Genomic DNA, 72,089 nt, shown 5'->3' on the forward strand with positions numbered 1-72,089 from the left:
ACCACAACTTGCCATCCACCACATGCCACCACAATTTCTATTATTGCCACCACAACCCAACATCCATTTAACATTTTTTTATGCTTTTTTTTGTTTTCCAATTAAAATTTTATTGATATTTTCATTACATTTATTTTCTATTTTATTTAATTTTTTTCAACATATGTAGAGAGTAGATTTTGTTTTAGTAGAAAATAATTGAAAAGTTCATAGGAAAAAGTTGGCAAAAACTGTAATGGCATCAACACCCAAAACAATATACCAACTGTGGATAGATTGTGACATTTGATAGTTTAACTCCAAAGTTTTGCACTTTTGCACTTTAGACTATACATAATGTACATAGTGTAAACCCCTGTAAAAGTGTTTTTCTCCATCAACCATATATATATATATGACTAGTTTTTCTACTACACCCGATTTCATTGTTAACTCTTAAACACAAAAGACGATCCGAAACATGAAATTAACAACTTATTTATTGTCTCTCTTACGGAACATTCTTGATCATGCAATTGAAGGATGTCGGTTGGAGGGGTGCTCAAGAATTATATACCCTGTTTCGAAACAAGGGTTTCCTCAAAACAGCTGAGCTAGAGTACGCACCAAAAGCTACATATCTGACCAAAACAGTTTGCTACGACAGGAGAATATGGAGAAAGAGCTCCCAGAAAAGTGCACAAGCTGAATAGTCTCTTCACTCATTCTTCTCTGAAGGAATCTGAAAAATACCGCACTGTCAACGCCGAGCACGTCTCCCTGGTGATCGAGACCTGTGATGAGACCTGGGAGGTGTCACTGCCCTTCCGCGGGGGGGAGAGAAGTGGGTGTCATCCTTGTTGATTGAATTTGTTGCCTTAGTTCGCCGCTGCACATCTTCAACGTGCTTTCGCCACAAGGAATCTCGACCTCGTCGCGGCATTTTATTGTAACGAGGGTCCGATTTCAAGACCTTCTTAGCTTCGTGCCAAGAGTTCAGTGGGGTTCTTCCCTCCTCATTGTGCTTAGCGGCAGCCTCGGGAGTGATCAGATCTGATAGAAGCGACCGGAAGTCCCGTACACAGCGCTGCCACCAACAATTCCCCACAAGAAAACTTGAGAAGGTTGCAGTAAAGACTGTTCAAATACGCGAACAGATAAGTAACATGAGTGATTAACACTCTTTTCAAGAGATGCACTAGTTTATAACAAATCAGAGGGCTAAGCATGTTCTTTGGGAATGATCCTCAAATCCTGAGATGTTGACCTTGGTAGTGCTTCATACCTACAAGTTTGCACACTAGACAATATTAAAAGTGTTAAAATCCGTGCAGGGTTTCGGCTTAGAAGCATACATTATACAATCCATCAATGTGCACCCGGAAGATTCGTTCTCTCTCCGTAGTGTCAATGTCTGGATTAGAAGCACGACCCAAAGCATCCTTCTCCAGCTTTGACCGAGCTTCAGTCCAAGACATCTGCTTCACCCGGGCATCCAAACCAAAAAATCAATCAACAGGAGAACTTGGCATACATAAAAACTATCTGTGCACAACTACGTGATTTATCCAAACAAAACACGTAGAAGTCCCAAAAATAGAGCAGGACCGTCATTACTACAGAAGTTAAACATTCAGGAAAAAGAGTCGCATATAATCTTCACGTGATAACTAGATACAAGCGCCAGAGATGGTAAAAGTAACCAGCGACAGTCTACCTCGGGATCCTTGATCTTCTCGGTCAGGAGGGCTTGATAAGCTGTAGCAGCATCTTTTCGGCGAGCTTTTACACGCACTCTTTCAAGCTCTTGTTCCTCCCGCTCCTTGCGCTTGCGTGCTTCTCGTTCTCTATCTCTCAGTTTATCCTGTTAAAAATCCATCAGGCAAAAAATGAATCACCACTATGGATATTAAAATAACAATTCAACAGAAGACTTAATCTAACAAAAGTGACCTTTGCTTCTGGGCATATATGTACAGAGGACTGCGATCATTTCCAAGTTACAAACCAAATTAGCATCATTAATATTGTCATGAATGTATAAGACCTGGTTGAAAACGTCAAAAAATAGCCTTAAACGATGGGGTTACTGCTTGCCCAACATGTGATGCTGTAGAGGTAAGTATCCCACCAGCAGCATAATGCATGATGCATAGAAGACCGAATCATGCCAAAGGTCATTTTCTACAAAATTCTTTCTTGAAAAGCACAAAGCGAGCTGACCTCTTCTTCCTTCTTCGCTTCAGCTGCTCTCTCCGCTTCCATCTCTACTGCTCTCAGTTCTGCAACCATAGCGTTAAACAGATCTTCTCTTTCGTCCCGCTCTACAAGCTTGTACCGAGGATCAGATCGCAAGTTTTCTTTTACCTGGATCACATTACTCAAAACTCAAGAAAATAAGTCTTCTAAGGATAGATTGTTATGAATTTAAGCCGAAACAAACTCGTCGCAATTCTACCTCAACAGTAAAAATTGCTGCTTCTTGACACTAACAGATGATAGCACCAGTCCTAGCACTGCGCAGGAAACCTTGGACGCAAAAACTGCATCTTCGAAGTTGCAGAATCACAATTGCAAGCTACCGAATCAGAGCAGTTAACAAACTGCTGGACTCAAACAGCACTATGTTAATAGACGATACAAACTTTCACAGCTCAGGATTTTAGACGGAAGCAAAACTCATTCCCTTGAAACATCCTTTACCTTGGACCAGCGACTGGTAGAACTGATTTCACCCTTCTCGGATAAAAGAGATCGAAAGCCAGCTACGGCAGATGCACGTTCAGCTTTGACCCTCTCCTCTTCTGCTTTTCTAAGCGGAGCAACTCTGAAAAACAACATGAATAACTCAATGGCTGTCTATGAACCAGATACATCAAAGGATGCTATGCACAAGGACACCACCAACCTCCTAAACTGAATGAATTACTCAAGTACTCACGGATATAAGCGTAACAAAGACGTGGAGGCCGTAACTTAGAAACTATAGATTTGATTACTTGGAGAAAAGTTTCGACGACGTGAAAATGAAGAAAAGAAAAACAAAACAAACTCGTATCAGAGCCCACATATTGAAACCGAAAAGAAAGGGAAAGAAAAGTCAACAAATTATTACTAGAAACCGTAACAACATACCCCAATTGATAAACAAATTTTGGGAACTCCTCACAACGTTCAGTTTAATAATTAATCCTATGTTCTTCCAGAAATTTACATCCTGGTTAACTTCAATCCGAGCTTGAATCAGAAACATAGTTTTAATTTTCAGTAAACCCAGCTCGCCCAGAAAAGATAGTTTTAATCGAAGCTATCTTTGTGGCATACAAAACGTATGCAAGAAATCAGTTCACCTATACTCCTATAAAGTTACGAATAAGGTTGGTTCGAAACTTGAATGAGAAATGGACGTTATGCGAAAGTCACGTTGAAATATTAGCATCGGAGGAAGGAATAAGCTTGGTTAACCAATACAAATTGAGAACGTAGTCCATCAAATGCAGCTAACTGCTGACAGCCGTATCAGAATAACTTGAGTGTTAAAAATGGAAGGGTGACAGCAGATTGAAGTGGCTCGAATGGTGGACGAAAATCGCAATAAAAGGAGAATGTATACCTGTTGCTAACAAATCTCGGCGACATCGCATACATCGCAAAGTGGGTCAGGGTTCACCTTGAGGGATAGCTTCTTTAACATCCACATAAAAACGTCACATTGAGCCACATATTACGTCAGCCAACCACGCACATAATTCCTGTCCCACCTGCTAAACGTGATTTCTAGGAGGATATATTCATGCGTAAAGCTCTATAATAAAAGGAATCAGTGATGATCGAATATCAGCTCATGCAGAATTACTTGTTTATAAACCTATGAATCAAGGTCAAAACCCACATCGACACGATGTGTAATCTAGAATACTATTAAGAATATCCTGAAGACGTTATGAAATATTCTCACTACCACACGTGAGGGCCACTTCAATCAGGTCAATATCTGACATACAGGATTTGGATGTGCAAATATTGGTTAAAAAATCATGTAAGATGTCACGTGAAGGCTCAGAAAATTAAAATATGCAAATGCAATGACGGAAAAACGATTTCGGGTAATCGCAGGTCAATCACAGAAACTGACTGAAAACCGCATGCAAACAAATAGAGAAAAAACCCCGGTTGGAACCGACACCACAATGATCACCAATACAAAAACAACAAACCTTTCAATCAACAAAGATTCACGATCCTTCCGCTCCAAAGCTTCAAAGCGAGTGTCTTGACCCCATTTCTTCGCAAAACTGTCATAGGTAGTTGTATGCGTGACATCCTGCATAATAAATTGAACTTCATTAGCAAATCGTGAACAATAAAGGTGACTACCAGCTAAGACAGTAGGTTACGTGACATGACACATCAAGCCCAAGATGAAGGCGCTCGTTGATGTCTTTAGAATACAGCGTATGTTACCAAACCGCACCTTGAAGCATAACCCGTTGTATAGGATTCAACGATGATCCAACGAACGCATAAGACTGACAATAAAAAAGCTTTCAACGCTCAAGAACTGCAACTCAGCCCATTAAGACTAGGGTTGTATGAAACATGGATCTTTTGGGGTTGCAACCTACCAGAAGGCTGCAGTAAGCAGACAACTGAGCTTAAACCTGAGAAGCCACATCTCTGCAAATTGCTGAAAAGACCAAAAGTGTATAAGGGCCAAGTCATGGCTGCCACAATTCAGCTGAAGAAACAAGGGATACCACCCATCCATCGCAGACCGTTCCTCCACAAACAAGTGGAAGTTTATCAAACGTATGAGGAATGAGACACCACCATACACATTACAGCTGAAGCAAAGCATTCGTCGACTTCTATATCAATTACTCACATGTAGACATAGAGAAAGAAGATATAGTTAGAAGGAAAACCTTCGCTGCTTCCCCCAGAAGGTCCTTGAACCCTTTTATAGCAGCCTTCTGTGCAGCCCGCTTCTCCTTTCGCTCAACGTCAGCCCTTGTCCGAACGTAATGATCGAAAATGGACCGTCGCTCGGTATGACTAGGAATGGCCTACACAAGAAACCATGTGGTTCAATTACATAGCCATTGTTTATAAATGGCATCAAAGACATTCGCAACTTCGGCTCTGAACACATGAGTCTACATCTGACTTCACGTTGGTAAACTATTTCGAAATTGTACGAATAGTCAATTCTAGATAACTCATATTCACCCTAGATGGAATGAAAAGTATCTTCATATTACCGTCAAGACATCAGCATTCACACGCCAATAAACTGCAGATTACTATAATGATGTTACACTAAATCATTGCAGAGACCTTGAATCGTGGGTCAAAAATGATTCTAGGTAGTTCCTTCTCCCATTTCGAAAACGGGGCCACGTCCTTCTCCTTCAGCATTTCCTGCAATAAAATTCTAGGTATCAGCAATAGATACATCTATTTCAAAAAATCTGCATCCTATACCAATCCAGGCAAGAACCTAATCACTAAGCAGACCTGTCCCATAAAAACACAGTTCCGGTTTAGTCAAGATTGTTAATGTCTAAGCTTACCAAGGACTCAAAAGAGATACTGAAAAAGAAGATACCACCCTTGCGAAGTCATCTCAAGTAACCAACTAGGAACACAATAGGCCCCTCAGTAAATTATCTACAGACCCAGGACACAGCTTAATACACCTGCAGTGTCCAGAAGCTACCAAATCAGATTGAAGCATATGGTAAGAAAGGACTGCGCAACCCGGGAGGCTAAAGTTTGATGCTAATAATTCGACTGCAGACCATTTACGATAAGTGGAGGTTCCATTTTCTCGAGAAACGAAACAAAAGCCTACCTTAAACTCATGAACCTTCTGCTCTTTGGTTGGCTCTAGGTCCTCTTCCTCACTTTCAGATGATTCATCTGAGGAAGCATTATCGCCTTTCGAGGCCTTGTCTTTCACAACATCAACCACCATCCCCTTTCCAACACTAGCATCAACTGGAGCTACGCCGTTCACAGCATTCCCTGCTCCTGGAGCGATCGCAGTCGTTGGTGAAACCGTCATTTGAGCACCCGAATCTTGCAGTTTTTTCTTAATGAGGTCTAAGGCAGAGTTGGCAGCAGCTTTGTGCCCCATTGCTTCTCGACCGCCAGTTATTGCTGCTGGCACATTGAGTGTAAATGATACAGGACTCTTATCAGCCGTAGAAATCCCAGTAGGAACACTCTCAATACGAGGTTTTCTGGAAACCTCTTCTTTTTTCTTACGAAGTTCTGCAACCTCGAGAGGTACTTCCCAACAGCTTGCCTGAGAATTGCATTCAATTGCACCCGGCAACAAAAATCAGAACTTATTCTGGACCTAAGTTGCTTCATACGAAGGATTCAATCATTTCGTTATCATGAACAATGCAAACTCCCCGTTTTACCAACAGGCCATCTTTCGACTAGCATGAAACTGGTGAAACAAAGCATCTTTGCCAAAGTTAATCTCAACGAAGTACAAAACTGCGTCGTAGACAATGTGCTTATGCCTTACTTACCTGTGACTTCGTGTTGTAGTAATACTTTTTGCCATCGTCAGTTGTCACAAGCGCCCAATCCGTGGAATCCAGACGCTCCCTGTGTCACATCAAAGCAGCGCATCAGCCCCATGATCCCAACATTTTTAGACTATGATTACAATGCATTCTGTACATCAAACCATTCAAGAAGCTACTAGAAAAAAATCTTGAATTCCATTACATCTGCACCTAAAAATGTAGCAGGGTGCTATTGGGACATTCTCCTAATTTTATGGCCCTACAAATAACTTGAACAGTAGCCTGGAATAACAAAAATTCTGTGAGAGGGTGCAACAAAACAATATTACTGCAGAGACATATCTAAGGCGAACCAACCAGCAAGGGCACTCAGTACCAGATATTCAGAGAAATGTAGGCATCAGCATAACTCTCCGGTGCAAAATGCAGATAACAGCCTGGAAATCCTCACTCACCAAGAGACAGGCGTGGGCTGAGTTGTCACCTTAGCTGGCTGCATATTTCAAACAACACATATCAACTCCAACGCTATAAACAATAGGAAAGAAAGGAAGTAGACAATGATAAGCCGACGCACTACCACCAGATGTGAAAACATCCTGAACGGGTGACTGAATGTGACTCAATATAGGTAGACTTTAAAAATTAGAAATTAAAAGACACATACATAAATAATAATAATAATAATAATAGTCATAACAACAACAACAACAACAATAAGAAGAAGAAGAAGAACTACATAAAGGTCTGCCATGTTACCTCCCCTTTAAACCCCTCAGGTCGTGTGTAAGTAGACTGAGCAGTGACAGAATTATAATAATAAACAGCTCCGTTATCCGTCTTGTGAGCGGTCCACACATCTGCAGGATCAGCAGACACATGGCTTGGACCTTTACTGGTAGTGGAACCCGACAACATTGACTGTTTATCTGGAAGAGCTGCGGAAGCTCCAGTAATCCCACTTGGGGCCCTGTTCATCTCATCAGTGATCGTCATTACAGGAGACCTTGCAACTGGTGCCCCAGGAGTCAATTGTGACCACATCACAGGACGCTGGGTACCTTGACCAGGCATTACAAAACCTGGTGTAAAACCTGACGCAGGTCCTACTAGCATCCCACTGGAAGGTGGTCCCATAGGACGCATCTGTCCCTGGAAAGGCCCTGCATAATTTCCTGAATAATGCATGTAAGGAGGACGCTGAAAATGTTGTGCTGGCTGCATCCATGGAGGTCCTGGTTGTTGCAAAGACCCCATCCCAACATTAGATGGGTGTCGTTGATAAGAGGGTGGTTGAGGAGATCCTAAATTATTTGATACAGCCTGGGATAAACCAGAAGACACTGGAGCTGGTGGCGTCATCCCCGGCCTTGCACCTTCGTTTGAGATAGGCCTAGCCAGGTGAGTACTTGACGGCATCCCGTGACTTGGTTGCGACTGAGGGGGAGGGACACTATATTGAGCACCTGGTGCCGTGACGAGGGGTAACATCTGAACGATAAACACAACGTGAAAGATAAATACAAATAGACCGATAGTTGACCCATAACACAAGGAAGCACTGGGTGTTAAAACCAAATTCACATCCTAAGAGATCCGCAAATACTATCAAAGCAGCTTCTAAAATAGAAGACCCATAGACATTTTCGCCAACTTTAAAATCTTCAACAAATCCATCGAACAACCGGAAAACAAAAATATTATGGAAGACATGAGCAACTTACAGGTCGAACGGCAGAGTTAATAGCACTAGGGTTTATATTAGTAGCATTTTGTTGTGCAGCGAAATGAGTGGGAGGCCCGAAAGGAGAGCCTTGGGGTGACTCTTGCTGCTGACTTCCAGCTGCATTAGAAACTCCCCAGTGTCCTTGTGTGGCAGCCATAGGTGCAGATGCGGTCTGCATTGCAAGTGGCTGTCACACCGAGGAAGTCATATCATCCCCTGCAAATTTCAAACCCTTTATTGAGTCAATCGAAACCGACAGGACCATCGATAACTGTAGTATTTGTCACGGCAACACATACACACAGAACAGAACCCGACGACAGCCGAATACTACATTACACGAGCGACCAGCGACACTACTCACAAAACAAACTAAAAAATACAGTGTAATTACACCAAAATTTGTACTCCAGCATGAGGAATTCTTTGGTCACATGGTTTCTCGCTTTTATAGGCTTACTCACTCGCCCTACCTACACTCTCAAATTATTAAAATATCCTAATTCCGAAATTCGGAATAGTCGCTAAAAATGAGAACTCATAACGAGGATCAACAAGGAATAGAGACCGTCGGAACCAAGCTTCACGGGTACTCCAATTATTAAAGATTCTTCGCAGTCGTTATCAAGAAAGGGTTAAAGATGAAGCCCAAAAAACCTAATTCCAAAGTGTGACGAATGCACTGGAATACATGACTCTAATACAACTACAAACGCCTCCACCTCACTCGATCAAACAATGCTTTATCCATACACGCACTATCATTATTCATTCATTGCATCTCCAAGCAGCTCTGTTATGCAAGGCCACTATTCCACACAACACAAGTGGAAAAGAGAGAGAACCCATAAATGAAACCCTAATTGAACAGTCGTTCCAAAAGCAAACACTGACCTAGCCCGTCATACTGGCTCTCTCGCTCATGCTATGCGGAGACTCTCAGATTCTCAACCTGTTCCAACAATCGCTCGCCCAAAAGCAATGGCCTAGACAACAACATCCATCTCCGACTCCAGCGAAGAAACAACCAACTTTGTCGACAGAACAGGAAACAGAGCAAGAAAAAAAATTAAAATTAAAAATAAGCGTGCGAGACGGGAAGCGGCGGGTAATGCAAAAAACCCGCCTGGATTGACGAGGCCGAGGGAATGATCGGCAAAGGACGTGATGCAGCTGCTGCGTGTGGTCGCACACCGGTCTGGTTCAAATACGTGCTCTTTACTGGGTGTCTCCGTTACTGCTCCGGCGATGCACTGAGGAGCCGGAGCCAGTCTAACTGGTTATCTGTGTGAAGTGCACAGCCGCCGTATGGACGTCTGCTTGTTGTTGTTGTTGTTGTGTATCAGGGCATGACACACACGTTGAGGCTCTGCGCCTTTAAACAGTCAAAGCAAGACCTGGCATTCTTGCACCCCCAAGAAAAAGAAATTTGTACTCTTGCTTGTAATATGTGTTAGTGTAACCCACCTTCCGTTACCACAAAGATGTCAATGTAGTGGCTTAAATTGGAATGTATTGGACCATGGTTCAAAGAGAAATAAATAATATAAATATAGATATGTGTGTGTGTAATATCTTTGACTATAAATGTTTAATTTTATTTTGATTCATTTGTGTGACATTTCAATTTTTAAGAATTTGGTAGTTGTAGTAAAAATGTAAAAAATTGTTTCAAAATTTAATTACTTTGATGTATGAGTTTCTTTTTAAATATTGTTTTCAAAGTTTAAATGAAGATTTAAATGTATTCAACATTGTTGAAAAACTTCATTATTTATTTATTTATTTATTTTACCTTCATAATATTATTATAATTTCTTGTATTTTTGCAATAAATATGAAAAGATAAAAAAAACATATCATTGTAGTGGAGAGAGAATTTGCATTAAGAAAGCTTAAGGCTTTTGGCTATTACTAGTTGCTCTATTTTCTTATAAAAACTTTCAAAGATATATACATTATTCAATAAAATCCAAATTCTTCATAAATACCCTAGTTCTTTAGATTGTCTAGTAATCCATGTATTTAATGTTTGTAAAACTAGCACAAGAGGAAATAACCTTCTTCAAGAGATCTTATATCCTTTTCTAAAGAAGGGTGCTATCTTTTTCAAAATCCTAAACTCTACTTTATTCCTAAATCCTAAAACTTAAATCTTAGTCCAAACTTCAAATCCTAACTAAAATCCTAAATCCTAAATTTTATTTTATTTGAAGTTAATTTATTTTAAAAGAATAATAATTGGATTGAAGATTTCAAAGAATTGATGCCATCACACTTTAGTCACTATTAACTTATGGCTTTTTTTTGTTTTTAGGGGTAGTGATATAGCAATCTATCAGGAAGAAAAACATATAAAAGGCATAGGCATCACATATCATGCTACTATTAAAAGAGACTCCTTGCTCCTGTCTATAGATGATAAGTATCTTTATTATCCAATATAATTCCTTAATATAAGCATTGCAGAGTCAACCTTCTAAATATTCTCAATAAATAAAGAAGATTTTTAGAAAATATTCTTCTTTACTATCTCATATTCTACCATGGAATTTTGATCCTAAGACCTCCTAGGTGCCATCCAAATATGTTATCATCCATCCATCTCCACAAGCCGTTAACCACCATTTGATGTTCAAAGCTTCAATTCTTCTTTCTATACCTTATTTTTTGATCTCGTGTTTTTTTCAAATCTCTATTTTTTATAAATTATAATTTTTATTTCTACAAAAAAAATTACATCTATTTATAGATATATTAAAAATATATCCATCAAATTTTATATTAAATAGATTCTTTAATAATTAATTATCCTAAATCTTATTTTCTTTCTATAATTTTTTTTTAATAAACCATGATATTTTTTATTAATAGGATTCTTATATCTATTTTTATATATTCTAAATATACTATCATTAATCTTTATTTTAATCTAAAATTTAAATCTCTAAATTTTAAGAGCTATATGATAATATTAAATAATAGATTATTATAATATAATATATAAGTTATAATATATATATATATATATATTATATATTATATAATATATAAGTTATAATATATATATATATATATTATATATTATATAATATATAAGTTATAATATATATATATTATATATTATATATTATATAACTTATATAATATATAAGTTATATATTATATATTATATAAGTTTTTTATAGAAGTTAGAGATTGGATTTTAGAGATTTAAATTTTAGAGATTTAAATTTTAGAGATTTAAATTTTAGAGATTTAAATTTTAGAGATTTAAATTTTAGAGATCTTAAATATTATCATATAGATCTTAAATATTATCATATAGCTCTTGAAAAATATTGTCATATAGCTCTTAAATCTTATTTTCTTTCTTAAATTTTTTTATAATTTCTACTATCATAAACTAAAATCCAATCTCTAACTTCTATAGGTTTAGGTCTTAATCAATGAGTCTTATCAAACTTTTCTTTATTTTCAATTAAGTTACTTTTAACCTCTCTATTGTTACTTCCAAATCTTTTGGTAATCTCACTAATTATTGAATTCAAAATTCTATTAGGATTTTTCTATTGATTTTCTCTTTCTACAATAAAAAAATCCATGTAAGATAAGATTTCTTTGTTAACATCATTGGTTTTTGCTCTAACATCAACTCAATGAGAATGTAACCAATCACTATACTATAAGTAGTCCTATCTATTTATAAAAAAAATAGAAGCAATTTTGGCTATTGCATTAGATTACTCTTATAAAATTTCATTAATTATTAAAGATAAAAATGCAAAGATAAGAACTTAAAGAAAATACATAAATAAGTAAAAAATGAAGGAAAGAGAGATGACAAACTAAAAATAATAAAATAAATATATTTAATAAAAAATAAGAATGGCTATTGCCAAAAGATAGAAAATTAGACTCTTAAAAATAAATTGGAAGAAAAAAAAGGAATTAACAAGAGTGAAGAAGGTTTTATTTTTATTTCTCTATATACTATCTATTTAAGAGCTATATGATAATATTTTTCAAGATCTTCAATATGTGTTCAATTTATAAGACACATGTCTTAACTTACAAGGTAAGTTTCATATATGTGCACTACATTGATAGCTTGTATTAAAAGCTACTTATACAAATGACATGTAGCTAATTTAGTTACTAAGTTTCTAACTTGTCAATCACCTACAAAGATGTATAAGTATGAAATTATATTCATATAGCTTCTATGAACCTTCTCCATAAGATATTATCAAATTAATCTATTTTTATCTACTTTTATTTATTCATATTATTTGAATAAGTATAGATGTTTTTGTAATAATATTTCTTTTCTAAGAATAAGTTCCATGAAGAATAGTGATCACATATTGAAGAAGTCCAAGATGCAACACATTATATTTGCTACATACTCTAATTTTTGTTTCCTTTGAAGTTAGTTGATAAGTCTTTTTAGCTACCAAAAATATCTCATTCTAAAATAAAAAGACCACCTTGTTGTTTCATCATTATTAGAGCCTTAGTAACTTCTTTTAAATAAAATATTTGTAATATCATCAAGAGTCGTTTCTACCTCCCATAAAATTATCATGCACTAAGAGTCATTCCTACCTTCAATAAAATTACCAAGTATTAAGAGTTTCTTTTAAGGTTGTGATATCAAATACGTATCTTGCCATGTTTTCAAAGAAAAACATGTTGTTTTTAAAGGCCTTTATTTCAATTAAGTTTTCTTGAAGGTTGTGACAATCACAATATCTTGTTTAATAAGTCACCAAATGATGGCTCTTAAATTGAATCAACTAATTGTTGATTCTTCATCTGTTAAGTATTATAAATATACAAAAATTACGAACAAAAATAAAAAATTGAGTACAATCTTTTTTAAACTACAATTCTTTTATAGCAAAGATTTGCTTTCCTTCATCTTGATTTTGATGGATGTAATTAATAAAAAGTATCAACTTTCTTTATTGCATTTGTAAGGTTTTTTGCTAGCTTCTAACTACGTTCAATAATATCATATCTATTCAAATGAATAAGTTATTTTAACCTATTTTAGCATCGCCTTAAGTCTATGACTTCTTTGACTTCAAATTCTTTATTAATGTCGAATTTTGTAGGAAGAGGTGGCACTTGTCATCTTTGAGATATATCAATTGTCTTATATGGCTTACAAAGAGATACATAGAATATTAGATGGATTTTCATTGACTTTGATAAATATACTCAATAAGTGACTAAATTGATTTGTTCAAAATTAAGAAAAGGTCCAAGCCTACTATAATCTAACTTATTACAAAGATGAATAGTCTTGATGTTGGGACAAAGTAACCAAATCTAATCATCCATATTGAATTGTAATTGTTCCTTGCAATAGGTATCCATGTTGTTCTTTTGTCATTTTTAAGTTTCTTTTAATGACTCCTTTATGGTTGCATATAGATTTATAAAACAATTTGTCAAATCTTTGACCGCAAGAATATTAACTTTTGAAAAGTCAAAAGTATCAAGTTATGGATGTTAACTATAATTGATTTTTTTTTTTATTAAGTGGAAGAATGTATCAAATTATTATATACAATTTTTAGTAATGACAAAAGAGTTGTCCAATTATCTTGATGATAGTAGATGATATACTTCAAATATTACTTTAGAATTTAATTTATCTATTTTATTTATCCATGAGTTTGAAGATAAAAGGCCAAAGATAATTTTATATCCATCTTTAAAATCTTAATGTAAATTACATCCTTCTATTTGATATGATATCTTTTGATAATCTATGATAGTAATAGATATTATTAAGAAAAAGCTTAGCTATTTTTTCACTTAAAATAGATTTTATATATAATACAAAATATATTATTTTGGTGAAACAATGTACTATCAGAAATATAGAATTATATGAATTTGAATTTAAAAGATCTATAATGAAATCCATAAAAACAAAAAATCATGATTATTCTTGTATAGATAATGGTTGGAAAAGTCTATAAGGTCAATGATAAGTAGTTTTTGATCTTAAACAAATATTGTATAACTATACAAAGTCTTTTATAGCCTTCTACATTTGTGGCCACCAAAATTTTCTTGATATTAACTCCAAAGTCTTGTTGTATCTAAAATGTCATGCCATTGAAAAGTCATGATGAGCTTGAAGAATACATAAACATACCTCTTCTTTAGGAACATATTAACAACCTTTGAAATATAGTAGATTGTTCTTAAACTTCAACTTAAAAATATCATGCGACTTAGAAGAAGTATTCTTAATATCATAAACAAGAAGATTAAAGGGCATACTTAATTGAATTTACTCCATAAATTATGGAATAAATTCAAAATTTTTATTATTGAATCAATAGTCCATATTGATTTTATTGTTTAAAGATGAAATTGTTCAAGCTCTATAATAATTATTCTTTGTTAATTATAAGCTACATCTATTTCTTTTTGTGCAAGATAAGAATGCCTAAAAAGTACATTTGATAAATCGTATTTTTTTTTACTTTAGTATGTAATCTTGAAATTAAATCTTAATAATGACATCTAGTAAGAAGTCTAATAGCAATTCAACATGCATATTGATATGAAGTACTTGAGGTTCTTCTAATCTATATACATGGTGTTATGATGTATTATAACTAATAGATGAAAGGAGTAAAAAATCTATTATATTATAAAAGATCTTACTTCAAATATTATAGCAAATTATCTTAGAAAATAGATAATAGTCTAAAAAATAGAACTAAAGGTTTAAATGCTACTTTTTTACAAAATAGACTTATATTAATTTTTTAAGGCCATAAATAAGACAAAATAAGATAGATTAGAAAAATAAAGAATATGAACATATGTAGGAAGAAGTAAGGAGTTGATTGGAACAAAAATTAACTCAAAAGCAAAAAAATATGGTACTTAAAGAGAACTAATTATGAATTTGGGTTGAAATCAAATTCCAAGGCACAAAATCAAGCATCTATAGCAATTTGGTGGTTTTTTGGCAAATTGAAGAGTGAGATTTAAGATCAGACTTGATAGAATTTTTTTGAGCATTTATTTTGAGGGAATTGAGTATGTAATGACTTTGCAAGAGCTTTGTAAAGTTACAGTTGTTTTGGGTGACTTTGGAATTTATGAAATGTAAAGGATATTACATTTTAGAGAATTTTGTGAGTTTGGTAGTAAATCTACAATTAAAAATTTGATGACTTATGGAAATATTTATTTGAAATATATGCTATAAGTTTGAGCTTGATTAAATGGTTAAATTAAAGGCTATTGAATTTCAAGTAGGTTGAGGTCTCAAAAATTGGACTTTGAAAGGTAGTTAGGATTTCTAAGATCTTTAGCAATCTTTTAGTTAGATTTGAGTAAAATTTGGGTCTAAAGTTAATAGACTTGATTTCTATATACATGTGAAATTTTAAGACAATTGAATAGTTTAATAAGGAGATATTGGTGTTGGAAGTTATTAAGAATATTTAGGATTTGTGTAGGGTTTGATTTAGGTTTTGGTTTAGGGTCAGATTTAGGATTTAGGATTTGTTTAGGATTTGATTTAGGATTTGATTTAGGATCTAAGATTTGATTTAGAGTTTGATTTAGGATTTACAATTTATCTAGGATTTGATTTAGGATTTGGTTTAGAATTTAAGATTTGTCTAAGATTTGGTTTGGGATTTAGGATTTGTCTAGGATTTGATTAAAGTCTATCAAGGTTTCAACTAGGATTAAATTAGCACTTTGTTGAGATTTATTTAAGATATATTTTTGATTATTCAAATATTTTTTAGGGCTTCTTAAGGATTCTTTTAAAGTTTATTGTGGATTTTCTTCCAATTCTTTTAAGATTTTTTATTGTTACTTTTTAAATTTTTTTAAGGTTTATTTTGAATTTGATTAAAGCTTGTTTAATATTAATAAGGTTTACTTAGAATTTATTTGATATTCTATTAGAATTAGGATTTTGTTGTTACAATTTCCATTCTACCTTCGACAATCAGATGCTTGATGCACTCTCAAGCAAGACTTTACGTAATACGATAATAATATTATGCTGAAAAGTAGAATATTATTTAAGAATAAGATAAAATTTTATAAAATTTTGGATTATAATTTTAAAAAATAAAAAATAAAAAACTTATCTAATTTGTTTAAATTTATTTTTCAAGTTTAATAATTAAAGATAGAAGTTATAGAATTTATTAGTAAAAAGTTTAGAAAGGCTTTAGAATCAAAGATATAGTATTTTGATTCATAGGCCATCCTATGTAGGTGGATAAGATAAGTGACAAAGGACTTCATTTCTATTGGTTGAAGACAAGCCTAATAGGCTTTGAGATGTTAATTTAGACCACATTGGAATTTGGAACCACTATTGAGTAACCCATTTGAGGCAAAGTGGACCATTTAAGGAAAGATGATTCATTCCAAGTGTGGAGGCTAGATTTGGAAAGCTTGTATTTTGGGCTAGAATTTGGATTAAAAATATATATATAATTAGAAGTGATAATAAGAGAGTTATGGTTGTTTGAAGTTAAGGTGTATTTTTAGTATCTATTATTATTATTTTAAGCATATAGAGAGTTGTAAGAAAACTTTGAGGAATTAAAAAGTGAGGTTAAAAATTTGACTTAAAGAGCTACATTTTATGTAAATACATTGATACATTCCAATATAGAACAAAAGAGAAAGAATTGTTGGAAGTTAGTATTTAAAATTGGAATTTGTAAGTGAATTGTTTTTAATGGAGGTTTTGATTTTTGCCATATTTTGAGTTTTGAGATAAGTTTTTGGCTAAAAATTTCTACAAATGTAGATAATTATGTTGAAAATTTGCACATGAAAAATTCATAGTATTTGAATTTCGGATTTTTGAGATATGAAGGAATTAGTACATAGGTGCCTAAAAATTGACATGTTTAGCACTTGCTAGAGATTAAGAAATATCCAAAGATCTGTAATGTATTTATGGTTGATTTTTTGTTTGGAGGTAGTCAAAGATATAAGTTAACTTGTAGAGAATTTTGAATCTAATTAGATGGTTAGATTAGAAGTTATTGATTAATACATATACAGAAGGGATTTTTTTACAAGTAGAAGTAATTTTAGGATATCTAGTCATATCTTGGGTACTCTTGTGCATCCTAGACTTGTATATTTGATGTAATTATATTCTTGAAGACAAGCTATAAATCATATTTGTATTTTATAATCTTGCAACTTATTTGAGCATTTAGTGGTAGCTAGAGGTCGAATGCTTTTTTGAGGTAATTCTCTCTATTACGACATTTTTGGTGCTTCCATTGAAAGAGCCTTAAGGCACTAATTTTTCAACAAATCAAGATGGGGGATACAAAGCAAGGAGGCTCAAATAATGGAGGTAGTCAAAATCTTATAGATGAATTTTTAAGAGCTATGCAAATGTTGATGGATCACTAAGTTGCTAATGCAATTTTGTAAAGGACTATCAAAGCATTGAAGGATGTTATTGGCAAAGTGGAGAGGTTTAATAGGAAGAATATCACTAAATTTTTGAAGGTCTATACTTGTAAATTAGAAATCTATCAAGTTCGAGAAGATAAGATAATTGAAACCTTTGATTTAGCGATTATTTTAGAAATTAGAGAAAGGATAGAACAACTACATGGGGGTATAGATGTAAAAACATAGATTAGATTTGAGGACAGATTGAAGGATGAATACTTTGATGAAGACAATGAAAAGATGACTAGGAGAGGTTTTGTTGATTGACTGGAGTAACAATCATATTAATATATGAGACCTAATGAGTTGCTAAGGGAGTTTGAGAAGAAATTTGGGCAACTTCTATTATCTGAGAAGCACCTTCTAGAGGTGAGAAAATCAAAGCTATTCTTGTAAGCTATAAATGAGATACTAGAGAATAGATTCCTTCTCTTTCTTAAAAATAGAATAATAGAAGGTGGTTTTATTACTAATTGTTATGCCTTTTCACCTCCCTATTGACTTTTTAAGAGTAGCTCATGGTAGCTTCAACACAATACCTAGTATGACAACAAAAACTAACTTTAGATTAGATAATGACTATGGACACGTTGTCGTGTTGTAACATGACTATATGGTGAAAATATAAATGAAAAGGATTTTATTAATATTTAGTCATCTTGGATGTTAGAAACAGTGGCCAATTCCAATGCCAATATTCAGGGGCCAGCTAATATCACCCCATTGCAAGCTATACCACCATACCTGATATCAGCAATATGTTCCACCGCCGTCATCAAACCAAGTACCCTTTGTACCAACGGAACAACAAGGATCATTTTCTAACCCTACATGAAACAAGTGTAGTAGGTATATATTGGTGGAGACACCCAATATGCTCGATGGAGTTGCAAGAAGACCACTTCTTTATTTCCGTTGCAAATAGATTGGTCATTATGCTAGTGAATGTCCCAATCCTAAAGCTGGTGACGATTACACATCAGTGTGTAGAAATTGCAAGCAGTCGAGGCATACTTATCAGCAATGTAATACTCCGTTCAATTTCAATAATCGGAATTAGGAGATCCAAAGCTAAGGAAAAATTGAGGAGATAAATCGAGGTCTTCAAGATACTCTGGTAAATCGGGTGGAATGTGCCCAAGCCGTTCTTACCAGGAGTCGACAAAAGGAGAAAGGACCAATTCAACATTTGGGTGAGCCTAATGCAAAGGGCCAATTTGACTCAATTACGCGGACATCCAATCTAGGTCCTGTTATAGGCCTCTTACCCAGTATGAGACTTGACTCGGTTGGGCAACCCAATGAGGTCCCGATTATGAAGGCTTCGGTTCCACTTCAAGCTATTCCGTTCTCTATGCCATTTTGGAAAAATGTCCTTTTCGTAGAAAAATCCTCTTAGAGGCAGGAATTCTATGGAAGCGCGATTTGTTATTCCAATTCCGAGTCCAGGGTAGAAGAATAGGAGACCTCACGGAGTTAAAAGAAAAGAGATGAAAAAGAAGAGGACATTCGGAGATAAGGATTTTGGAGTCGAAGAGCTAGCTTCAAGCTCCTTCTAAAGGTGTAGGACTTGATTTCATAGGGTTTGGGAGGACTTTGCAATCGTTACTCAAAGTCAGTGTTTATATTGGTGAATTGGATTTTTTGCAATAAAGTTAAGACTAATATTCTTGACTGTTTTGTGAAATTAGAGAAACATTTGCAGTTGAAATTTTAGAGATGTCTAGATGGTTGAGTATGCCAAGTGCATGCAAAAATTTGTATTAATCTAATGGTACGGATAGAGGATATTTGATCATTAGTGTAAAGAGGTATCAAAAGTTGGCATATTGGGATTGTTTAGGATTTCTGTAATATCTGGATATCTATCACCTTGAATAAGGTGAATTTTAACATGGTAAGTTGAGGACTTAAAGGCGGAGCTGTACACAAGGTTTGAATAAGAATTAATGGTTGGAGAAGGACAAATTGTAAGTCAAGGTTCGTCATCAACTTTCTAGGCAACGGTCAAGAGACATTAGTGTAGATTTATGGCATTTTCTTGCAATCTGGTAGTTAGATTGGATTGAAACTTCTTGAGCATTTACAAGACTTGCAAAGACACTAGTGGTAGAAGTTTTACAACAATCGGACAATCAAATTGAGAATTATAGCTTGTCAAAGCTCGCTGTCTAAGGTTAGGATTTAAAAATAAAAATAAAAATAAAAATAAAATAAAATAAAACTAACAAATAACAAAAAAATTTGTGCTTATAATATCTTGAAATTATTTAAAATAGTGTTTCTAAGCACTTTGTATTCAGATTAAGCTTTTATATTGAAATCCAAAATAGTTTGTATTTAGATGGTTGAAATCCACTAGACTACTTGGATACTTGCAAAACATCGTTTTATCTTCCACAGCCAGACTCCCGGTGCGTTCTCAAGCAAGATAGCACGTAATATGACATTGCCCATAGGTGATAAGTATCCTTATCATTTAACATAATCCTTTAATGTGAGCATTGTAGGGCCAACCTTCTAAATATTCTCAATAAGTAAATTGAAGATTTTTAAAGAATATTCTTTTTTCTATCATATATACTATCATAGAATTTCAATTCTAAAACCTCCTAGATACCATCGAATCATCTTATCATCTATCCATCTCTACAAGTCCTAAGCCACACTTGATGTATAAAGCTTCAATTCTTCTTCCTATAACCTTATTGTCCAATCTCTTTTTCTTTTTTAAATCTCTATTTTTTACAAGCTATAATTCTTCTTTCTACAATTTTTTTTTTCTATAAATTAAGTTATTCTAATAAACTATGATACTTTTTATTAATAGGATTCTCACACCTATTTTTTTATATTCTAATTACATTGTCATTACCTTTATTTTAATCTATAATTTAAATAATTAATTATTCATAATACCTAATATTTTTAAATTTATATTTAATAAAAAATATAAATTAAAAATTAATATATTTTATAATTCTCAACTAGTTTTTATATATTATGCACAATCATGATATGACATTGCAATATTATTCAAAGTTGCTTTTGAAGTAATTTGGTTCTTACTAATATAAATCTTAATTTATTTATTTAATCTGAGTTTAATTTAATTTTTTGTTCTTTGTCTTCATACTCAATCATTAAGATTTGCATAAATATTCTTTGAAAAATTGTTATTTTTTTAGATGTAAAACCATCCATCTCATTAAATTTTTACATGTATCATTGTCATGTATCATGATAACTAACATGAATGACAGTTTTTATAATTAGATAATTAACATGGATGATAGGTCTAAATGGCTTTATCTTGCTTTCATTGCTGTTGCTACCACACACTTTTACACTTGAAACATGATATCATACTACACAAAATGATTTCCTCGCTTTTGCAAACCAGTTGCTTGATAGTAGCTTTCAATGTCTATTCAGTTGATTGGCTAATTTATAGAAGATGCGTGCAAATTCTTTAATATGGGTGGATGATGTCCTTCATTTCAGTTTGACTTGCCACTTGTGTGACAGTTGGAATACAGTCAGCAATCGTCTTCCAAAGATACTTACGCCACTTGTGGTAATGCACATGCGTGTGAGAAAATGGTAAAGAGTGGATGGAAACAAGTTGAGGTCTTTGATACAAAGAAGCGAATAATATTCACTGATCTAGAACTATGATCTGTACATGAGCCGCTGTGATGGGGTCTACAAATGTCCAAGCTCATGCGATTTCAGATGCAGGCAAAGGTTGAGATGCTGAGTTCGGTGTTGCATCTTCTTCAGAAAGTGAGAGCAGTGTTTTCTTCTTTAGATCGAATATCTCCATCTGAAGTTCAAACACATTAAAGGGGGTCAAGATCAGATTAAAAGCAGCAATGAATAGCAGAACATACATTGAATCTTGCTCTACGTCCAAGAAAATGCACTAATGACCAAGTGTGATAATATTAGTACTCAAACAAAGAGAGACAGATCGACAGATATGACTCCTTAGAAGAAGTGCATGGTTTGATTAAAGATAACATAAATGAAAGAAGGCTTCACCTGGAGCTTGAAGGATTTTGATCTTTCAGTGACAAGCCCCTCCCTGGTGGAGTCCAATTCCTGCAGACAAACGGAACTTTGAAGCTTTGAATAAAATGAAAGACCAGGGATTCACTTGCAAAACCAGAGTGCGCTTACGATTTCAGAATAGCACACAAGATAAACGAAGCTCATGTGTCCAACAACAATGAAGACTACTTAAGAGTCTGAAACAAGAGTCTGGATTCAAGATGGGGAGATCATAGAAGTGATTCTATCAACACATGGTCCAGTCCGAATGGGACCTCGTGAACACTTAACTTACAAAAAGTATCTATTGCAATTAGGGATGTACCAACTAGTACGCAGTTACCTAGACAAAGGACAGGAACATGGGAAACAATAAACGATATTAAGTCAATCATGTTCTACACATACCTTTTGTGTGTCCTCAAGCACAGCCTTAAGAAAGGCAAGGTCATGTTCCAACCGCAAGTTCTCCGAGTGAACCACACTGCACAGGTTGTTGGAATCTTCTTGGGCTCTCTCAGCGGCAGCCACGGTCTCTTTGAGCTCCGCCTGTGCTGTCAATGCTGCAGCAAGCTGTCCTTCTGCGTGCTGCCGCATCTTTAATGCGGATGCCAACCTATTCGCTATCTCCTCTTTAGCTCTAAGAGCAGTTGTGACCTGCCCTTCTGCTTGTTCAGCCCTGCGCACAGCAGCTGCTAATTTCATCTCAAAACTCTGTCTGTACTTGTTAATCAAATGGATGCGCCTTTCCATGGTCACAGCATCCTGGAGGTCTGCAAGCAGCTGACCGTCACTGCATTCTACTTCCCCTTCCCAGCGCTGGCTTTGAGGCGCTGTGTAGAGGCTGTAATCACTTCTGTCACTTATATACGACTTCGATCGAATACTCAGATCAGCATTCAACCATGATCCCTTTCTTGAAGAGCCTACGTATGCAGCGCTTTCGTTCACCGATGTAAGAATGCCTGAGTCGAAGGATCCTTTCCTCCTAGAGGAACTTCCGTGCCACCGAGCACTTTTTGAGTTCCGTGTGACAATGGAAGCCAGCTTATCCCTCATCTCTAGCTCTTTTGATTGCATATTTGGGACCTGATAAAAACTAATATTTTAAGTAACTGCCAGCCATTATTTGTTTCGACATAAAAAATCGATTTGTTACTTGATGACTTGAAAACAGTAACAATCATATTCTTGAATCCAGGCGGTACAAATAAGCGCACAGATTTCAGTTTCAAATACTGAATTGCAAATGACTTTGCCAAGAGCATCTCTCTAACCTTGCATTTGTGTTGTAGAGGCGATGGAATCTCATGCGATGGGGTTTCTCTCAGCACTCTTGATAAAATCTCTCCTGGTGGTTGACGTGTGCCATCCAATTTCGTGCTGTATCGCCTCCGCAGTGGAACAATATCAGTAGAATTAAAACTTTCTATCACTGGAGAATTGCCTTGTGAAGCGCGTGAACCATATTGTTCTTCTTCAAGAGTATCCAGCTGGGTCTTTGCCAAGTTTACACATGATAGACCTGATCCAGCCATGCTTGGTGTTGTGGCCGAGTTACCACTGTATGAAGAAGTCTTCACATGATCCAAGGGCACTACAGACAAGACTTGTACCTGCATACAAGAAGACAAAAAAGAGACAACATTTGGATCATAACTCCATTTGCAGCGTGTCAAGCCAACTGACTTCTTTGGAAGTGAAATGAATATATACTGATTCGATCCACCTGTTTGCACTCACATGAGTATACCTGGTCAGTCAGCTAGCGTAGCCCAAAACTTTTACAATACTTTTCACACCTTGAATGAGGACCATCCATACACATTGCACTGAAGCTACCAGTGACAGTCTCATTGAAAAAATGAAGTTCTTAGCAGAGAGAATAGCAAGGACCTGGTTAGAAAGTTCAGATCCCTTTCCCCCAAAAGCTACTAGCATTGTCTTCTCCTTTCGTTGAACAAGTACCAAGCTCAGACCCTGGCATAAATCAAAAGTAAGATTCTAGAGTCAGACCATCTTCGTCTAACATGACAGATTCAACCATGTACGAATTCTTTATTTGATAAGCAAATGTTCTTACAACTTTCCTGACCCTGACAGAAAGAAGAAAAATTCTGGAGCATGCATGCTAGGACATAGTACTTGATGCTGCAGATGCGATGTAGATAGACGCAAAGCTGATGGTATGCAGCAAATAGAAGACGATTGATGGCCTCTTTCATAACATCGAATACCAGATTACCTGATTGGCAACAGTTGTATTTGCAGTAGTTCCAGCAACCGCAGACCAAGTTAAGTTGGAAACATCAAGCATCAGTGTTTCCAATGAGCCTGCAACACATTCATGCTGAACTATTTGATGATAACATCCATTATATTCTTTTGTGACAAAATAATTGAGAGAAGTGCTCTAAAATAATGAGTGAAAAATGTCAAAACCATAACCCCCATAACTCACCATGTCCACGAGTCTCTCCACCGGCAATGTACCACTTATCACCGACCAAAATACTAGCATGGCCAGACCTAGGGGAAGGATCAATGCCCTTTGTTTTCATTTTAGACCACTCCACCTGCGCAATGTTTGAACACGTTGTAAGTGGCTGACTTATTTTCTATTTTTTACATGACATTAAGAAAATATCACTATCCTTAAATAGACAACATAAACAATTGGTTTTTACTGGCCAAAGAACCACATACCGTTTCAAAATCCAGAGCACATACATCATCGAGATACTTGGATTTAGAAGATCCACCAAATATCAGCAGAAAGCGGTCATCATACATTGTAGCACAATGCTTTGAGCGTGGTGAAGGGCCGGTACTCCTGCACCATGATCCATGGAAATCTCAGCATCTACTGGGAAACATTTTTCTTCGTAAGTAATCATTAAACTAGCTTTGAAGGCTCTATGATTTTTAGTAAGAGAACTGACGACAACCGATCAAGCGTTCCAATTAAAGAGCTTCCCAGCATAAACAGCTACTAAACTTACACAGTGTTCAGAGGCAGCCACATGAGAGACTTCAAGTCCAGAATGTGAAGGTCATTTAGCTTCTGCCCTTTTGGTGTTTCCCCTCCAAACATGATGAGTATGCTCCCTGCTCTAGTTACACTTTGACCACTCCTCGCTGTCTGCAAACATTGTGCATCTCGACATGGATCAAAGGAAAATCTAAGTGAACTTGATCCAAGAACAAAAAATGCACTCAGTTAGAAAGATGGGGATATCCCTAATAACGCATATACGACCCTCTAATTTAATTGAGACTTGCAACACTATAGTTTAAGCAACACCTGTAACTTCCCACAAGAGAAATTTCTAATTGCTTAGTAGGCATTACGAGAAAACATTGTAAGGGGAAAAAAAAAAAAAAAAAAAAAAAAAAAAAAACGAGGGCACTTACCGGAATTTCTCCTTTAGCAGCGATTTTTGACCAACACTCTGTCTCCAGATCGAAAGACCAGACTGCAGGCAAGAACTCGATATAGTTATAAAACTGTCAAAGTGCATGCATAACTTGGAACAGACTTTGCAGAGCTAATCAGAGTCGTACACCACACGCTGCAACATGTGCAGAAATCTTTGGAAATACAAGACCAGATATAGCTGATATATGTGTTAAAATAAGACAAACAGCATTCAAGAGGAATTGATTATTTATAAAATGAAGATAAACATAAAGACACAAGTTCAAATGCAACACCTTCAACTTTGTCGCTAGCCGGATTCATTTCCCCGCCAATTAAAAGAACGGTCTTTCCCCATGAAATCTGCAGCCTCAGTTTTAGGATCAAATTTAGTACACACTTAGACCCTCACATCTGCCTAGCATAGATCCCAACAGGGATGGTGAGAAAGGTGAAGAGCTTACCAGGCTATGACCCCTGCATAGCGGCATCCGGCCTGGCGTTGCAGATTTCAAAGTGGTAGCGCGTCCCTTTGCAACTGGTGTATCTCTACCCAGTTCGGACCACATCATTTTGCTGAAGTGTAAGACCTACAAAGACAACAAAAAAGCTTAGATATGGTAACAGAGACTTAGCAACAATCGAATCAATGAAGTAATAATAATGATAACTGAAATCCTCCCATATTCATGAAAATCTAAACCAATTTACAATACAAATACCTGGACATCGTTGCTAGGCCCTGAACCAGTTTGGCCGCCGACCACCACCATCCTGCGTCCCACAACAGCTGCTGCATGCTGAAATAGCCATGGTCCTCGCATTAAAATGCAGAAGTCTTAGGACCAATCCTTCAGATGCATATATTACACAAAATGTTTAAATAGTAGAGGGAATCCAGCACAAACATAGAATTGCCCAACACTTAGTAGCCATTACACCAGCTAAAGAAGTTCAACGGTCAGAAGAAACTTTGATACAAGAGAATCTCAACCAGCTGTAGGAAAATGCTTGTAGAGCTTGAGGCAGAAGCTTACGAAATATCGGGGTTCGGGTTTCTTCCCTCGTGTGTTCAAATTGTTCCAACCTTGTGCGTCGTAAACGTCATCGACTCCAGAATTGTTCATTTGAGCTCTTGCGTCTAGCGGCGTGCTGTAATTGCTCACATACTCATCCTAAAGTATAGCCATTAGAATTAGAATATTTAGAGCATAATTCAGAGCTCAATCCAACCAAATCCAAATCTTCGGCAGATCAGGCTTACGAAAACAAACCATATAAGAAGCTAAACAATTGATATTTACAAGGCAGAGGAAGCGGAAAGGCTGAAAGTATCAGAAACCAAGTGACCTCAAATCACTCCAAACTCTTATGTATATTCTTGCCAGTGAGCCTCCCCTTATTTTCTACAATAATGAATGCGAATCTCTTCAGCACCTTAGCTCGCTAAAAGCGACAAAGAAAGCATGCAAAGCAATGATTCTTACGTCATAATAAGACTCCGCAAACGATGTCTACACTAGACACCAGATGAACGAGGCTTTAACAACAATATCACTCCGATATAACAAACAAGCGAGAAATTCATGTAACTTCCTCTCTAATGTCCGATATGTACAGTTTCATGATTATCTGGGAGGTGGAAACAAGGTCGTCATTCTTGCATGGGACTTACTTTCACGAATCGTGTAATTACCGAGACGTACACACCTACAAAGCTACCATGTAACGATCGGATTTGACATGTTAAGGTTTTAATACGTTAAAAAAATAGGAGAAGAAGAAGAAGAAGAGACGCGTTCGTGAACTCAGCGTGCGAAATGATACATGCTTGAAAGCCTGGATAGTTCCGCTCAGAATCACTAAGCAATAACGCTACCCCTTTGATGATCATTCGGTTACAATCACAACAAAGATAGAAATGTAATTTTTGAGCTTCGGAAAAAAGTACACGTACCCTAGTCGCCTGTGGCTTAGCAAGCAGACGTGAAGCAGTGAACACATCACACTCAGTGCCATGAGCTCTCTCTGCCTCAGAATCGAAGTCGGCACGCAGATGGTTTCTGATCGGAAGTCCATCATCAGGAGTCACTTTTTCTGCCGCGGATTTTCTCCTCTTCGAAAAAATGCGCCTCCTACGGCCATCTTTTTTGGAAGTTGCGCCACTCAACCTGGCATCCAGTCGCACTTCCCCTCCATCGCTACTATCGCTCCTCACAACGTCATTTTTCGGATTTAAATGAAAGCTTCCATTTTCTGGCGTCAAACCTGATCTATCGCCATATACAGGTGATTCGTCCACAATGCCCAAGCCCATTTGCTCAACATCAAAACTCAATATGATGCTCCTGCTCGAGTCCTCTCTATCACCATCTCCCCCAAGGCCATCGCCGCTCACCATTCTACACAACCTGGAGTTGGAACTTACTGTAGAAAAACCTCGTGGGAAACCATCACGCTTTCTGTCCTCAGCTCGGGAATTCTGCCGCGCTCTCACAATCCTTGTACTCACTTTCCTACCACCATATCGGCTCTCAAACGAAGACACTACTCTCTTTGCAAGGCCGTTCGCCTCCTTCACCATCTCTGCACTAGTCATCCCAGCAATTCGCCCACCATTCCCTAAACCCCCGCCACTCCTCCTCCCGCCCACATTCTCCAAACCTTCCTGCCTGAACTCCACCTCAGCAACAGCACGTCTTGCTTCTCCTAACGCCATGCCATGTTCCACATTAAGATTTAGCGATCGTTTGAGCTTCCCAAAAACATAATTCTCGCGCCTGGCTGGTCAAGAGAATCTGCTGAGGCGTGACGAGATGCTAGAGAAGAGGAGATTCAAAAATAGAAGTATACGAGTATAAAAAGCAGCGGCAAGGGCGGGGGGCGTGTGATAGCTACCCTCAAGGTACGCAGTTCTGCCGACTCCCTCGGAGTCGGTTAGTGGAAATCTAAACCCAGTAATTCGCTATCCCGTCCCAGAATGCGCCTTGCCGCCGTTGTGAATGTCCGCAGGGGTTGCCGCACCATCCGTAGCCATGCCGAAGTCCAATGGAAAGGATGTAGAAACTAAAGAAATTGCAATTGGAAGAACCGGGCACGACTCTTGAAGAGAGTTGAAGTAGTCCAACAAAACGGATAGCACCTGCTTTGTCAATCAGGAGAGTGAGCTGATGATGATGATTCCTCTCGGTTTGGGGCCAGGTCAAGGTTCTGACACTCGCCACAACATGAGTGCTATCCATTTGACGGTCTCTTGGGCAGAATACTGCAACGGTCTACATGGGCTTCGTCTTGCAATTTGAACTCTGGAATTCGAAACATTATAAAAACTTGACTGTAAGCAACGCATTGTGATACATTCGTACTGAATGTGCACGGCGTAAATAACTAACTTACCAACTCCCGCTATCTTAACCTTGACACTTCGGCCAAATTGTCTTCAAGCATGTCTGCGTATTGTTCAACCAGTATCTGTGCAGGGCTATGTGTAACGTACTCTGCGTCAAGTTCGTAATCAGGTCTGTGAGGGACTGATCACAATCCATGGCAATTCGGCCAGCGTTAACAGAATTGTCAAACAGATTTCTACTCTAGAGTCCATGGTAGGAGTTTCTCGTTGGTGAACGGAAGTGATTGCACGGAGAAACCTGCGATCGAGTCCTGAATGTCGTACTGATGAGCTTTGTGATCTGGTTTCAAATTTGTAGAGGGTCGCCAGAATCCGAACCAGGCTTCAAGTTCAGCCAATGGATTACACCCACAGGCTCAGATGTGAAAGCTCTGTGACGAGGTTGCGTCGCTGAAACATTTGAATCCATCTGTGGAGTGCATTGCACGGCTTTGGATCACAATCACCTGCACAGAGCAGGGGCTGACAGTGATGCCGACCTGAGCACATGGTAGTGTCTGTCTTCTTCAGAGATCACAATCCACATTCCCAAGTCAATCATCCAACACAGGTTCCAATGCGTTGTCGGCGAAATGGCACACGAAATCCATTGCGCAGAACTCCAAAGATCGACATTCTCCAATACATTATGCGTTCCCAGATTCCAACACAGAATGAAGAGTTGAGAACACATGACTGACGGACAGAGGCTCGACCAGTCTTCGAAGTTTGACCCCACAAGAACGAAGAACCAATTTTAGTTGCACGCAACAATTCCCAGTGTTCCATGATGTCTATCTTTCTGTTCCTTCACGGACCTGGATTCTTCCACATCCGAAGGGGATCCATTCCTGGCAGCTTCATTTTCACATTACCCACTTCCATGGCTTCTTTTCTCCCTTTAATCATTCACAAGATCCTCAACCTGGCTTCTCATGCCGCTCACAATCCGTGACACTACCAATGTGGTGTTTAGTCTGAACACCTTGAATAGACATGAATGGGTGTCAGAGCTTCAAAACGGAAGCCGATTCTGAATCAGAGCTATCTCCACTCCCTGCAGATTGAAACAAGGAAGCTAATTTTCGGAAGGGTTTCTATTTCGGTAACAATGAGGTCAATCATCCAACGTTGAAACGCAATCAACCAGTTCACTACCGAAAATATTGGGTAGTAGATGGTATTCTATGCAAATTCTCCTTGTTCTCTGCCCTGACTACTTGGAAGCAATGGTTCTAAGATAGTGAGCTTCCTATTTCCTGTGCAGGAGGTCAAATGTTGTAGAGCATTCATGGCATCATCTGAGGGCACCGCACGCTTGCAACCTCTTGCGACAGAGTTCCTATGTTCTTTATAACCCTAAAACCTTGAGCTTTACAGACACCCAGTTGCGGTTTCCCTCATACAGATAGCATGTCACCTTATCCATGTTACAGGTTAACCTTGCAGGTGACAAAAAAATTAATTATCAGGAATCAAAATCAATAAAATGTTGATGAATAATTACGTTTGATTGAGTTGGTTTATTTTTGCAGAGGTCTTAAGATTAGGTTACGCTACAGACTCTTGGTGTTAGGGATTTCTCTGAGACACCAAACTGATTCACAAAACAAGGGTATTGACTTGCGTAGACTCACATAATTTTTCAGGTTGTGTGAGGATGACATGTTGTAAGCATTTCAACTCATGCAATCCGAATTGTTTTTATTTATGTTTTTTTTTCTACCATTGATGAAAAGAAAGAAAGAAAGAAAAAAAAAAAACAGCTATTTTTTAGTTCTGCATGCACCAATTTAAGGTGCATTCAGCGGATTTTTAATGGCATTTGTCATATTAAAATATATTTGATGCAAACTATTACAAAAATAGTTGATAAGACAATGAGTGCACATTGATTAATGCATAACTTAACAGGGATTGTTAAAAATATTCATTACATACAATTTTCTACATGTTATTTTTAAAGCTTCAGAATATTAAACAATTTCATAGCAAGTTGAAACTTGCCCTAATTTTTTGTACACTACTCTTAGAGATTTTTGTTGCATAAAAAATTAACAAAAATTGCATCTTAAGATTAGAAGAGGCATAACTTCCCTCAACATTTTTATAAAATTTTTTATAAAAATTGATCCTATAAATTTTTTCATTAATTTTGATTAAAAACTTCACCAATTTTTATTTAAAATATAATAAAAAGTATGGTTTTTTTCTGTACTTTGATGAACTATCTCAATGCACCAAAAAAATATAAAACTTTATTATATATATATATATATATATATATATATATATCATCATCATCATCATCATCAAAATAATGGGATTTACATATGATTTTTAATTTATAACAAACAATGCTAACATAGATACAATTTTTATTTTGCTATTTCCAATCTTGAAAAAGAAAATAAAGGAGATCATGCAATTACTACTCATGATAAATGATAAATAACATCAACAAGTGTACAAGTCAAGAAATGGAATAATGCTATCCCAAAATCTTAGACATGACAACATTTGTGTAGTTGGGTTTAAACAAGACACCTAATAATTCTCTAAAAAGATTGTAACAAATTTAGTTTATTTCAATGAATCGATAGTGCTTGTTAGGATGAAACGCCAATTCCAGAAATTAATTTTTGCTGAGTCATGCACTTTGGACACTAGATGTTGTTGATAGTAACTCAGAATTAGGAAATGTCCACTCGCTAATGCACACCCACCCGCTTCTTTCGTCAAGCATCTGGAAACATCTGAATTAGACAAGAGCCACAAAATGCTTTTGAACACATCTGCTGGTCACTGCTGATAAAGTCCAGTCGCATGGCAGGGAAGACTGGAGTAATGGAGCTGGAATGACAGTGCGGCTGAAGTGGGTGCAACTCATTAATGAAAATCACCTTGACAGCATCTAGTTTAGTACACATTAATAACCTCTGCAATGTGCACCTTCGGCGAGTATTTATGAATCAAGATTGAGCGAGTAGCAGTTCATCAATCCCGTTGGGATATGGTTGCCGACTTCAGAAAGGAAAGAGAGCAGCAATTTTTGCACTTCAATGTCCATTGCGTCGTTATTTTGAATAGACCTCCATGACCTCTGTGCTTGTACGTTCCCGACATGCGTTTAGACCCACATGGGACGATTTAACAAAACAATTACTAGATTTGTAGAATAGACAACTGAATTGGACTGTATCCAGTGTGATTCAAGCACCCAGATTGATTTATTCCGCGAATTGTAACCAGTGCTTGAATTGTATAAAAAGAATTGTCTTGTAAACTAAAACAAGATTGTACGAAATTTAAACTCATTAGATTCATAACCGAGGGAAACTAGGTACACAAGACAAGAAGCTCGAAAGCAATTACATTGAGTAGAAGTCAACAGACTTTTGAACTTAGGCTTGTGATTAGACACTTTTCGTTTGCAATTCCAAAATGAGCACAAAAATCCAACAGATTCTTGAGCTGCCATCGCTGAGTCTTTGATTTCTAACAATCGATAACGGTAGTACTTGGTTGTTCAGGTGAGCCCCCCCACAAAGTGCAGGACCAACACATAAAATCCTGAAATTAGCGACTGTAATTTTTTCTGGCCTGTGCAAACATCGAATACTTGTTTGTTGGAGGTTATGATACGAAAACTCTAGTTCCAACCTGTCCTTTGAAGTTCCAAGATACCAGCACCTCCATCGGCGGCTCCCAGTGTTACTGCTGGAAACAAACAAAAAGGAGCAGTGAACTCTGCTTCCCATTCATTAATGATGTCGACCACCCTACTCTACTCTGCTCATTAACACCGTTGGCATCTAATGTGATCGGCGTCATTTGTTCAAAATAATTATTTGTAGAATAATTACTCCAAACAATCGTGACACCACAATTCAGTGCAAGGTTCCGGCTCTGGCCCTGTCCCAGAATAGGTGACAGGAAGAAAAATATCTGGAGCGGTACTTGATCTTGAGCAATGAAAATTGGGCGGCATTATCAATATCTTCGAGTCTCCATTGCAATCTACTGAAAAAAACCCCACACCGCTAGACGGTATTCAGTTGGACTGGATCGAACAAATTCTAACGTGCATTTTATCAATGCACAGATACTAAAATAACATCATATGCATACATGAGGCTTTCCTAAAATTGCAACTTGAAAGCCCTCTGGTGTCAAACTTTTGGAGTCAACCAAGATGTTGACTAGAATTGGGTATAAATCGAATGTGAAAACAAGCTAAGGAGCTTTAGTAAAAGAGTTTCAATAAAAATGCTGTAATGGAAGACATAATATGTATATATTTTTCAATTAGGTTAAGTTAGTTCCAAAAGATCAGAAGTAAAATTTTACCTACGGTTAAAATACTAGAAATAATACAAATAACAAGACATTATTGTTTAGAATCTGAATAGAAGCAAGTAAGTCTATTTTGTAACACAATTTATTAGGCTTTTTATTTTCTTTGATTTATCAATGTATAAACCTAAGCATTTATGCCATATATAAATAAATTTTAGAAAATGATTTAATTTTAGAGTTTTAAAAAAATTTCAAAGGGGAGTCTCTTTAGGTTTTTGAGAGCAAGAAAACAGGATTTTTGATCTTGCAATAGAATAATATTTTTTTTTATGAAGGATCCTATAATAGAAGTACCTTTTAAGATGGCTTATTAAGCCTTTAGACAAAGGATCCTCCAACAGAAGGTACTCTTTTAAGAGGGCTTTTATATAAGAGTTTGCAAATTAAAAACAAACTTTCACAATAAGCCTCTTTTGACAATTTTTTAGATTAATAGTATATTTAGTTATGGCCAAATAATAAAACATGATAAAATTATTTTAAAAAATAAATGTCATATATCCAATTTCAAAAATAAGCTAAATATTTTTATTTATGTAAGTTGTAGAATAAATATTCACTACAACTAATTAGAATATTTACATCTATTTGCTAAAATGTGTAATCTTATTTAATATAAGAGTCCTACTAAGTACTTAAGCTTGATGATAACTTGCTTAATATGCCTAAGGTTAAAAAACCTACATGTAAACTTACAATCCATTTTGTTTTCTTCAAAAAAAGATCTCATGGAGTTGTAATGTTGAAGACATAGTAAAAAATAGTAAAGATATACAAATTTCCAGAATAACATTTTATTGGTTCGGTTATACAAGTCTACCAAGGTATAAAGGTAGAAAACAACATAAAAAATCTCTATTAAAGAAGTTTCAATATCTAAAGTCATCTACCATAAGAATTTGATAGGATTTATAATATTATCTTGCATATCATTGATAGAAGAAGACATTATGATTTTTGAAGAAAAAATGATAACTTTGTAGATGACAATATTTATTTTATTCAGTTATAAATGATGGTTGTTTTTTTTAATTTTTTTAAAAAGATAATCTAAATAACTTTCTTGAAGTTACATGAAACCATAAAAGACCATATTCTTTCATACAAGTATTGAAGCAAGTAGCAATATAATTATTTATGACTTAGTCAAAATTTGATGGTTTAGCTACTATAAAAAAAGGGAGTGAATACTTATCATATTGCTCAAAACAGAATGTACTATTAAATAATAAGACAATCATTTTTTTGAATTGACTATATCTATATATATATATATATATATATATATATTTGTTTGTTTGTAGGATGCAAAAAAAAAACATTGAAATTTGTTTTTAGACAAAGAGCAATTATAGTGTTTATCTTTTAAATCAAAAAATAAAGTTGTAGCCAATCAAAAGAATAAAAGAATAAAATACTTTTACTTTATAAAGTTATTATTAGAATCTCTTTTTTAATATTTAAAAGAAAGAATTAAAAATTAAAATCTTAAAAAATCTAAAATTTAAAGCCTTTTACAATGTCTCAGATAATTTTTTTTTTCTTATTTATATGCCACTAATTTTTTAGCAATAAGTTGATCTTTTTATGTACTAAAAATAATTAGTTTTAAAGAAATGCTTTTGAAGCCTTGGTCTACGAATATCATTTAAGAAGGTATTATATTTTCTAAACTATGTCTAAAAAAATATTTCTTGAGGGATCTTTTGACTAGGATCTATATGTAAGTATAGCTATAATTATTTTATATTAAAAGATCTTTATTTGAAATCTCTTCTAATGATTGTAGTTATAAGGTTTTTTAATGGGAAGATCCTCCAATGAAGTCTTCTTTGGTAATTACATCTACAAAACTATTGTATGATATTTAGGCTTGCCAATATTTATAAAAAAGATTCAAATAAAAAAATCTAAATAATTCAACAAATCAAGGCAATAAATAAATTAGATAATAAATAATAAAGCCAATCATATATTAAAAGATAGAAGATATTTAATGATTAATTTTTTATAATACATAAGCCTTTTTTTAGGCTCTATAAATGTTTGTAAAGAAGAAATCACAAAAGAATTAAACAAACCTAAAACTTAATGCCTTCTCATGATGTGCTAGATTAATTATTATTTCTTATTTAAATAACATTGATTTTTTTGGTAATAAATTGGCCTTTATATATCCTAACATTGCTTGGTTTGAAAAATAAAGTTGTTGAATCTATAACTAGAGAAAATCACTCTATAACTTATTATATTTTCCTAATCAATTTGGAAGTGAAAAGCTTAAAATTCAATATTCAAAACATTCTTCTTTGGATTGTCATCAACAAGTAAGATATAGTTTATATTAATTAAAATATTTTTGGCACAAAATACAACCTTTCTAATATCTTTTAAATAATAAGTTTTCAAGGATAAGAACTTGAAGGAGATATATAAATAAATGAGATATGTATCAAAGAGAGATGACAAAATAGAAATAAGAAAGTATGTATATTCAAAAAGACATTGGAATGACTATTGCCAAAGATTAGAAAAATTAGAGACTCTTAAAACTATATTAGAAGTAAAAAAAAGAATTAACAAGAATAAAGAAGTTCTCATTTTTGCTTTTATATAAATTATCTAATTAAGAACTAAATAGCAATGTTTTATATGATCTCTAACATGTGTCTAACTTATATGATTTTTTTTTATATATGTATTATATGCCTAATTTATACTACAAGTCACCAATATGTGCAACACATGATCAACTTATTGGCTAAGTTTTCAACCTAACAGTCACCTATAGATACATATAAAAATAAAATTGCATCTATGGAGCTTTTAAGAAGCATCTCTATAAGATATTATAAATTTCTTTTATTTTTACATACTTCTATCTTCTCATATTTTTTAGGTAATTATTAGAATAAATATGAATGCCTATAATATTATCCTTCCTTTTAGGAATGAATTCCACAAAGAACAGCAATTACATATTGAAAAAATCTAAGATGTAATAAACTATATTTATCACATATTCTATTTTTTTTGATATATATATTTAAAGATAGTAGATAGATCCTCACAAATATCAATATTGATCCATATTAGGGCCAAAAGATCATCTTAATATTTAGTCATTGTCAAGGTTTTCATAACTTCCTTCAAAAAAATATTTGGAATACTATCAAGCACACTTCCTATCTCTAATAATATCACCAAATATTGGAAGTCTCTTCCAAGGTTGTGATAGAAAACACATTATATCTTTCCATCTATTTGAGAAAGAATATACTATGCTTAAAGGTCTTCATCTTTATTATGTTGTCTTAAAGATTGTGATAATTGCAATGCCTTATCCAATAATTTAACAAACAATAACTTTGATTTAATTTTTTTGGTTATTAATTTTTTATCTTTTTAATATTATAAATACAGAAAAAATAATAAATAAGGATAGAAGATGGAATGCAAGTTTCATTGAGCCTTATTTCTTGTATAAAAAAGAATTATTTGACTCTTGATCTTAATTTTGATGGATGTTATAGATAAACAGTTTTTATTTTTTATTTTTTTATTGCAAGATTATTAGATGGCTTACATGTGTATTCATTAATATCATATTTGAGTCAATTAACAAGATATTCTAACCTAAATTAGGACCACTTAAAATCTAAGACTTCTTCAACTTCAAGCTCTTAAATATTATCTACTTCTATAAGAAGATGTGACATTTGTCTTCTTTCCAAGATATTCAATCTTATATGATCAAAAAAAAGATACATAGTATACATAATGGATATTTATAGATTCTAACATGTATAATTGATAAGTTACTAGATTTTTTTATTTACAAATAAGAAACGATCTAAGTTTACCATTATCTAATTTATCACAAGGGCAATTATTCTTCATATTATGAAAAAGTAATCATATCTTATTGTTAATGTAGAATTAAGGTTTTTCTTTATAGTAGGTACTTGTATTAATCTTTTATCATTCTTGAATTACTTTTAATTCTATCTTTATTGTTGCATATAGCTCTGATAAAAAATTTATCAAATCTTTTGTAATATGGTTATCAATTTTTAAAAATTCAAAAGTATTAAGTTATGGATGTTAACCATAATTAATAAAAAATATGTTTATTTAATAGAAGAATATAATATAATATTTTAAAAAAAACTTTGCCAATGGCAAAAGAATTGTCCAATCATCTTAATGTTAGTTGGCGGTACATTCTAAATACTATTTGAAAACTTCATTCATCCATTTTATCTATCTATTAATTTTAAAATAAAAAATAATAAATTTATATATACTTTTAATATCTTAAAAAAGATTCTTTAAAATCTTCATACAAATTGGATTCTTTTAATAGATATAATATCCTTTGATAGTCTATGATAGGAATGAATATTGTCAAGGAAAAATATAGTTTTTGTACATATGATAAAATTTTATGTGATACAAAATGTGAAAATTTGATGAAATAATTTACTATCATAAATATAGAAGCATATAAACTTGAATTTTGAAGATCTATAATAAAATCTATAGAAACAAAAGACTATGATTGTTTTAGTATAAGTAGTGGTTGTAAAAGTTTTTAAGATTGATAAAAAATATTTTTCGATTTTAAAAAAATATCACATGATTGTAAAAGTCTTTGATTGCCTTTTATATTTGAAGCTACTACTTCTTTTTTTTAATATTAATTACAAGGTCTTATATCCAAAATATCTTATGACTTAGAGAGCATGTAATCATGCTTTACCTTCTAAAATATATAAATATCTTTTAAAATAGAATAAATATTATGGATATATTTATTCTAATAATAATATATTCCTATTTATTTATATTATTTAGATTATTATTAGATTAATTTGATAACATCTTATAGAAGTTTCATAGATGCATTTTCATCTTTATACATGTCTATAGATAATTAGTAGGTTAAAAACTTAGCCAATAAGTTAGCTACCTATTGCATGTGTTAATAGCTTGTAAAACAAGCTAATTACATGGCACACATATAAGAAACTTATTTTATAAGTTAGACACATGTCTTGTAAATTTGACAAGTATTGGAGGTTCTATAGAATGTCACTACATAGCTCTTAGTAGATAATATATATAGAGACAAGCATAAAGCTTTCTTCACTCTTATCAATTCTTTTTTTGCTTCCAATTTAGTTTCAAGAGTCACTAGCTTCTTAATCTTTGGCAACAACTATTCCAATTTCTTATTAAATATGTTTACTTTCTTATTTCTATTTGATCATCTCTCTTTGCTTCATTTCTTTTTTCTTTACATATCTTCTTTGAGCTCTTATCCTTGATAAATTGACAAGAGTCCTAATTCATTATTCATATCTAATTTTTAAAAGTGAATGGATTATCTCACTTCTATTGTTGTATTTTGAAGCTTGTGGACTATCTATTTTTAAATCAACATTCTCTATTTTATAAACCTTTATTTTTTTCTTAAAGTGAATAGATCACCCATCTTTATAGGAATTTTTATTTGATATTAGAGATTGCAGATTACCTTCATTTATTTTATTTGTAGATTTATTAAGTTATTTGAAATAGAAAAAAAATCATAGATATTATATTTGACAAAAATAAGAATAGATTTGTAATTATAATAGATCTTTATGAATTTGTCAATATTCTTAAGATGGAAATTTAACACATTATCAATACCAACCATGGAAGCACTATTTCTATGCTTATAAAAAAAGTCCAAAATCTATGCAAAGAAGTTATGTAGTTAAAAGAAGCAAGTAGATCCATATCACAATCAAATCTAAAAAGTCTTATTTATATAAGGGTGAGGAAGGCAAGGATTTGTATGCTCAAGAAGTTTGATGGAATAAGATCAAAATTTTAAAGATTTTTGTAACAAGTCAAGTTCTATTTAAGATTTCATCCTTTTCAATACTTTGGTGAATTCTCTTAAGTTGGATTCATACTCACACTTCTATTTATTACAACAAGGATCACAGTCATCTACTATATATGTTATTAAATTCCAAAACCTTGTCTGCAACATAGAATAAATGATAAAGTCCTTATCAATCAATTTTGATATGGATTGAAAGATAACATCAAAGATTTATTATTGAAAATGTCAAAAGTAAATTCTTTGAAATAATTTATTGTTCAAGCCATTGCATGCAACAACTGATTATTTGAAAGGTGTCAAGAAGAAAAATTTGATTGTAAAGCAATAACTCAAGTAATGACTGTAGCTCTAAAGTTTTTAGAAATTTATTCATTAAGGCAAAAACCAATGTAAATTGATACAATATATTTTAAATTTTTCACTAAGCAAAAAAAGACTCAATGTCATCAAGAAGGCTTGTGCTTATATAATGGAGAAACTAAGCACATTGCTCAACATTGTCTAAAAAAGTAATACAATCAAAAAATGAAGACTATGATTGCCAACAAAGACAATGAGTCAAAAAATAAGTTTTTTCAACAATAATAAAGACCGTGCAACTAAAATCATGTACAATACCTAATAAAGTTTATATTCTTTTTTCAAAAATCTCACTTTTTTTTACAATAGATATGTATTTAGGATCCAAAAATTACAAATTTTCTACCTTATTAGATTTAAGAGCCTTACCTTATTTTTATAAATAAAGACTTTATTAAAAAATAAGAAATATCTTTAATAAAAAAAATTAAATTTGTACATGTAGAAGTCATAAATGATCATTTGTTATCTTTAAGAGATATTATCTATAAAATTATTTCTTTATATATAGTAATTAAAGATTTTAATAGTATAATAATATTTTATGTGATAAGATCTCCTATTAATTTAATTATTTTAGAATTATCATGGTTAAAAAAGGATAATCCTCAAATAGATTGGATTTCTTATAACCTTTACTTTTCTTGTAGTTTAATCTAAATTCTTTTAGTCAAGTGAAAATACATAAGTCAAATATATCCAAACTCTTACCAATAAGTACAAAAGCTCTCATACATAGAACAAAAGAAGCGTCATCTTTTGTTATAAATACCACACCCATTTTTTATGGTAGAAAGATAATAAGTAGTGTTCTTAACAAATATCAAGATTTTCAAGACGTTTTTGAAAAGAAGAATGTAGATATTATTTTAAAATATTGATTCTATGATTGTTCAATTAATCTTCAAGAAGAAGCTCAATTACTATTTGGATCAATCTACAGCTTATTATAAAATAAGTTGACTATACTAAAAGAATATATTAACAAGAATTTGGACATGAACTTTATGTGAATTTTTGTTGATTTTTATTGATTTTTATTGATTTTTGTTGTTAAAATTTCTAGCAAGAGTTCTTATCTAATTGGTAAAAAAAAAAAAGATGGATCTTTATGGATGTGCATAGACTACTGAGGACTTAAAAAGATTACCATCAAAAATAGATATTATTTATTTCTTATTTCAGTAATTTTTGACTAATTCAATTAAGTATAGATGTATATAAAAATAGATCCACAAAGAGAATACAACTTGATCCACATAAAAAAAAAAAAAAAAAAAATGAATAGAAGACTACTTTTTAAACTAAATATGAACATTTTGAATATAATGTCATACCTTTGGACTTACAAATACATCACTTTCTTTTTAATATTTTATGAATGATTTAATTTGTGAATTTCTTAATAATTTTATTATTTGCTACTTAAACAACATTATAATCTATTTTTAAAATATAAAAGAATATAAACTTTATATTCATCATATGTTACAAAAACTTAAAGATGTAGGATTATATACCAAGATGGAAAAGTGTGTATTCTATACTACTCAAGTTGAATTTTTAAGATACATCATTTCCAACAAAGACCTTATGATGGATTTCAAGAAATTCTAGACTATCACAAATTGGAAGATTTCAAAAATAATAAAAGTTGTGCAATATTTTTTTGGAATTTTCTAATTACTACTAGATCTTCATTAAGAATCTTTTTTAAGTTGCAACTCTACTTACACCTTTGACTTGTAAAAACAAACTTGAGTGGAATAAAGAAGTCAAAGCATTATTTAATGTTTTGAAGAAAAAATTTATTTTTGCATCGATCTTATTTTGTATTGACTTTTTTAAGGCTTTTTGTATGGACACAAATACATTAGACTTTACTTTGGATATATTATTGTCATAAGTGAGTAAATAATAAACTCCATATAATAGCTTTGTATTCTAAAAATATTTCAACAACAAAAATCAACTACAAAATCCATAATAAAAAACTTCTTATAATTATAGATCCTTTTTAAGAATAGCATCACTATCTAAAAGATGCTTCTATTTTAGTCACCATTTATATGGATTACAAGAACCTCAAGTATTTCATATCAATATGCATGTTAAATTATTGCTAGACTTGATAGAAGATATCATTATCAAGATTTGATTTTAAAATTAGATATTGACTTGGAAAATAATAAGATTTATTAGACTTACTTTTTAGATGTTCTTACCTTGAACCAAAAGAAAGAAATGAAGCTTTTAATTAACAACAAATAGTCAACTTGAAGCTTGAGTAATTTCATCTTTGAGCAATAAAATCAATATTGACTGTTGATTCAACCTTTGTTAAGCAAATTCAATCAAATATGTTTTTCGATCTTCTTGTTTATAATATTAAGAATATTTCTTCTAAGTCTCATGATCTTCTAAGTTTTAATTCAACAACAACCTATTATATTTTGAAGATTGCCTATATATCCTAAAAAAGAAAACATATTTATATATTCTTCAAGCTTGTCACAACTTTTAGTCGCAAGATATTTTGGATACAACAAGACTTTGGAGCTAATATAGAGAGATTTTTCGTGGCAAAAAATGTGGAAGGTTGTGAAAGACCTTGTACAATTATATAACATTTGTTCAGGGTTAAGAATTCTTTGTCATTAATCTTATGGACTTCTTTAACTATTGCTTATATAAAAACAACCATAGATTTTTTTTTTTAATTTTTTTTTATTGGTTTTATTATAAATCTTCCAAGTTTAAATTCATATGATTCTATATTTGTGATAATAGATTCTTTTATCAAAGGGATATATTTTGTACCATGTATAAAAGCTATTTTAGGTGAAGAAACAACTAAATTTTTTTGTGATAATATCTATCATTCATATGAATTACCAAAAGATATTATATCAGATAAAAGAATATAATTTGTATTAAGATTTTGAAAGATCTTTTTTAAGATATTAAAAATAGATATAAAATTATTTTTGATCTTTCATCCTCAAATTAATAGATAAAAAAATGGATGAATCAAGTTTTAAAATAATATTTGTGATGTACTATCAACTATCGTCAAGATGATTGGACAACTCTTTTGTCATTAGTAGAGTTTGTATACAATAATTTGATATATTCTTCTACTCAAAAAACACCTTTCTTTGCCAATTATAATTAACATCCTCTATTCAATACCTTTGCCTTTTCAAAAGTTGATAGTCTTAAGATGAAAGATTTGGAAAATTATTTATTAATGCTACATATAATAATGAAGGTGTATTTAAAAGAAGTTTAAGAACAACAAAAGATCAATATAAATACCTATTGTAAGGAGTAACTATAATTTGATATTTTCATATTACATGAAGTTTGCTTGAAAATATATTGGACACATGGTTATAAAAAGAATGATTGAACTTACAACAAGATGACTTTAAAAATTCTAATAAAATCTTAAATAAATTTCAATTTAATTGTAACAATGCTAATAAAACTTTAATTAAATCCAAAAGAAGTATCAAGAACTTATAAAAGAAATATAAAGAAATCATAAATTAATCTCAATAAAATATATATAATAAAAAAAACTTAAAGAAATATCAAAAATAAAAATCATAATTGAATCTTAATCAAATCCTAATGTTCTAGTAAAAAAATCCTAATAAAATCCTAAATCAATTTAAATTAAATTTTAATAAAATCCTAAATCTTAAATAAATCGTAATCAAACTTTATAAAAACTCTAATCAAAGCTTGGAAAAATCTTAAATCCTAATCTTAGTCCAAATTCTAATCAAATTCTAATCAAATTCTAAATTTTAATTCCAAATAAAATTTTAATCAAATCTTAGATAAATAATAATAAAATTTTAATCAAATCTCAGATAAATCATAATCAAATCCTAAAAAAATCCTAAATCTTAATTTTAGACCAAATCCTAATGAAATCTTAAATTTTAAATAATTTCAAGAAAATCTTAAGTAAATTTCAAACAATTACTATAGCTATTTGAAACCTCAATAAATATTAATTGAACTATAGATCTTGACCGTAATTTTAACCAAAATTCAATTAATAAGAAATTAATAAGTATATAAAATTTAAAAATAATTAAACTTATAAATTACAAAAAAAGTTCTTAAAATCTCTCAATCCTTGGCTGCCATACTTCTTTGATTTGAATGTTGATCTTTCAATACCAATTTTTCCTTGCTCAATCATTTAATTACTGTAAAAATTGGATCCTGAATAGATATTTAAGTCTTAATTGTTTTTTCCAAATTTTGCTTCAATCCAACTAGCAAATATTGTTAAATTTTGGAATTACTTATTAATCCTAAATCTCAAATTTATGAGACTATAATCCACAAAAATCCTCATACACTTTAATCTAACCATTAGATTGACTTCAAATTTTACATATATATTGATAAATAGCACAACAAAAAACTATCTAATATGTACTTGTATTTATATTATGAAATGCTTATTTTAATCTTCAAATTTATAAACATGTTTATATTTTATAAATCTAAATCCATCAAGTACAGTATTAATTATGAAATTTCTTCAAAATCCCTCAAAATCTCATCAATCCAAATCACATGAAAATAACATTCAAAAATCTTTCTTCCAGACTGTTCTCAAAATCCACTCTTAGATTTGCAAAAGAATCCCAAAGTTACCATAGGTGCTCAATTTTATGCCTTGAGGTCTGATTTTGACCTTAATTGGCAACCAATCTTCTTTGGTTATCAATTCTTATCTTCTTAAGGCAATTTTTGCTAAAATTAATTCTTAATTTTTTCTTATATGTCCCTATATCTTTTATTTTTCTAATCTACGTTATTTTGTCTTATTTATAGCTCTATAAAAAAACTAGAACTTATTGTTATAAAAGAAATTCTAATACTATTATTAGATTTTACTACGTACTTATCTTTTATCTATATTTTTTTTTATTATATATTTTTAATTAAATTCTTCTATAATAAATGTCAATGACATAAATCTTAAAGAACTAAAAGATTATGACACTCTTATGTCACTTAAAAACATTAGATAATTACTCAACGATAATATAATATTAAACTAGAATGGTTATTGTCAAAGACAAGAATATTAAATAGTCTTGAAAACAATATTAAGGACTAGAAAGGCATTGACAAGAATAAAGAAGGCTTCACTCTTGCTTTTATATATACTCTTAATTAAGAGCTATGTGGAGATGTCCTATAGGACCTCCAAAATGTGTTGACTTTGCAAGACATATTTTAATTTACAAGACAAGTTTTTTATATAAGTGCCACATAATTAGCTTATTTTGTAAGCTATCAACATATAATTAACTTTTTGACTAAGTTTCTAATCTATCAATCAACATGCATATAAAATCAAAACAACATCTATGAAGCTTCTAATAAGCTTTTCCAAAAAATATTTTGAAATAAATTTATTTTTACTTACTTCAACTTAATTATATAAGTAAATATTAAAATAAGTATGTATATCCATTGCATTACCTTATTTTTTAGGAACAAGTTCTACAAGGAGTAGTCATCATCTTTTATGGATCTTATAATTTTTTATCTTAGTTTTGATGGATGTCATCAATAAAAAACCTCAACTTTCTTTGTTGCTTTTGTAAGATTCATTGGTGGCTTCTATATGCATTGTCATGTTATAACACAACTATATGGTGAAAGATAATATTATGCATCTTATTATAGAAGAACCAAGTTAAAAGATAAATTAAAAAAATATAGATAAAAGCTAAAAATGTAGTAAAACTTTTAATAGTAATGTTTTTTTTTTTTTTAAAAATGACTTCTACTTACTTTGTAGTATCATAAGTAAAGCAAAGTAAGGTAGATTAGAAGAAAAAAAAAGATATAGGCATATGTAAAAAGAAGTTAAGAGTTGGTTTTAGTAAAAATTACTTAGAAAAATTAGATATTGATACTCAAAGAGTGCTAGTTATAAATTTGGATTGAAAATAGATCTCGAGGCACAAAATCGAGTCTCAACAATGATTTGGAGGTTCTTTGGTTGATTGGAGAATGGAATTGGAAAACAAACTTTATAGAGTTTCTATAGACATTGATTTTTAGGGTTTTAGATGGATAATGACTTTTTAAGAGATTTTCAAAGTCAATAATGTTTTTAAGGAATCTAATTTTTAGAAAATAAAATAAAGTTGATATTTTGGGTAATTTCAAGAGTTTGATAATAGATCTATAATTGAAATATTTAGGTTTATTGGTGTAGTTGTACTTGATGTGTGTTTAGAATTTGAATTTGATTGAACGATTAGATTGAAAAGCATAAAGGTTTTTATGGGTTATGGTTTTAAAATTTAGGGTTTTGAGGACCAATGAGATTTTCTTAGATAACTATGAATCTGTAAATTAGATTGAGACAAATTTTTTCACACATGTAACGAGCTTAATTTCTAGAAGTATGTAAAGTTTGGAAGCAAAGTAATAATTCAATCAAGAGTAATTGGCTTTAGGAGATTGGCATCAAGGTCAAAAAAGAATGCCAACCAATACCGAAGCACATTTTTGAGATTGTCGTCTATTTGGAAATTCTGATCTTTTTTGATTTTTTTTTTCTTATTATTAATTTAATTAGTGAAAAATGTATAAAATTTGAATTGAAATCAATAGTTCAAATATTAATTATTGAATTTCAAAATCTATTATAAGGTTGTTAGAATTTTTTTTGAGATTTTAAAAATTGATTAGGATTTGATTAGGATTAGAATTTGGTTAGGATTTAGGTTTTGATTAGGATAAGAATTTGATTAGGATTAGGATTAGGATTTGGTTTGGTTTAGGATTTTTTTAGGATTCTTTAGGATTCTTTTAAGATTCTTTGAAGGTTCTTTTGATTTTTTAAAGATTTCTTTAGGATTTTCTTATATTTCTTTTTTAATTTATTTTAAAAATAATAAATAATAAATAATAAAATAAAATACTAATAATTGGACTTAATTGATGCTTTATTATGTATATTAAGCTTCTATAGCAAATTATACACGATTTTATTAGAGTGGTTAGGTCTTGTTGTAAATTTTTTTTAACTTCCACAACCAAGTGCCTACTGTATTTTCAAGCAAGATTTCATGAAATATGAAAATGCTCACTAATATCATATCCATGCCAATGAACAAGTTATTCAAATCTATTTTGGCACCACCTTGAATCTAAGACTTCTTCCACCTTAAATTCTTGATTATTATTCATTTTTATAGGAAGAGGTGGCATTTATCTTTTTCTTGAGATATTCACTATCTTATATGGCTCAAAAAGAGATATGTAGAATATAAGATGGATCTTCATAGACTTTGATAGAAATAATCAATAAATAATAAGATTGACTTGTTTAGAAATAGAAAAAGGTATGAGCTTACAATACTCTAACTTGTCACAAAGACGAAAAGTCTTGATATTGTGACAAAGTAATCATATTTGGTCACCTATATTGAATTATAGTTATTCCTTGTAATAGGCATCTACATCGATCTTTTGTCATTTTTAGCTTTTTTTAACTACACCTTTATTATTGCATGTAGCTTTCACAAATAATTTGCCAAATTTTTTGCCACAAGTTTATGAACTTTTCAAAAGGTAAAAACATTAAGTTATGGATTATAATCATAATTGGTAGAAAGAAGTATTTGTGAAGTAAAAAAATGTACCAAATTATTATACGCACACTTTACCAATGGCAAAAGAGTTGTCCAATTAACTTGATGATAATTGGTAAAATACCTCAAATACTACTAAAGAACTTGATTGACTTATTCCATTTGTTCATTAGTTTGAGGATGAAAAGCCAAAAAGAACTTTATATCCACCTTTAAAATTTCAAAAAAGATTTTACAAAATCTTGATAAAAATTGAATTCTACTATCTAATATAATATCTTTGAACAATCTATGATAGCAATAGATATTATCAAAAAAAAGTTTAGTTATTTTTTTACTTGTGATGAATTTTATAAATGATACAATATGAACCATCTTAATAAATTGATCTACTATAATAAATATAGAATCATAAAAATTTAAGATTAGAAGATATCATATATATATATATATATATATATATATATATATATTCTATTATTTACCTATATAACTAAGTAGAAGTAGATAAAAGTAATTTTATTTCATAGTATTTTCTAAAAAAAACTTCTTAAAAGCTTTATAGATGCTATCTTGACTTAACATGTATTTATAATTGATTGGTAGGTTAATAACTTGGTCAATAAGTTAATCACATATTGATAATTTACAAAACAAGGTAATTATGTGGTGCACATATAGAAAAACATGCCTCACAAGTTAAGATATGTGTCTTGTAAAGTCAACATATTTTAGAAGGCCTATAGGATATTGCCATATAGTTCTTAATTAAGAGTATATATGAAAGCAAGAATAAAGCCTTCTTCACTCTTCTCAATACCTTTCTATTTCTTAGTCTTCTTGTCTTTGGCAATAGCTATTTTAGTTTTATATTATATCATCTTTGAATAATTATATAGTCTTTTTGAGTGACATAAGAGTATTTTGATCTTTTAATTCTTTAAGATTCATGTCATTTAGAGTTTGACAAGAATCCTAACTCATTGTTATTGTCTTTTTTTTTGAAGTGAGTGGATTATCCCACTTTTATAATTGTATTTTGAAGGTTACAAATCACCTACTTTTAAACAAACTATTTAATTTTCTAACACTGATTTTTTCCTTAAAGAGAGTGGATTATCTTTTTTTATGGAAATTTTCATTTGACATTAAAGGTTGTAGATTACTCTCTTCTAATTTGACTTGTAGATTTATTAAGTTATTTGGAATAGAATTATAGATGTTACACTTAGCAGAAGTATAAATAGATTTGTAACTATTATAAATCTTTATGATATTGTTAACATTGTTAGGATAGAAATTTCACGCATCACCAATACCAACCATAGAAATATTAATCCTATACTTATGGAAGAAGTTCAGAATCTATATCAAAAAGTTGTGCAATTAAAAGAAGCAAGTAGATTGACCTCTCAACCAAATTTAAGAAGTTTGGCTTCTACAAGTATGTTGAGGACAAGGATTAGTATGCTCAAGAAGTTTGATGGAACAAAATCAAAATTTCAAGGATTTTTACAACAAGTCAAGTTCTATCTAAGATTTCAACTTTCCAATATCCTAATAGATTTACTTAAGTTAGATTTATAGGTGCACTTCTATCTGAAAGTGTTTTTTTTTAATTTGCACCTTTGATAGAAAATGATTTATTACTCTTTTATAATTTGAATTAATTCATAGAAGTATTTATAGTCACATTAAAAAAAAATGATTCACAAAGAATAATACAAATTAAGTTCTTATCTTTATATCAAAGATCACAGTCAACCACTATATATATTGTTGAATTCTAAAACCTTACTTGCAATGTAGATTGAAATGATAAAGCCATTGTTAATTAATTTGGATATGGATTTAAAGACAACATTAAAGATTTATTATTGATAATGCTAAAAGAAAAATCTTTGAAATAATTTATTACTTAAGCCATTATATGCAATAATTGATTATTTGAAAGGCATGAAGAACAAAGATTTGGCTAGAGATGAATAAGTCAAGTAATGATAATTACTCTTAATTTTTTTAAAAACTTATTCATCATAGCCAAATCCAATGCAAATTAATATGGTATATTTTAAATTTCTTATTGAGCAAAAAAAGACTTGCTATTGTCAAAAAGGTTTATGCCTATATTATGGAAAATCCAAGCACATTTTTCAATATTATCTAAATTAACAACGCAATCTTAAAATGAGGAGCATGGTTGCTAGAGAAGACAATGTATTAGAAAATGAGTCTTTTTAGCTATAATAGGTATCATGCTGCTAGAATCTTATGTAATTTCTAGTAAAGGTCTTATTTTTTTTAAAGATATTTTAACTTATTTTATAATAGAAGCTTTTTTAAGATCAAAAAATTACAAAGTCTTAGCCTTGTTGAATTCAAGAGCCTCAACTTGTTTTTATAGACAAAGACATTATCAAAAATTAAGATATATCTTTTATTAAGAAAATCAAATCTATACATGTAAAAATAATAGATGATCATTCATTGTCTTTTGAGGATGTTACACATGTAATTATTCCTATAAATGTAACAATTAGTTTTCATAATAGTTTAATCATATTTAATATGATTAAACCTCTTTCTATCTGATTATTTTAGGATTATTGTAATTAAAAAGGTATAATCTTTAGATAGATTGGATTTCTTACAAATCTTGATTTTTTCTATAGTTTAGTCTAACTTTATCCTAGACAAGTAAAAATATATAAGATTGATATATCCAAACCATTATTGGTAGGTACAAGAACTTTCATCCACGTTGCAAAAAAATACTTAGCTTTTGTTATATATGCCTCACATATTGTTGATAGAAAAAAGATTTCAAGTGGCATTCCAAGCCGATACCAAGATTATCAAGACATCTTTGAAAAAAAAAATTATATCTATATATATCTATATATATATGTTCTCATGATTGTTCCATTGATTTTCAAGAAGAAGCTTAACCACCATTTCGACCAATCTATAGCCTATTACATGATAAGTTGGTTGAATCCAAGAAATTTATTAATAAAAATTTAACTAAGAACTTTATATGCCATTCTAAATCTCTAGCCAAAGCTCCTATCTTATTTGTGATGAAAAAAAATGGATCTCTATAGATGTGTGTGGACTAACAAAGATTCAATAAGATCACTATTAAGAATAGATATCTTCTATCTTTGATTTCAAGACTTTTTGATCAATTAAATCAAGCAAAGATCTATATAAAAATAGATCTTTGAAGAGCATATAATTTAATATGTATTAAAAAAAGAGACAAATAAAAAATTATATTTTAAATTAGATATTGATATGTTAAATATAATGACATGCCTTTTGGACTCATAAATGAATCAACTTCTTTTCAACATCTAATAAATGATGTATTTTGTAAGTTTTTTGATGATTTTTTTGTTTATTATTTAAACATCTTGATTTATTTTAAGAACATAAAAAAGAATAAACTTTATATTTTTCATGTGTTACAAAAATTAAATGATACAAGATTACATCCCAAGATAAAAAAGTGTATATTTCACATTACTCAAGTTGACTTTTTAAGATACATTATTTCAAAAAATGGTCTTATAATGGATCTTAAAAAGGTCCAAACTATCATAAATTAGAAAATCTAAAAAATAATAAGAAATTTGTAATTTTTTTTGAATTTTTAAAATTATTATCAAATCTTCATTATGATTTTTTTTTTTTTTTTTTTTTTTTTTTTTTCAAATTGTGGCCTCTCTTACATTCTTGACATGTAAAGAAAAACTTGAGTAGAGCAAAGAAGCTAAAGCATCTTTTGAAGCCTTAAAGATAAGACTTATTTCTATACCAATCTTATATTGCACCAATTTTTTGAAGGCATTTTTTATGCAAACAAATGCATCAAACTTTGCTATAGATGATGTTTTGTCTGAAATAGGAGCAGATAATAAGCTCCATCCAATAGCTTTTTATTTTAAAAAATTTTCAGCATCCAAGATTAATTATGACATCTCTAATAAAGAACTTCTTGCAATTGTGGATTCATTTTAAAAATGGCGTCATTATCTAGAAAGTGCTTCTAGTCTAGTCATCATATATATAAATTATAGCCTCAAATATTTCATGTCAATACATATTTTAAATCATCGCCAAGTCCATTGGAGCATGACTTAATCAAGATTTGATTTAAAATTACTTATCAACCTAAAAAACAACAAAGTTTGTTAGATTCTATATTTGTGATAGTAGATCATTTTATTAAGATGGTACATTTTATACTATGTAAAAAATGTGTTAGAAGAGAAAAAATGGCTAAGCTTTTTTTTGACAATATTTATTGCTATTATGGATTGTCCAAAGATATTATATTAGATACGAAGACTCAATTTGTATCAAGATTGTAACAAATTATTTTTAAGATTCTAAAGATGGATATAAAGCTCTCTTAGGCTTTACATCTTTAAATTGATGGACATACAAAATGGATTAATCAAGTTTTGGAGCAATATTTGAGGTATACTATCAACTATCATTAAGATAAGTGAACAATTCTTTTGCCATTGATAGAGTTTGGATACAAAAATTTCATACATTCTTTTATTCAAAAAATACATATCTTTGCAAATTATAGTTATCATCCATAATTTGATATTTTTGACTTTTAAAAAGTTAATAATCTTACAATAGAAGATTTGATGAGTTATTTTTTAGAGCTACAAGGAACAATAAAAGAGTAATTAATCGAAGCTAAAAAATGTCAAAAGATCAATGCAGATGCCTATCACAAAGAACAACCACAATTCACCCTTAGTGATAAGATATGGCTTTTTTGTTGTAATATTAACACTATTTGTCCTTGCGATAAATTAGACTATTGTAAGCTTGGACTTTTTCTTATTTGTGAACAAGTCAATCATGTTGCTTATCAATTATATCTATCAGAGTCTATGAAGATCCATCTAGTATTCCACATGTCTCTTCTTGAGCCATATAAGATAGTAAATATCTTACAAAGAAGATAAATGCCACTTCTTCCTATAAAAGTAGATAATAATCAAGAATTTGAAATAGAAGAAGACTTAGATTTAAGACGATGCCAAAATAGATTAGAATATTTTTTTTATTGGTACGGATACGATATTAGTGAATGTACATGGTAGCTAACAAAGAATCTTACAAATGCAACAAAGAAGGTTGAGGCTTTTTATTGATAACATTCATCAAAATTAAGGAAAAAATTATAAGATCTATAAAAGTTGATGTGTAATAAGGTATAGATAAGATATTTGTATAGGGATAAATAATTAGAATAATAGAAGTTTTTAGAATTAGAATTAGATTAATGGATTAGGTAGGACCTACCATAAAACATTTTAGAAAGACTTTAGGATAATTATTTAGGTAGGACTACTATAGAATCTTCTAAAAAGAATTTAGGATGATTATCTAAAAAAAGTCCATCATAGAACCTTCTAGAAGGAGCTTAAGGTGGTTATCTAAGTATGGTCCACTACCTAGGAACATTCTAGAAAGTCCAAGGTTATAAAATAAAGTATAAATAAGATTGACTAGGACCTTTTAGAATATTTGGTCAAGTATGACTTTGAACTTTTTTTCTTAATACAATTGGATTTTGTATCTTCCTATTTTATTTTGTTCTGTCTTAATTCTAGCTATTTAGTTTTGTCTTCCATGTCTCATTCTATTTAATTCTATTCAATTTTGTTCTGATTTAGTTTGTTCTAGATTGTGATGAGATTTTATGTTGTTGTAGATTAGAAGGATCTTGGACACTTGAAATAGACTAGTCATGTTTTATTAGTATCAAAGCAAGTATTAGACTATTTATTTTTGGTACTATGTCAATTCTCATCATGTAGTCCAAGGTCGATTGTTGTGATCACACTGAATACTGTGTTGAGTCTACCACAAGATATTCTTAAAAAGTTAACCAAGAGATCAAAAGGCATTACAATAGTCAAATCCAATGGAGAAATTATAGCATGAGAGATGTGAATATAATTAAAAGCTCCAATGGTTAGTTATAATTTTTTTTGTAATTTTTAACATATTTTTACTAATTTTAATGCTAATATAACTAATAAATAGATCCAAATTAGTTTTTTAGTTAATTATGACTTTAATCATATTTTTAGGTTATTAATTAGATGGATACTTCTAATTAGTGGATTGATTGACTATTTTAAAATTCAAAAGAAAAAAATAATAAATTTAGAAGGTCTATGATTTTTTTTGAATTACTTTATATCTTTTTTTAGTAATAAAACTACAATTTTAATAGAATTTTTCTTCTAATTCTTAGGAATTATATCTTAAATTAATCCACAATATTAATTTTTAATCTAAAAGAAAATTTCTAATTTGACTATAGTTAAAAAGTTCCTTAAATCTAATTGCTCTATCTTCTTAATTAATTTTGAGATTTTTAAGCTTAAATTTTATTTTATAATTTAATTGGATTAAAAATATAAAGTCTAATTGTTAAATTAATGATGATCTTAAAAAGATGGAGACAAGCTAAATTTTTGGTGGAGTTTCCTCTCATAATAATTTTAATCACTACTTGAAGTTGAAAAAAAGGAAAAATTAGAAAAAATCACAAATTCAAGGCCAATTTGCAATTAGGTTTTGGATTTGCTAAGAGTTCATGCTTAAGGGAGTTTAAATTGAAGAATGGTGATTATAAAGGCTTTGATGGCAAGAACCCTTGCTGATTTCCAAGTAGGTTAATTAGAATTAGAATTGTAGTTGAAATTTATAACTAAATTAGTAAATTAATTCATTCTTATGATTTAGAACTCAGATTTGGGCTTGTGAATAGTTGATTGTAGGGTAAAAATATGTTTTAAAGACATTGGTGGTATTAGTTTCACCAAAAATGTGTTAGTTTTTGAGTTCTAGGCATTTCAAGCCTTGCAATCGGATTTGAGCTGAGAGTTATTTAGGACCCTTGATCTTGATTAGGGAGTTTCCGATTTTGATGGTGGAGATGTGTCCACTACATTTGGGCCTCCTCCTACCTGGTTAAGAGGGCTTAGATGACTGAGCTCCCTCTCTCTCTCTCCATCTTCTTGTGGCGAAGCCATGGCAAAATGTTCCCCCATCTTGTGAATGCAAATCTTCTTCTTTAAACTTGTATGGCCTTGGTTTTTACTCGCTCAGTCTATTTCTTTTTATTTTCTATCTATCAAACTTAATAAGAAGATTCTACTTACCTTTAGCTTTGTAATGGCATAAGCCTACCTGATTTGAAGTTGTGACAAATTTTTTGCGAGTTTTTAAGGTGGCAGGGGTCTATTGCCTTGGTAGTGTAGGAGCGTCGGTTTAAAAAATCTATAACTCGGTGACCTGTGACTCAACTTTGATGTGGATTATTGAAATGAATGCATTCTAAAGCTTAGTTTATTAAAAAAATTTAAATCCCTAATTTTCAATCTATATCAAATTTTTAATGAATTTTTAAATGTAAAGGAATCTATTGCCTTGGAGTATTGAACAACCAGCTTTGAAAAATTGTATCTTAGTACTTATATTTTTTTGCTGAAATTTGTTGGAAAAGGAACTCTACTAAGTATGGTTTTAGAAAAAATTATCTATTTTAAACTATTAACTGATTTTTGTGAATTTTTAAGTAGAAAGGAGTCTGCTGCCTAGACAACTCAAGTCTCTTTGTTTTGAAAACACACATCTCGGATGTCAAACCTCAAATCACCATGAAATTTGGTAGATAGGAGCAAATCTAAGTCAATCTCAACCACAAAAAATTTCAATTGTGTAGGAGTTGTGTGGAAATGTTAGCAAATTTTTGAATGATAAGGGATCTGCTGCCCTCAACTTGACATAATCTAAGTAAGTTTTGATTCCCTAATCACCTTCTAATCACATCCCTTAGTATCTAAAATGCTACATTATCACTCATTCGTCTTATTATCATTAATTAATATTATTTAATAATTTCAAAGAATTTTTACATCACTTTGAAAATTAATCTTAAATTCTTATCTTTCCATCCATTGTTACCCTTTAAAGAAAAAAAATATAAAAAATAAAATAAAAATTAATATGATCTTTTCATTTTTTCTTGTTTCTTATAACCTAAATCTTTTAACTTTTAATTTTAACCTTAATCTTTTAATTTTTACTTTTAATCTTAATCTTTTAACTTTTACTTTTAACCTTAATCTTTTAATTTTTATTTTTAACCTTAATCTTTAACTTCCATTACTTTTAAACTTTCACTTAATTTTTAATTATTAATTCTAACTTTAATTTTAATTTAATTTTTTAATCTTCCAACTTTCATCTTTTATCTTAAAAAAATCTTAACATCATGTTAGTGCTGAACTTAAATATTTAAGGCTGTTTATTACTAAATTTCTAATTCTAGATGAAGTTTTGACATAAAAACTTCATCCATAGATAAATTCTTATATAGAACTTCGATTTACATGGTTAATACTACCTTCAAAAGCCCTTGACTAGCATGCTAGCATGGTATTCATTGTTTTTATTATATTTTATTCTAATTCATAATTTTCAGAGTTTAAGTTTGATGGAATAAGTCTTGGAAGGCACTTAATTAAATGAACTACAAATGCTAAAAATTAAATCATAAAAAGGTATAACTAACTTGTTGTGTTGTTGGATTGATCTTGATTATTACATTATTTTGGTTTTTCTATCTTATAGATGATTTGCATCTCTACATTAATTAATATTGAGCTTTAATATAAGTTATAATCTAATTAAATAAAATTTAAGTGAGGGGAGAAAAATCCACTCTCAAGAGATGTGGCAAAGTAATTTCAAATAGAGGCTCAAATACAACACCTCTTAGGCCAAATAGCTATTTTGCAAGAGCAACTAGAGGCCTTAAGGTGAAGGGAGTTGACATCTACTAGACTGAAATTGAATAAGCGTAGTACATACTCTAAGACTTGAAGATAAGAAGATGTATGTTAATAGCTCTTCAACATGTGATAATATCTTCAATTAACTTAAGTAAATATCACTAAAGAAATTATGAATACAGTGAGCTATTTGAGAGATGCGATAGTTATTTGGTGGCAACATTAAGTTCAAAGCTATGGAATTTAAGGTGGATTTTGTAACTAGGAGGAATTTGAGACTGAGTTTAAGAATCAATTTTGGCCAAGTAATGGAGAGAAGATAATATGTGATCAGTTGGCAAATCTTATACAATCTAAATTAGTAAAAGATTATGTCTCTCGATTCAAGTCTCTATATCTCCAAATTTACAATGTTTCAGAGGCAAAGATGATGGATTGATTTCTACAAGGTTTGAAATCTGGGATCTAGCAAGAGGTGGAGCTAAATGATCCACAAACATTCAAAGAAATAATTTGGATTGTAGAGAGGATCGATGCTATGGATTTCAAAAATCATAGAGTAAGACCTATAGTATGAAGCTCTATGCTATTATCTAATACTATGGTACAACAATAAATACCAATGGAGATTGATGCCCAACAAAGATCATTGATACTACTAAGATAATAAATATTGGTGCAAAAAAAATTGTATTTCTATTGTCATGAGCCAAGCCATCAGACCAAAGATTGTTCAAAACATCAAAATTCAAGCACTTGCAAAACAAGGCGAGTTCACAGTCTTAAAAATCACCAAATTAATAATGAAACAAAACAAAAAAATGAGACTTCTTAGTAAAGGCACCAAGGGCTAGTATTAAAAATAGCTACTATCTCTTAGAGATAAATAGCATGGCTTTGGATAACTATAAAAAAATTGAATAGTTCATCTAATAAGACTACTAAGAAGACAATTATGTCAAGTATTTTTAAATTGTGGCTCTATGAAAAATTGCATCTCAACTAAAATTGCCAACTAACTTAGAATTAAAACTAAGACAATCATGGGACAAAATATATACCTTGCATATGACTGAGAGAATATATTGAGTGAGTCATGTGAAGAAAAAACCTTGACATTGACTAACACCTATGTCTTAAGAGAGAAGTTTTAGATGATAAAGTTAAGATATGATATTATCTTTGATATGCCATGGCTAAAAATAGAAAATAAATAAGTTGATTGGATAATAAAGACAATCTCTTTTAAAAATAGTAGACGCAAGGTGATTCTTTGCACCTTTATATGAAATGAAGAAGAAAGACAATCTATAATCAAAGACTTATTTGTAGGGACAATCTTTATGAAGAAGCACATACAACATAAGCAATCAATATATATAGTGGTTCTAAATCTTGCATCAAAGGTAAAAAAGACAACTAAAGGAGCAGATCAATTCATACAAAAATATTAAGATATCTTCTCAATCAACCTATCTAGTGGCATGCTTCTTGATTAAGATGCCTCTTTTCAAATAGAATTATTACTTAGAGCCAAACTAGCAAGTCAATCAATTTATTACCTAGCGCCAAAAGAACTTGAAGAGTTGCGGAAGATATTGGACGAACTCTTAGAAAAAAGCTTCATTCAAGAAAGCCCATCACCATAGAGACCACCTATATTTTTTGCATCCAAGAAAGATGGTGGTCTTTGCCTTTGCATTGATTATCAAGGCCTAAATAAGTAGACTGTTAAGAATGCATATCCACTTCCATATGTGGATGATCTTCTTGATCAACTTTGAGGTGCAACTATCTTTAATAAATTGGATCTTTAGGGCAGCTATTGGCAAATACCTATTGCAAGAGAGGTTATAAAAAAAACAACATTTTGTAAGTGCTATGGTATCAAGGACATGAATCTCGAAGAAACGAAATCCTCAATATACTCTTCTATTAGTGAAAAGAATTAGAAATTCACTCAAAAGGTGATGTAATATTAACTAGAATGGCTATTGTCAAAAACAAGAAAACTAGAAAGTCTTGAAACAAGACCAAGACTAGAAAGGCATTGACAAGAGTGAAGAAGGCTTCACTCTTGCCTCCATATATACTATCTAACTAAGAGCCATGTGGCGATGTCCTATAGGACCTCCAACATGTGTTGACTTTGCTAGCCATATATCTTATCTTGCAAGGCAAGTTATTTATGTATGTGCCACATAGTTGGCATGATCCACAAGCTATTACATGGAGGTAACTTGTTCCACAAGCTACCAATATATGATTAGCTTTTTGGCCAAGTTTCTAACCTACGAACATATCTAAAGTCAAAACTGCATCTATGAAGCTTCTAAGAAGCTTCTCTATAAGACTTTATGAAATTATTCTATTTTACCTATTTCTACTTAATCATATAAGTAACTATTGAGATAAATATATATGTCCATGACATTACCTCCCTTTCTAGGGACGAGTTCCACGAGGAGCAATCTTCATATGTTGAGGAAGTCCAAGATATGGCAAATTATATTTGCTACATACTCTGATCTTTACTCTCTTCAAAGATGGTTGATAGGTCCTCTCAATCATCTATAGTATACTATACTAGGGTGAGAAGACCACCCTGTTATTTCGTCATTGTTAAGGCCTTCATAACTTCCTTCAAATAAAACATTTGGAATACCGTCAGGAGTAGTTCTTACCTCTAATAAAGTCACTAAACATCGGAATTCTCTTCCAAGGTCGTGATATCAAACACGTTGTATCTCGCCATCTATTCAAAGAAGGACATGTCATTCTTGAGGATCTTCATCTCGATTCCGTCATCTTGAAGGTTGTGACAATCTCAATATCTCATCTAGTAAGTCCGCAAATAAAAGCTCTTGAGTTGAATTTGCTGCTTGTTGGTGCTCCATTTCATCATAAATACATAGAAGCTATAATGAAAGATAGAAGGTAGAATGTTATTTTCCTTTGATCTTGTTTCTTTTATAGCAAAGGTTTGCTGTTCTTCATCTTGGTTTTCATAGATGTCATTGATGAAAGACTTCAACTTTCTTTGCTGCATTTATAAGATTCTTTGATGGCTCCCATGTACTTTCACTAATATCATATCCGTGCCAATGAATAAGATATTCCAACCTATTTTGGTACCACCTTAAGTCTAAGTCTTCTTCTACCTCAAACTCTTAGTTATTATCCACTTCTATAGGAAGAGGTGGCATTTTTCTTCTTCTCAAGATATTCACTGTCTTATACGGCTCCAGAAGAGATACATGAAATATATTGCGGATCTTCATAGACTCCGATAGATGTAATCGATAGGCAACAAAATTGATTTGTTCACAAATAGGAAAAGGTCCGAGCCTACAATAATCTAATTAATCACAAGGACGAGTAGTCTTGATATTATGACGAAGTAACCATACCTTGTCATCCATATTATATTGTGGTTGCTCTTTGCGATAGGCATTTGCATTGGTCTTTTGTCTTTCTTGAGCTTCCTTTAATTGTATCTTCATTATTGTATGTAGCTTTGACAAGCAATTTGCTAAATCTTCCATCGTAGGATTATCAACTTTTGAAAAGTCAAAAGTATCAACACATGAATGATGACCATAATTAGCAAAAAAAGGTATTTGTTTAGTGGAAGAATGTACCGAATTATTATATCCAAACTCTGCCAATGGTAAAAGAGTTGTCCAATTATCTTGATGATAGTTGATGGTATATCTCAAATATTGCTCCAAAACTTGATTTACCCATTTTGTTTGTCCATCAGTTTGAGGATGAAAAGTTGAAGAAAGCTTTATATCCACCTTTAGAATCTTGAATAGGGTTCTCCAAAATCTTAATACAAATTGAGTCCCTCTATTCGATATAATATCCTTTGGCAATCCATGATAGCGATAGATATTATTAATGAAAAGCTTAGCTGTTTCTTCACCTGTGATAGATTTTGTACATGATACAAAATGTGCCATCTTGGTAAAACGATCTACTATCATGAATATAGAGTCATAAGAACCTGAGATTGGAAGATCCGTGATGAAATCGATAGAAACAAAAGACCATGGTTGTTCTGGAATAGGTAATGGCTGAAGAAGTCCATAAGGTTGATGATGAGGAGTTTTTGATCTTGAGTAAACATCACAAGATTGTACAAAATCTTTAACTGTCTTCAACATTTGTGGCCACTAAAAATCCCTGGATATTAATTCCAAAGTTTTATTTTATCCAAAGTATCTTGTTGCTGAAAAGTCATGACGAGCTTGAAGAACACGTAATTGGGCTTCACCTTCTGGAACATATAGACGTCCTTCAAAATTTAATAGATTATTCTTGAATTCAAACTTGGAAGTATCATGGGACTTAAAAGAAATATCCTTGATATCCTGAATAAGAGGATCACAGGACATGCTTGATTGAATTTACTTCACAAATATTGAATCAATAGCTAATGTTGATTTTATAGCTTGAAGATGAAAATGCTCGGGCTTCAAGAGAATTGATCTTTGTTGATCAAAAGATGCATCTCCTTCTTTTGGTGTAAGATAAGAACGCCTAGAAACAGTATCTTATAGACCTTGTTGTTTTTCAGATCGATAAGTGATCTTGAAATTGAATCTAGATAAAGACATGCTCCAACAGAATTGACAACGATTCAAGACACGTGTTGACATGAAGTACTCGAGGTTGTTATGGTATGTATACATGATAACTAGACTTCAGGTGCCTTCTAGGTAATGATGCCATTCTTGAAATGAATCCACAATTGCAAGGAGCTCTTTGTCATGGATTTCATAATTAATCTCAGCTCCTAAAAAAAATTTACAAATAGAAAGCTATTGGATGGAATTTGTCATCTAGTCCCATTTCTAATAACATGGCTTCTATAGCAAAATTTGACACATCTGTTTTCATAAAAAATGCCTTAGAGAAGTCAACAAAATATAAGATTAGTGTAAAAATAAATTTCTTCTTTAAAGCATCAAATGATGCTTCTACTTCTTTATTCCACTCAAGTTTGTCTTTACAAGTCAAACGTGTAAGTGGAACTGCAACTTGAGAAAAATTCTTGATGAAGATTCGATAATAATTAGCAAAGCCCAAAAAGCATTGTTCATCTCGTACTGTTCTTAGAATCTTCTAATCTATGATAGTTTGAACCTTCTTAGGATCCATCATAAGGCCTTCATTGAAAATAATGTATCCTAAGAAGTCAACTTGAGTAGTGTGGAATACACACTTTTTCAATTTGGCATATAATCTTGCATCTTTAAGTTTCTATAACACGCGACAAACATGAAACTCATGTTCTTCTATATTCTTAGAGTAGATTAGAATGTCGACTAAATAGCAAACAACAAAATCATCTAAAAACTCACAAAAAATATTATTCATAAAATGTTGAATAGCGGCCGGTGCATTCATGAGTCCAAAAGGCATGACATTATATTCAAAATGTCCATACCTAGTTTGAAAAGAAGGCTTCTATTCATCTCTTTCTTTGATACGAACTAAGTTGTATGCTCTTCGTAGATCTATTTTGGTATAGATCTTTGCTTGATTGAGTTGGTCAAAAAGTCTTGAAATCAAAGGCAAAGGATACCTATTTTTGATGGTGATCTTGTTGAGTCCTCAATAATCCACACACATTCATAGAGATCTGTCTTTCTTCTTCACAAATAAGATAGGAGCCCCGGCTAGAGATTTAGAATGGAGTATGAAGTTTTTTGCCAAATTCTCATCAATATACTCTTTTAATGCAGCCAACTCATTCTGTAATAAGCTATAGATTGGTCCAAATGGTGGTTGAGCTCTTTCTTGCAGATCAATTGAACAATCATAAGGTCGATGCTCGGAAAGAATATCTGCATTTTTCTTTTCAAAAATATCTTAGAATTCTTGATATTGCTTAGGAATACCACTCGATGTTGTTTCACCATTAGAAATAGGTATAGCATATATAGCAAAAGATGATTCTTCTTTTGCAGCATGCATGAAAGCTTTTGCACCTACTAGTAAAGGTTTGGACGTACTGGACTTACATACTTCTATTTTGCTAACGCGATCTTGAATTATACTATCAGGAAAGTTAAGGTTTTGAAAAATTCAATCTATTTGAGGGTTATATTTTTCTAGCCATGATAATCCTATAATAACTAGATTAGAGAGAAATTTTATTACATTAAATACTACTACGTTGTTATGATCTTTAATTACTATATCTAAAGGAATAGTTTCATGAGTAACATTTCCAAAAGACAATAAACGACCATCTATGACTTCTACATGTACGGATTTAACTTTCTTCACTAAAGATATTTTTTGATTTTTGGCAAAATCTTTGTCTATAAAACATGCTGAGGCTCCTGAATCTAACAAGACAAAGACTTTGTGATTATTAGGTCCTAAATATACTTCTATTATAAAACAAGGTGAGGGGTCTGAAGAGAGGATAGGATCTTTACTAGGTGTTGCACATGATTCCAGCCACACAATTCCTATTGTAGCTAGAGAAACTCGTTTCTCGACACACTATCTTCTTTGGTAATTGTGCTCCTCATTTTGTAATTGTGTTGTTTCTTTGGATAATATTGAGCAGTGTGCTTAGCTTCTCCACAATATAAACACAATCTCTCTTTGTGACGTTGAGTCTTTTCCTGCTTCGTGAGAGGTTTAAAATGTATCATATCAATTTGTATTGGTTCCGACTTTGACAAATACATTTTAGAAAACTTGAAAGCTACTGCCATTACTTGACTTGTTCCTCTCTAACTAAATCTTTTTTTTTGATGCCTTTCAAATAAATGATTGTCACATGTAATGGCTTGAGTAATAAATTATTTCAAAGATTCTATTTTTAGCATTATTAATAATAAATCTTTGACGCTATCCTTCAATCCATATCAAAATTGGTTGATAAGTACTTTGTCGTTTCAATCGACATTGCAAGCAAGATTTTGGAATTCGGCAACATATGTAGTGGCTGATCATGATCCTTGCTGTAAGAATAGAAGCTTGATCTCTGCTACTCGTTCTCGATCACTTTCTTTGAATGTGGCAGTAAATAATTCTAGAAATGAATTCAAATCGTAAAGGAGTCGTGAATCTTTTTCTATTAAAGGTGCAAACCAAGAGAGAGCACTTCTTGATAGTAGTACGCCTATAAATCCGACTAGGGTAAATCCATCAAGATATTGGAAAGGGTGCAACCTTAGATAAATCTTGACTTATTGCAAAAATCTTCAAAATTTTGATCTTGTTCCATCAAACTTCTCAAGCATACTAATCCTTATCCCTGTCATACTTGTAGAAGCAAAACTCCCTGGATTTGGTTGTGACGTTGATCTACTTGCTTCTTTCAACTGCACAACTTCTTGTCGCAAACTCTGAACTTCTTTCATAGGTGTAGGCATAGTACTTCCATGATTCACGTTGGAAATACGTGAGATTTCCACTCTTTGAGTGTTGACAAGCTCATGAAGATCTGCTATAGTTGCAAATCTATTCTCACTTCTATTGAAAGTAGCATCGATAATCTTTCCTTTCATAGACAACTCAAATGAATTCAAAAGTTAAATTAGAGGAGGATAATCCGCAACCTCTAAAAAAAAATTCCACAAAGAGGGATAATCCACTCTCTTTAAAGAAAAGATCATTGTTAGAAAACAAGATTTTTTGTTTAAAGGTGGGTAGTCCGCAACCTTCAAAATACAATAATAGAAGTGGAATAATCCACTCACTTCTAGAACAAGACAGAAACAATATGTTAGCACTCTTGTCAAACTGTCAAGGACATGAATCTCAAACAAAGAGAATCCTCAATGCACTCTTCTATCGCTGAAGAGAACTAGAAAGTCAGCCAAAAGGTGATGTAATATTAACTAGAATGGCTATTGCCAAATACAAGAAGATTAGAAAGACTTGAAACAAGACCAAGACTAGAAAGGCATTGACAAGAATGAAGAAGGCTTCACTCTTACCTCTATATATACTATCTAACTAAGAGTCACATGGTGATATCTTATAGGACCTCCAACATATGTTGACTTTGCTAGCTACATGTCTTATCTTATAAGGCAAGTTATCTATGTATGTGCCACGTAGTTGGCGTGTTCCACAAGCTACTACACGGAGGTAACTTGTTCCACAAGCTACCAATACATGATTAGCTTTTTGGCCAAGTTTCTAACCTATGAACACATCTAAAGTCAAAACCGCATCTATGAAGCTTCTAAGAAGCTTTTCTAGAAGACTTTATGAAATTATTCTATTTTACCTACTTCTACTTAATCATATAAGTAACTATTGAGATAAATATATATGTCCATGACATATGGATATTTCAAATGGCTAGTTTTATCTTTTGGCCTCACCAATACTCTAGCCTTTTTCATAGGTTACATAAACAAATTATTTCAGGACCTTTTACACAAGTATGTAATCATCTTCATTGATGATATCCTCATATATTATAAAATCCTTAAAGAGCATAAATAATACCTATGAGAATAGCTATGCCGACTACAAGATAGTTGATTCTATTGTAAGCAATCAAAATGTGAACTTTGGAAGTTGAAAGTTACTTTTTTAGGGCATGTGGTGTCTTCCAAAGGCATGCATATGGAACAAGATAAGATAAAAGCAGTTGAGAATTATCTGACCTCCAAAGATGCTTTTGAAGTCCACTTATTTTTAGGCCTTACTAGATATTATTGCCATTTTGTTCAACGATTTGCTCACATAGTTGCTTCATTGATAAACCTATTGAAGAAGGGTGGCTCATTTGAATGAAAACTCGAGTAGCAAATTACCTTTAATAAGTTGGAGGCATTTATTACTGCTCTAATATTGCAACCATATGATTTTAACCTTCCTTGTACGCTTGACATTGAAGCTTTTGACTTTTTTTTATTAAAGTGGTCCTTCAAGAAGACCTTGATAGGGCCTTTTAACTTGTGGTATATGAATCACATAAGCTTAGAAGAACAAAGCATAATTATTCTATATGTGATCAAGAGTAATTAGTGATTGTACACACTATGAAGGTGTGGCGATACTATTTGTTGGAAAAGCCAGTGGTTATTCAGACTAACTATCAACCCTTGCTACACGATTTACATCTAGAAAATATAAAATCATGACATTATTGTTGGAAAGAATAATTACAGCTTTTTGATATCTAGCTTAAGTACAAGCAAGGGCAACAACATACTATATCAAATAGCTTAATGCAAAGATCAAACTTGAAGGACAAATTGGAAGATAAGATAAAAGTTGCTACCTTAATAGTATCATTTTAAATCTAACCAAAGAGACAGAATAAATGAAAGCTATGCATTAGGATGCTTATTTTAAGATGATTAGTAATTAATTGAAGGTGAATAATATATATTATCAAGATTATAGTTTTAGTAATGGCCTACTCTATTTTTAAAAGTAGATATATATATATCCAACAATATTATATTTCAGATGCGCATACTTCAAGAGGGACATGACATTCCAATATTTGGACATTTGAAATAAGAAAAGTCTCTAGAATAGATCTCAATGATATGATTTTGAACATATTTGGATTGTTATGTTTGAGTCTTTGTCATGCAAGTCATGTCAATGTAACAAAGCACACAACGTAGCATCTCGTAGACTATTGTACTTAATTCCACTACTTGTGGTATGTTAAGAGCAAGTGACTATGGATCTCATTATGTGTTTGCCGCAGACGCATCATAATCATGCCACAATTACTGTCTTTGTGGATCAATTCTTGAAGCAACTTCACTTGGCCATAGTACACTCAAATATTAATGCTTCAATGCTTACATGAGTCTTCTTAGATACCGTCTTTTGTGACCATAGATTACTTCATATTATCATTTGAGATTGGGATCCATGCTTCACAAGAAGTTTTTGACAAGCCTTGTTTAAGCTACTAGGCACACAACTTGATATATCTAAAATCTTCTATTTTCAAATAATTGAGTAAATAGAACATGCAAATTAGACCTTGGAAGATATATTGGGGGCATTTGTGGTGATTCATCATAATGATTGGCATGAATACTTGACATCTTTGGAGTTTGCTTACAATGATAGTATTCAAGCAAGTACTAATTATTTACTATTTTTTCTTAATACTACTTAGCATTCAATTTTGCCAATAACTCTTCATTGTTCCATTCATATCAACAACCTGATAATGGAAGAATTTATACAATAGCTTATAACAACTTTACAAGAGACACGTCATTACCTCTTTATTGTACAAAATCAATAGAAGTAGTATGTGCATAACCATTGGCAACATAAGACTTTTTGAGAAGATGATTAGGTGTTACTCTCCAATGCCAACTTTCCACTTACTATATCAACCCAAATTTATAAACTAACACCTCGATAGCTTGGACCTTTCCACATTTTTGTAGTGATTTTTGATATTATATACCGCCTCAAGCTTTTGTCACATATTTAAGTCCATCTAATCTTCTATATTTTGCAACTAAAATAATTTCATAGTGAGCCAAAGTGCTTTCCAAATTGATACCAACTACTAACAATTGTAGTTGATGACTAATAAGAATATAAAGTGGACAATGTTTTGGAACATTGTTACTTTTGCCATGGCAGTGGATGTCCAGAATTTTAATACAAAGTTCTTTGGAAAGGTTATTCCATTCACAATGCCATGTAGAAACTTGCACAAAATCTCATCTACTGTTAAGAGACAATTTGGAGATACCATTGGAAGCAAAATGAGGATGTTCTGCATTAGTAGAAGAAGATTTTTTTTTTTTTTTTTTAATACAATTGGATTTTATATCTTCATATTTTATTTTTTTCTATCTTAATTTCAATTGCTCAGTTTTATCTTCTATGTCTCATTCTATTTAATTTTGTTTAATTCTATTTTAGTCTAGTTTGTCCTACTTTTTAATGAGGTTTTATGTTACTATGGAATAAAAAGATCTTGGAGACTTGAGATAGACTAGTCATATTTTATGATGATAGTTTTTTGTCGAATTTATTCTCAGAAGGAGAAATAATATGACAAACAAATATACTTACTTTAATATGATTAAGTAGAAGTAAATAAAAGTATATTTATTTTATAATATTTTTTTAAAAAAAGCTTCCTAGAAGCCTCATAAGCACTACTTTGACTTCACATGTATTTGTAGTTGATTGGTAGGTTAGTAACTTGATCAATAAGTTAAGCACAAGTTGATAGCTTGCAAAATAAGCTAACTATATGACGCTCATATAAAAAACTTGCCTTGCAAGTTAAGATATGTATCTTGCAAAGTCAATATGTTTTGGAGGTCCTATAGGACATCACTACATCGCTTGTAATTAAGAATATATATAGAGGCAAGAGTGAAGCTTTCTTCACTCTTATCAATGCCTTTTTAATCTTTAGTCTTATTTTAAGACTTTTTAGTCTTCTTATCATTAGTAATAGCCATTCTAGTTTAATACTATATCATCTTTGAGTGATTATTTAGTTTTTTTGAATAATATAAGTGTATCTTGATCTTTTAGTTCTTCAAGATTCATATCCTTGATAGAAGATCCATAATATAATCTATAGAAATAGAAGACCATAGTTCTTTTGAAATAGATAATGGTTAAAAAAATCCATTAAGTTGATGGCAAGGAATTTTAGATCTTAAAAAAATATCACATAATTATACAAAGTCTTTAACTGCCTTTCACATTTGAGGCTACCAAAAATCTCTTGATATTAGCTCCAAAGTCTTATTGTATCTAAAATGTCCAACTATTAGAAAGTCATGACAAGCTTCAAGAATATATAATCATGCATTGTTTTCTAAAATGTATAATTATCTTTCAAAATAAAATAGATTATTTTTAAATTTAAACTTAAAAATAACATGACACTTAAAAGAGATATTCTTGATATCATAAACAAGATGATCAGAGGACATACTTGATTTAATTTACTTGACAAAGATTCAATCAATAGTTAATATTGATTTTATTGTTTGAAGGTGAAAATACTTCAACTTCAAAAAAATTATTCTTTGTTGATCAAAAGATACATCTCTTACTTTTGGTGTAAGATAAAAATATCTAAAAAAGACATTTGACAAATCTTGTTGTTTTTTGAGTCAATAAGTGATCTTAAAATCAAATCTTAAGAAAGACGTGTTCTAACAAACTTGACAATGATTCAAAATACATATTGAGATGAAGTACTTGAGATTCTTCAAATAAGTATACAAGATGATTGAACTTAAGGTACCTTTTAGATAGTGATGCTATTCTTGAAATGAATTGACTATTGCAAAGAATTCTTTATTATAGATCTTATAATTAATCTTGACTACTAAAAAATTTCTAAAATAAAAAAATATTAAATAGAATTTTACATCTACTTCCATTTGTGACAATATTCTACCTAAGATAATATATGATGCATCTATTTTCATTAAAAATAACTAAAAAAAGTCAATACAATATAAGATTGGTATAAAAATAAATTCTATTTTTAAAGCATAAAATGATGTTTTGGCTTCTTTATTCCATTCAATTTTTTTTTACAAATCAACCATATAAGTAGAGTTTCAACTAAAAAAATTTTCTTGATGAAGATCTAATAGTAATTAGCAAAGCCCAAAAATATTACATATTTTTTATTATTTTTAGAATCTTTTAATCTATGATAGTCTAAATTATTTTTGGATCCATCATTAGTCCTTTGTTGGAAATGATGTATCTTAAGAAGTCAACTTGAGAAGTATGGAATAGACATTTTTTTAATTTGACATATAATCTTATATTTCTAAGTTTTTGTAACACACAATGAATATGAACTTTATACTCTTCTATGTTCTTAGAGTAGATTAAGATATTATTTAAATAATAGAAGATAAAATTATCAAGAACCTCACAAAAGACATCATTAATTAGATGTTAAAAAGTAACTAGTGTATTTGTGACTCCAAAAGACATGACATTATATTCAAAATGTCCATATCTCATTCAAAACATAGTTTATCATTCATTTATTTTTTTAATATGTATCAGATTATAAGCTCCTTATAGTTATATTTTTATGAAGTTCTTTGCTTGATTCAATTAATCAAAAAGTCTTAAAATCTAAAGTAGAAAATATCTATCTTTGATGGTGATCTTGTTAAGTCCTCAATAGTCTATGTGCATCCATAGAAATCCATTATGTTACTTTACAAATAAGATAGGAGCTCTTAGAAGAATTTTTGAATGGCATATGAAATTTTTAGTCAAATTTTTATTAATAAATTATTTTAGTGTAGCCAATTCATTTTACAATAAGATATAGATCAATCCAAATGGTATCTGAGCTCTTTCTCGCAAATCAATTGAACAATCATAAGATTGATGCTTTTGAAGAATATTTATATTTAATTTTTTAAAAACGTCTTTAGAATCTCAATATTGGCTAGGAATATCACTTCACATCTTCTCACCATCAAAAATGGATATGGCATATATAGCAAAAGATGATCTTTCTTTTGCAGCATGTATGAAAGCTCTTGCTCTTACTAGCAAGGATTTGGATATATTAGACTTATGTAATTCTACTTGACTAATAAGATTTTAAATTTCACTACCAAAAAAGTTAAAGTTGTGGAAAATCCAATCTATTTGAAGATTATATTATTTTAATCATAATAATCTTAATATAATTAGATTAGATGGAGATCTTAATATATTAAATATTATTATATTATTATGATCTTTCATTATTATATCTAAAAGAATATTTCATTGATAACATCTCCAAAAGACAACAAACAACCACCTATGACTTTTATATGTACGGATTTAGTTTTTTTGACTAATGATATCTCTTATTTTTTGGCAAAATTATTTTTAATCAATTTCTCCAAATATAGTCATAAACACTCTTAGGAATGAATTCAAATCATAAAGGAGTTATGAATCCTTTTCTATCAAAGTTTCAAATCAAAAGAGAGCACTTCTACATAAAAGTGCACCTATGAATCCAACTTGAGTAAATCCATCATGATATTTGAATGAATGCAACCTTAGATAAAGCTTGATTTGTTACAAAAATCATTAAAAATTTTGATCTAGTTTCCACAAACTTCTTTGGCATACTAATCCTTATTCTTGTTATACTTATAGAAGCAAAACTTCTTGAATTTAGTTATGAGGTCGCTTTACTTGCTTCTTTTAACTGCACAACTTCTTGATGTAGACTTTAAACTTCTTCCATAGACATAGGATTAGTGTTTCCATGATTAGCACTTATAATGTATGAAATTTCTATCTTAAGAGTGTTAACAAATTTGTGAAGATTAGTAATAGTTCCAAATCTATTCTTACTTTTTTCAAGTGTAGCATCCATGATTTTTTCTCCTATTTCAAACAACTTAACAAATTCACAAGTTAAATTAGAAGAAGATAATCTACAATATCTAATATCAAATGAAAATTTTTACAAAGAAGAATAATCTGCTCTCTTTAAGAAAAATATCAATGTTAGAAAACTAAACAATTTGTATAAAGGTAGGTAATCCACTCACTTTTAAAACAAGACAACAATAATGAATTAGAACTCTTATCAAACTATGAAGGACATGAATTTTGAGAAATTAAAAAATGAAGACACTCTTATGTCATTCAAAAAGACAAATTAATCATTTAAAGATTAAATAATATTAAATTAGAATAACTATTACTAAAGATAAGAACACTAAAAAATCTTGAAACCAAGATCAAGGAATAAAAAGATATTGATAAGAGTGAAGAAGACTTCATTCTTATCCCCATATATATTCTTAACTAAGAGCTACATAGTGATGTCCTATAGGACCTTCAAAACATATTGATTTGCAAGACATGTATCTTAATTTATAAGGCAAATTTCCTATATGTGTGCCACGTAGTTAGCTTATTTTGCAAGTTACTATCTACTAATCAACTACAAATACATGTAAAATCAAAGCAGCATCTATAAAGCTTTTAGAAAACTTTTTAATAAAATATTATGAAATAAATTTATTTTTATCTACTTCTACTTAATCATATAGGTAAATATCAGAATAAATATGTATGTCCATCATAAAAAAATATTTTCTTTCTTCTTTCACCTAATAGCCATGTTACTATATAATACAAGTGACATTGTATAATTATTCTTTTACAATATCAAGACTATTTATTTTTGTGATAAATTCGATTATTGTAGGTGTAGAATAGATATTAATTCATTTTTGAAAGATATTGGTAAAATATATTAATAGTCCATATAATAGGAATTTCAGGAGGACAGATGAGTGATTTAGTTCTTAAAAGCAATTAATTATAGAATTACGGTTAGAATCTAGAGAATCAGGAGAAAGTATATAGGAGTTGTAGAAGATAATTAAGGTGCCATCGCTATGATAGTGTGAGTCGGGGTAAGCTTGGTACTACCTCTTTTCTTTTGTTTGTTATTTTCTTTGAATAAGAAGATTGAGAGTTTCTGAATATTGTGAAGTGAATTATGGAATGGAAATGTGATTGGTATTATTTGAGAAGAAGAAAGATTGAATGCTGAAATCTGATTATAGTTCAACAGAGAGAATGAGTCTGTATTTGTGTGAAACACCGTAATGTGAATGACAATTCTATGTGAAGAATTTCAGTGATTGGAATGAGGGTAATTGTGTGTTGAAAGCTGTGAGGGCACAGTATTACAGTTGGAGATTATGAGGGTGAATATATTGGTGGAAATAGCAGTTATTGGTATGACCGAATTGTTGTAAGGAAGAGACCGTTAAGGTGAAAGAGGAGATTATAGTTTCCTTGTGTGTTCAGATATTGGAAATAGAGACGATACATTCAGGAGGTAATTGATTGTGTGACCCTAACGTGAACGCTTAAGCAACTAGTCATTCCCCGTGTTTGAATCCCCTTATATGGGTTTATTCCCATTAGATTAATTTGGAATAAGTAAAACGAGCAATCACAATAGGCTTATACCTTTTTTCTATTTGTCAACAAATTGATCTTGTTGCTTATCAATTATACATGCTAGAGTCAAAGAAGATCCATTCTATATTTCATATGTCTCTTTTCAAGCCATACAAGATAATAAGTATTCCAAGAAGAAGACAAATTCCACCACGTCTCATAGAAGTAGATAATTATAAAAAAATTTGAGGTCAAAGAAATCTTAAATTCAAAGCAATATCAAAATAGGTTAAAATATCTTGTTCATTAGCATGAATATAATATTAATGAATGCACATGAGAGCCAACAAAGAATCTTATAAATGCAATAAAAAAAATAAAATTTTTTCATCAATAACATCCATGAAAATCAAGATGAAGAATTGAGCAATTCTTTGCTATAAATGAAAATATGCTTAATAAAGAT

General features: G+C 31.4%; 2 protein-coding genes and 1 long non-coding RNA gene across 6 annotated transcripts; 1 reads left to right on the plus strand and 2 right to left on the minus strand.

Annotated features, from left to right (window-relative positions):
• Positions 1–461: 461 nt before the first annotated feature.
• Positions 462–9,590, minus strand: LOC112284663 (pre-mRNA-processing protein 40C). Of its 3 annotated transcripts, none has more exons than XM_024524677.3 (14): positions 9,377–9,590; positions 8,249–8,466; positions 7,284–8,015; positions 6,980–7,017; positions 6,525–6,603; positions 5,834–6,289; positions 5,317–5,400; positions 4,905–5,045; positions 4,197–4,303; positions 2,683–2,806; positions 2,203–2,346; positions 1,697–1,843; positions 1,335–1,457; positions 462–1,066 (listed from the first exon to the last, which is right to left on the minus strand). In XM_024524677.3, exons 2-14 carry the CDS (start codon positions 8,426–8,428, stop codon positions 740–742), a joined length of 2,682 nt encoding a protein of 893 aa, XP_024380445.1. In that variant the 5' UTR covers positions 8,429–8,466; positions 9,377–9,590; the 3' UTR covers positions 462–739. The 3 variants fall into 3 exon arrangements, with proteins under 3 accessions (XP_024380445.1, XP_024380446.1, XP_090108238.1); XM_024524678.3 differs by having other exon boundaries at positions 9,145–9,446; XM_090252112.1 differs by lacking the exon at positions 9,377–9,590 and adding an exon at positions 9,203–9,351.
• An 11,742-nt stretch (positions 9,591–21,332) lies between these two features.
• Positions 21,333–28,317, minus strand: LOC112284301 (uncharacterized). 2 transcript variants are annotated; one of them, XM_024523997.3, is made up of 16 exons: positions 28,109–28,317; positions 27,168–27,919; positions 26,248–26,385; positions 25,933–26,010; positions 25,675–25,800; positions 25,507–25,573; positions 25,207–25,268; positions 24,795–24,934; positions 24,499–24,625; positions 24,254–24,368; positions 24,038–24,126; positions 23,689–23,772; positions 23,070–23,408; positions 22,201–22,881; positions 21,784–21,843; positions 21,333–21,565 (listed from the first exon to the last, which is right to left on the minus strand). In XM_024523997.3, exons 2-16 carry the CDS (start codon positions 27,807–27,809, stop codon positions 21,461–21,463), a joined length of 2,853 nt encoding a protein of 950 aa, XP_024379765.1. In that variant the 5' UTR covers positions 27,810–27,919; positions 28,109–28,317; the 3' UTR covers positions 21,333–21,460. The 2 variants fall into 2 exon arrangements, with proteins under 2 accessions (XP_024379765.1, XP_024379764.1); XM_024523996.2 differs by lacking the exon at positions 28,109–28,317 and having other exon boundaries at positions 27,168–28,062.
• Positions 28,318–29,582: 1,265 nt separating this feature from the next.
• Positions 29,583–30,101, plus strand: LOC149988581 (uncharacterized). The gene is made up of 2 exons (XR_016504243.1): positions 29,583–29,714; positions 29,866–30,101. It is a non-coding gene; the product is annotated as an uncharacterized LOC149988581 (long non-coding RNA).
• The last annotated feature ends 41,988 nt before the right edge of the window (positions 30,102–72,089 follow it).

This window comes from Physcomitrium patens, chromosome 7, assembly GCF_059467195.1.
Source record: "Physcomitrium patens ecotype Gransden chromosome 7, ASM5946719v1, whole genome shotgun sequence".
Classification (NCBI taxonomy): domain Eukaryota; kingdom Viridiplantae; phylum Streptophyta; class Bryopsida; order Funariales; family Funariaceae; genus Physcomitrium; species Physcomitrium patens.

Excerpts from the sequence above, each read along its gene's own strand:
- LOC112284663 (XM_024524677.3), bottom strand. The coding sequence starts at position 8,428 with ATGCAGACCGCATCTGCACCTATGGCTGCCACACAAGGACACTGGGGA. Across the intron at positions 7,018-7,283 it reads CTGAGGGGTTTAAAGGGGAG|CCAGCTAAGGTGACAACTCA; the intron begins GTAACATGGCAG and ends TGAAATATGCAG. Across the intron at positions 6,290-6,524 it reads ACTACAACACGAAGTCACAG|GCAAGCTGTTGGGAAGTACC; the intron begins GTAAGTAAGGCA and ends TGCAATTCTCAG.
- LOC112284301 (XM_024523996.2), bottom strand. The coding sequence starts at position 27,929 with ATGGCGTTAGGAGAAGCAAGACGTGCTGTTGCTGAGGTGGAGTTCAGG. Across the intron at positions 25,269-25,506 it reads GGCTAGCGACAAAGTTGAAG|TCTGGTCTTTCGATCTGGAG; the intron begins GTGTTGCATTTG and ends TCTTGCCTGCAG. Across the intron at positions 23,409-23,688 it reads GATCTGAACTTTCTAACCAG|GTACAAGTCTTGTCTGTAGT; the intron begins GTCCTTGCTATT and ends TCTTGTATGCAG.